Below are 72089 nucleotides of genomic sequence, written 5' to 3' on the forward strand. Positions count from 1 at the left end.
GTTAAAAGTTTAAATGTTGGTATTCCGATAGAGGAAGAGAAAATATGTATTTTGCTCTATGCTGATGATATTGTTTTACTTGCTGAAAATGAATCAGACTTACAGATGCTCTTAAATGTTTTACATATGTGGTGTCATACAAATGATATTAGTGTTAATTTGAGTAAATCTAAGATTATTCATTTTAGACCACCTTCTTTTCCAAGGTCTATTTATACATTTATGCTGGGTAATGATAATATTGAAATTGTAATACAATATACTTACCTTGGTTTACATCTTACAGAATTTTTAAATTATGATTTAATGGCAAAAGCTATTGCCAAGTCGGCAAGTAGAGCTCTTGGGTTATTGATCGCAAAATGTAAATCAAATGGTGGTTTTTGTTACTCTACTTATACAAAGCTTTTTGACACACTTGTATGGTCAGTCATCGATTATGGTGCTTCAATATGGGGAACAAGAGAATTCTCTTGCATAAATGCTGTTAAAAACAGAGCGATGAGATTTTTTATGGGTGTAGGAAAGTATACACCAAACTTATCTCTGTATGGTGATATGGGCTGGATTCCATGCAATGTAAAGCAATGGACAGCTGTTTTTAGATTATGGTCCAGATTTTGTAAAATGGACAATGATAGATTGAACAAAAGAGTATTTATATGGTCATATAAGTATGGAAATAAGCCAATTAAAAACTGGTGCTTCAGAGTGATGACTAAGTTTAAAGAGTATAATCTTGAACCATATTGTAACTGTGATATATTGTTAACTAAAAATGTAATTAAGGATATAGAATGCTTAGCTATTGATTTATATAAAACTGAATGGCATAATAAGTTGGTTTCGAATGAATATGCCAAACTTCGTACTTATAAATTATTTAAAACAGAATTTAAGGTAGAAAATTACATTTGTAAAACTATTGCAGGGAAATATAGAAGTGCTTTTGCAAAATTTCGTTGTGGTGTTGCGCCCCTAAAAATTGAAACGGGCCGGTATCAGAACTTACCTATTAATGAACGAATATGTTTTAGTTGTAATGAAACCATAGAAGATGAGAAACATGTAATTTTGAAATGTCCACTATATGCAGATTTTCGTGCTGTGTTGTTTAGTCATGCTAATTCTTTTTGTCATGATTTTAATAGTATGTCAGATGATGATAAATTTGTATTTTTATTTAGTGATGAAAATGTTTATTTTTACACTGCCAAAATCTGCTATGATATTTTACTGAAAAGAAAATGTTTATTATATTCTTAAAATTTGTTTACTTTTAAACTGTTTTATGTTATTCTTAACATTTGTATACTTTTAATTTGTTTTATGTTTTATGTATGTAAATATATATATGTAAATGTATATACCTTTTTTATAGTCTCTCATAACTCTTTTTAGAGTGGCTCTTGTTTTATATTGTAATATTTAAATTGTAATATTATGTAAATGTTTTAGAAGAGGTGAGACTCAAATAAAATATTGTCTTGTCTTGTCTATAAAAGATGTACATGGAACAAATTAAACATTAGCGGGCATGTAAATGTTAACACGGCTTACACTACAAACATGTAAAAATCTGTTTAAAGAATATCGCTCATACATTACAATCAAAACAAATATATCACCTGTATTAAAGCATTTTAAATTTCATGCTATTCAATGATTAATATATGTGTGCACAAATGTAACTATTGAAAAATAGTCTAGTCAGTATAAATGCTATCGAAGTAAGCGATACATTGAATTAAGAATCAAACTATGTGCAAGAACAACTTTCAAATGAAATAAAATTATTCTTTTATAAATTACAGAAATAAATCATTCGGAAAATTCAACTGCAACAACTATATCTATTTATCACTAAAACATATGTACTTATCTTATGTCTGAATCAGCCCATCCTTTTTGTGTTCCTTCAGTTCAAATCACGCAATGAACAAATCACGAAAAGCATGCAATTTTATACCAAATAAAAGCGGGAAAACCGCTTACGAAATTATGTAGGTAAATGAAAGACGCTCAAGTCCTTCAAAATTAAAGAAAAGATAACTCTAGTTTAGCAGACGATAATCTTAATTTATTAAATTGATTTAATGCTTAATGATTAAATCTTAATACTTATAGAATCACATTTTACCGTTTATTGATTTACATTTAACCCCAGACTCTGCATATGACCGGTGAGCTATGCATTAACTGTTTAACTATATATTATATAAAAGTCGCTCGGGAAAGATTTTGGATAAGAAAGTTACGGACAGTTTTCCCAGAGGGCATAAATGAAAAAAAACATAGAATGAGTCCCTCATTTTCCTGTCATCACTTGTTTCCAGTAACTCCGGCTTTAGTACTGGCTTGACAGTTCGAATTTTTTTTTAAATACCAGTTTAAATTACAGGGCTCCATTCATTCGGGATGGATGTATAAGTACGTAGCCACGTTCAATTATTTTACCTCATTAGATAATACTTATTTTTCTAACCATTATTAGACTGCTATTCGTTTGGGAGGCTTAAATATGTAGTTTGTGTTGCAATTGCCCTACCGTTGTCAAATTTGAAACATTATACCAACTTTGATCGGTTAGGACATTTTTGATTTTTTTGTTTGAGGACTGCCCTCAATGCAGTTATAACATCTAAACTGTCACAACCTTTGGCAATTTAGAGTTGTGCCAGTTCACATCGAAAATAACTATTTTCATTTGGCATATCTTTGTAATCTTTGCGCCGTGTTTGGAAATTTTAGAATTGTGTATCAGCGTCTGTGGTGTTCGCTTAAATTGTATAAATTTCAAGATTCAGAAAAAGTTTCTCAGTTTGAATATATTTTCATGATTCATTTGACATCGTGCTATTATTGAAGAAGATATCTGTTATCCGAAATATCTAATATTTGTTCATTTTATAGTTATTTAATGGTGATGTTGTACCCTTTTTGACTTGTTATATATTATATTTTGTAGTGTACAGAATCATATTACATGATCCATCGCCCTGTAAGATTGATCGTTGACTATTTATTCAGTCATTTTATATAATAGATGTATATTGTATTAAGATAATCTTTTTACAAAGCTTGGTTAGAAGTTTATACAAACAAAGCAAGCGAGCCGAACAAAGCTTTACTTTACAAGCATTATGAAATTAGCCCTAATCAAAATTGTAAGGAGATGTGGGAAGCCAACGAGACAAAATAATGTTACATTAACAAGAGTTTAAATGAAGTTGATGTAAGCAGTTTATACCACATGGCCTTCCGCGAGAGGAAAAACAACCGCCGTTATTGCCATCATGACAAACCCCGCTGTAATGGCAAAGCACTAACATGAGAAAAAAAAATCTGTAAAGCAAATAAATCGAGAAAGCCAACTACCTTGTTCATGTATGTAATGATTGTCACCATTTCCAGCTTTCACCATTATTTTCATGACACATCAAAGTTATTTTTAATAACTCTTTGGAGAAATTGTCACCGTGTATAATTCCTGTTATTATTGGGACATAATATTCATTTATACAATCATCATTTACCTTTTTAGGAATACTAAATGGTCGCCTCTTAAGAGTTAAGAAACATTTGATGATACGCTTCCTTTTCTATTGATGAGGAAATTATAATTAATTTACATCATTTCATCATTTATTATCATCTGAAAGTCAAACAAAATTCGTTCTCCAAGGAATATTCTGAAATATGTACAACTGATTAAACATTCGGAAAGACCTGCGGAACTTCTCGTAATTGACTCGCTTGACAATTTGAAATGAGGGGGGACAGTTTGAAAAGTGGTTCAAAAAATGAAATAAATCCATCATATGATAAGGTAAGACATTTTATTTATTATTTGAGATGTTCATTTGTAAGGATAATGACATAAGTAAACTTAAAACTGTCGAAAACATTGTCAAATTGTCGTTCAAAGTTCCCACAAAAATTCGTTGGGAATCCGCTACGAGAAAATGGATGGTTGTTATAAGACGTTGCGGTTCAACATTGATAGTAAAAAAAAAAATATCCGATAAAAAACGTTGAATGTAAATGATATGAACCTGCAGCGTCTTATATTATAGGACTAATTATAATACATGCTTGTCACACATAATAGGACGATACGTCGGAGGAACATTCCATTCTCAAGTTCTGCTATTATTTCATTGGCTGCTCGATACATACAGGGGCCGTATGCATAAAACATCTTAACTTAAGTATTCCTTAAACTTAGATTTCACTAAGAATTTCCTTAGTTTAAGTAAAATTCTTAAGTGGTATGCATAAACTTATCTTTGTCTTCACTTAACTAAGGAATACTTAAATTGGAACCTTTCTCTAGATAGCTACCGTATGACATATTAGCTCATCACATGTACTTATTCGTGAGAAAGTGTGTTATGATTATTTAAATTTATTGATCAATGTATGCTTTTATTTTAAAGAGCTGGGGTTAAATTGACATTGGTATGTACAACAATTCAATAGAACGTAACAAAGAAAAACGATGAACAATTGGCGCATATAAGACAACGCTTTTTAAAGGTTGATGTTTTGACGGATGAGCATTGGAAGAAAAATATTTCGGTAATCCAAAACTTTCCTCTACTTGATCTTGAATTATCTTTCATTGACGTAATATTTTCTGGAGACAACACTATGTTTTAAACTCTTACAAAACATGATCAAGATTGCAGTTGCGTAGCACAATACTGAGTGAAGCATTTCAAGCATGTGCTAACAAATAATTTTACAAAACATTTTTTTTCAATAAAATGTTTAATAGTCGTTAAGCTTATTGTGCGCTGCCATCTCCCTTTCCAGACCCCTTGCTTACATTTGCTTATGGTTTAAAAAAAATCTATTTTATTGTGAAATTAACATTTTTATCACTTCCCTTTTACAACAAAAAAGGGGGAGGGTAGATTTTTTTCTCGAGAAATCCATATACAAAATCAAAAGTCCTACAATCTTTACCTTATTTAGGTTCATGCTCCCCCTTATGAAAGAAGAAAGAAATCCACCTCTGCCATGGGTAGGTCTTAACACTTTTCGATTTTGTTCTTGTAAGTGAACAAAATTAGGGTATGCCCTACATCTTAAGAATAAAACTAAATTGAAAAATCAAATGATCAAGAAAAGAAAAAAGAAAAACAACAAAAAAACCCACACACTTAAATAGAAAATGTGGTTTTGCATGCTCTCTCTTCATTCCTTAATTCGGTTTTAGCTAACGGTTAGACAATTGATGTTCTGCCAAATAAACATACTTTCGACTGATTTTTTACTATTTTTGAAAATTTAAGGTAGCTCTATAGGTATACCTTAGACTTAAGTGTTATCTTAGGCGTTTCCTTAGTATAAGGAGTTTTATGCATACCACTTAAGTTTTGTGGGCGTGACTTAAAACAACTAAGATTTTACTTAAAAAATACTTAGTTTAAGATTTTTTATGCATACCACTTAGATAAAAAGGGCGAAGTTTCCTTAACTTAAGTGTTTACTAAGGAAAATATCTTACCTTAAGTAGCTATATGCATACGGGCCCAGAAGCTTTTCAGGAATGTTCCATGCACTATATTGATCGTGCTTTATTTCATGTTTATAATAAACACTTTAAATTTGTTTCGAGGTGTGACCTCCAGACCCTACATGTTTATTTACAAATACCTCGTAAATAAAACAATCATGGAATAAATACAAAGCTTTATATATATATATTATATAGTGAAAGCATCGTGATTTGGCGAAAATGTGCATGCCAGTACTGTATACGAATTTTAAAAAAAAACTGATTTACATGTATGTAATTTTTATTGAATTTTCAAGCTGAAGCAAATTGAGCATCATGGCCCGTATGCATAAAGCTACTTAAGTTAAGATTTTCCTTAGTAAACACTTAAGTTAAGGAAACTCCGCCCTTTTTATCTAAGTGGTATGCATAAAAAATCTTAAACTAAGTATTTCCTAAGTAAAATCTTAGTTGTTTTAAGTCACGCCCACAAAACTTAAGTGGTATGCATAAAACTCCTTATACTAAGGAAACGCCTAAGATAACACTTAAGTCCGAGGTACCTATAGAGCTTCCTTAAATTTTCAAAAATAGTTAAAGATCAATCGAAAGTATGCGTTTTTTGCAGAACATTAATAGGTTACCTACAATTAAATTGATTAATAACTATATCAGTAATGAAATACTAATTATTCGTTCATGTATTGCTAAATATTAACGATCATCGTAATTTTCTTCAAATCACGTATAATCAACAAATCAAGAGATAACAGTGGGTAGTTATATACAATTTCCCATATCTCGTGTTATACCGCAAAGTACTCAGTTTTTATACTCCTACACCCCTATGGAATTCGAAATTTATATAAGATCACATAAGTTATTTATGATACCCGGCTTACTCGTATCAAATTATCTTTTTATATTTCCTTATATATTCAATGAGATATATTGCGGCATCGCAAATATTGCTAAGTACGTTAATATGTTGAGAATATACTCACTGTAATAATTTGGTTTAGTAAAGATTGTAGGACTTTTGAAAAACGCCCTAGTTTGTATATGGATTCCTGGAAAAAAATTCTACCCTCCCCCTTTTTTGTTGTAAAAGGGAAGTGATAAAAATGTGAATTTCACATCAAAATAGATTTTTTCAAACCATAAGCAAATGTAAGCAAGGGGTCTGGAAAGAGAGATGTCAGCGCATAATAAGCTGAACTATTATAGTAAACATTTTATTGAAAAAAGTGTATAATGATTTGTTTTGTAAAATGATTTGCTTACAATGATACTCTTAGTCTTGTGCTACGCCACTGAAACCTTGATCATGTATTGTTAGAGTTTAAAACATATTGTTGTATCCAGAAAATATTACACCTATTAAAGAGACAGACAGACAGACACAGACAGAATATTTTATTATAGTGTCACATACCAATACTGAACAATATCATACATAATAATATAAGTATAAAAATACAAATAAGAATTTAAATCGAAGTTAAAATATCGGTATCCAGCCATGACTGACTTATGAGACACTTTTGCTTTAAAACTTATTCTAACATTCATTTACAAATGAATAAATAAAACTTTTATATCACATTTAAAGAAAAAAAACATTCCGTTATACACAATATTTTCTGCGGTTAAACATAAAATATAAAGATTTTGCTAAAAAGGGTTGTATACAGTCATGTGACATCAGAAAGATAAATTTGTCATCATGACTAAAATCGTAAAAATTTGGGTTAATTGCACTTGCTTTCATAAAAAGATCATATCGCAGATCTGAATAAAATTCACAATGCATTAAAAAATGTTTTTCGTCTTCTACACAATCAACTGTACAATATTTACATTTTCTGTCATTAAGAAGAGTTTATTAAAAGATGATTAAAGATTAAGAAGAGGAAAGTCTTGGATTACCGAAATATTCTCCTCCAATGCTCATCCGTCAAAACATCAACCTTAAAAAGCGTTGTCTTATATGCGCCAATTGTTGATCATTATACTATGTTATGGTTCTATTGAATTGTTTTACATGTATACCAATATCAATTTAACACCAGCTCTTTAAAATAAAAGCATGCATTGATCAACAAATTTAAATAATCATAACAAACTTTTACACGGTTGAGTACATGTGATGAGCTAGTATATATCATACGGTAATTAAAGAAAGGTTCCGATTTAAGTATTCCTTAGTTAAGTAAGTTTATGCATACCACTTAAGAATTTTACTTAACTAAGGAAATTCTTAGTGAAATCTAAGTTTAAGGAATACTTAAGTTAAGATGTTTTATGCATACGGCCCCATGTAAATAAAGCAGTACAAATTACTCGATTACACGTTAATTAAAAAACAATATTAAATACTTTGACTTGAAATGGCGTTTCTATAACACCTGTTGTACAATCCAGTATTTTTATGGTAAAAAGCTGTTTGCAAGATACATGGTTTTAATCACAAAACTCATTGTTCAACTAGAAATTTGAAAAATATTACGACTAAACACAAATATTTCTACTGTTATTTTAAAACCTTAGTAAATTCACACTCTTTCATGAACGTAGGTCTCTGAGGATTTAACCATGAAATCATGAAGGATTTTTACCAAACCGACAAGTAACCTCTGGTGTCTCGTGATAGTTTGTTCGTCTCGAATGCGGGAGGTTGTTTGGTCGTCGATTGCGTGAGATTAAACACTTTAAAATTGACATATCCTACTTTTTTGCCAAGCATGGTTCATTTAGAAGTTCAAACAAAGACTTGTCACTTCTGAAATCAAAATATGAGTGTATGCCGTTATGATATGTTTTCCTGGAGAACAATTTGTTAAACATCAAAAGGCAGGGTACATTCCTATTCAATCTTAACACATCATCAGGCGTTGTAAACATGGGACATGTCCAAGCCACTTAACACATCATCAGGCGTTGTAAAATGGGACATGTCCAAGCCACTTAACACATCATCAGGCGTTGTAAAATGGGACATGTCCAAGCCACTTAACACATCATCAGGCGTTGTAAACATGGGACATGTCCAAGCCACTTAACACATCATCAGGCGTTGTAAAATGGGACATGTCCAAGCCACTTAACACATCATCAGGCGTTGTAAAATGGGACATGTCCAAGCCACTTAACACATCATCAGGCGTTGTAAACATGGGACATGTCCAAGCCACTTAACACATCATCAGGCGTTGTAAACATGGTACATGTCCAAGCCACTTAACACATCATCAGGCGTTGTAAACATGGGACATGTCCAAGCCACTTAACACATCATCAGGCGTTGTAAACATGGGACATGTCCAAGCCACTTAACACATAATCAGGCGTTGTAAACATGGGACATGTCCAAGCCACTTAACACATCATCAGGCGTTGTAAACATGGGACATGTCCAAGCCACTTAACACATCATCAGGCGTTGTAAACATGGGACATGTCCAAGCCACTAATGTGTTTGTGCGTCACTAGATTCTAAGAAAAGTTTTAGTAACTACAAAATGTATTTCGTAGTCTTGATATTTACAGATAAATAACTTTATTAAACGCTTAGAACACGAAGGCAGTTATCCTTTTAAAGGTCTAGTCACAGCACACGAGGACAGTTCTCCTTTTAAAGGTCTAGTCACAGCACACGAAGACAGTTCTCCTTTTAAAGGTCTAGTCACAGCACACGAAGGCAGTTCTCCTTTTAAAGGTCTAGACTTATCACGTATTTGTCATCTTTAACTGCTTCAACTGATTAAAATGAATGTTGAATACATTAACAATGGATACAACACCACGTGGTGTCCAAGGTGTAAACTGGCGGCAATGTTACTGATATATTTCCCTGTTTTGCTGCACCACCCACTTTTAGTTTTCAGATCTTTACAAAGATGTTTATCCAAAGAACTAATCATATTTATCGATTTACCTACAAAATCATCATTGATGCATTTTCCAATCACATGTCCATATCGACCAGAACTGGAGACGGAAAATGCAGTGCAATCACAAATTAATGGATTATTTCTTAATGATATTTCTGAGAAAAAACATGGCACTGACTCCTCTAAAAATCTAAGAGACGAAATTTTATTATTATCAAGAAAGATTGAAATCGGACCTTGTATTCCAGTAAATGCCAGTTTTGAAATCTCAGAAATATTCATGTTTTGCAGATAGATATGCTTTGCTTTTACTCCAGTTAAAAACATACTATGAAGGGTTTTGAGTCTGTTATTAGATAAATCTAAATCGTCTAGTTCACTTATTGTTTGTAATGGAATTAAAGGCACGTGTTCCATACCAACACTTTTGACAAACAACTTTTTGAGACTAGCCTCTATCCCACTGAACATTGTGTCAGTAAATACCAACGGGTTTCCACTTATATCTAAAACTTGTAGGTAAGCTGTGCTATCAAACGAATCATTTTGTATATGTTTGATCAAATTATATGACACATTCAGATTTAATAACGAAGGGAGATCCATTAGTCCGATAACCCAGAAATGTCCTCCTATCAACTTATTTGAGCTTAAGTCAAGTGTCTGTAAACTGTTACCTAATCCTCGGAATGCATACCTAGGGAAGCTGTTTATCTGGTTCCTTTGAAGATTTAAATACAGTAGTTTTGTCAAGTTAGTAAACGTTCTTTCTGATAGGTACTGAATTTTGTTCGACGATAAATTCAGATGAGTAAGATTAAATAGTATTGAAGTTACTGATAGTGGTACCGTCCTTAATAAATTATCGGATAACTCTAAAACCTCCAGCTGTTCTATTCCTTGAAATGCGGTGTTCTGGAACAAAGCTATCTTATTAGAACATAGACTAAGTCGTGTGAGCGAGAACATATTATTGCCTTTAAAGAGTGGAACAACTTTAATCTCGGCGGCACCGTTATTACGATCCAGGTTTAACACCTTCAAGGAAGTCAGATTTCTAAGAAAACATAAACTTTTGTTGTTATCTAAACTTATTTTTGTAGATTCTAGGTGAAGAACCTGTAAACTTTCTAGTCCATCAAAAGGATTTGAATTCATATGATAATTGAGTGTATTATCACTTAAATCGAGATTTTGAAGATAATGGAAGTTTGAAAATGTATCTCCTAAAATATTCATGTTAAGCATGTTTCCCTCTAATGATAAGACAGTTAAGTTTTTAAAGCGACCCAAGTTCTTCAATACGCTATGACTCAAGAAAGAAGCCTTTTTAAGATTTAATTCCTCTAAAGAATCGTCAATTTTTTCAAGAATCTTTTTATAATTTTTGATATTTTTGTTTTCACTTATATCTAACTTGTGAATTTGTAAGTTGACAAAAATATGAAGTGGTAGTTTTGAATTTGTGTTTCGTAAATTCAATTCATGAATATATAATCCTTGTAATTTACTAAAATTATTATAATTGTCTTGTCCTTGGATGAACATTTGTCTGTCTGAACAATCTATTGTTAATACAGGTTCAGAGCTACATGAACACGGATCCAGGTCAGGACAACTCCAGTTTCTAGCAAAAACAACGGAACACAACAAGATGCATCGAAACATTAACATGGTCTTCAATCTGAAAGAAATTAAAAAAAATAAAATACCATTAACATAATTACGCTACGTAGTCTAACATCTAAAGTAGGAACGATATAGTATATTATGATACACATATACTACAATCTAATTAAAATATCGATAAATCGTATATATTCGTTGAATAGGAGTAATTCGATTGATAATAATTGTACAATAGGAACAATTTAAAATAAACTTTGTTGAATGTATACTATAATTGTTACTTTAGTCTGCTTTATATTAGTTGTAATTGAACTTGTTGTCAGTCACAGCGAGTACTCTCAAATCGTATCCTAGCGTCGTTTTAGCTGTAGGAATGTTATAACTATCCTGCCATGTCCGGTTTGTGTTTTTGTTTCTTTTTTTGCTGTGTATCGGTCGAATAAGCTAAGACCCTTTAAAATATTTTTATAGTTTGCTCATATGTTGAACTGTCGCACCACTGTCCCAAATTAGAAGCCGCTTACACGTTTAACCCTACCACATTTGTGTGTCTGTTTTAAGTCAGGAAGGAGCCTGTAATTCAGTGGTCGTTATATTCTTTTTTCGTTCATTGCATTTTACATAAAACAGGCTGTTATAGTTTGCTCGTTAACATTGTTTTTGTCATTTTGGGGCCTTTAATAACTTACTTTGCGGCATGGGTTTTGTTCATTGTTGAAGGCCTTACGGTGACGTATAGTCGTTAAATTCTGTGTAATTTGGTATACAGTTATATTGTATACATTTGGTAACTGGTGAGGAGTTGTCTCATGCCAACTATACCACATCTTCCAACTTTTATAAATAATAAATCATAATTCATATATAGTGTGAACAATCAAAAAATTAAAAAATGCTTAAAGTAGTAATATAGTAATAAGAAATACGAAATGATACACAACGAGACGATAAACAATAAAACTCATAATTATTAAACGCTTAATAGACCTTTTCATATCGATCCCACTAATAAATTCCTTCTTCATTATTGTATGAACTTCTATCTAAATAGCCAGGAAGGGTCATTAGATTGTCCAGCCGTTTCAATCATTCCCTAATGCATCTCAATTAAGCATGGATTTAATCGGTGCATTTCTTTGGTAGGATTCCAACTAGTGTCAGGATAAATTATATAGAATGATTAATTTCTTGACAGGGGAATTAGTTCTTCCATTTTCTACAGAAGACTACAATGTTTGATATGCCCATATGCGGCTATTCTCATTTTCTATCTATGATTTTATGTGTATGCAGCATGACAGAGTCAGCTATGAGTCAAACATTTCCAAACCGATCTGAATTCTATATTCTTCCATTGAACAAAAACAAACATAACATGAATAATTATATTTGTATAGAGTCGTTTTCTAGAAGATCATCAATTTTGTTAATATATGGTTTTTTTTTAAATTCTTGATTAAAAGCAATGTGTAATTTGTTTATAAATATTCTAAAAGAAGTTGAATTAGTCGTTTCTGGTTGTCTTTCTTTGTTTAATCACACTTATTCAGAGTTTTCCGAAAGTTGTCCATATCTGTTTTAATGAATTTCGTAGCTCTTCAGAACACTTTTGGCATGAAATTTATGATATTTGTTATTTAAGTGGGTCTTTGAAGATTTTAGCATTCGTCACATTTTACTCGAACAAATATATTGAATTTATTTCGAGTTTGATGGAATGCTTCTCGTTTTTCTTTGCAGGAATTATTGAACAATATTTTCTAGACTTGAATAGCATAATTTATGAATTCATATTCTATTTCTTTCACAGTATTATACATAACGTAAGCGTTAATGTTTTGATAATTGGTTAAATTATTCAAACCTTAAGTTTTACTAAATAGCCTGTTGACCTTTGTTTCACTATTCTGAAATCCCATCTTTTATATGGGCATGAGTGTTTCTGATGATGGTTAATCCAGAAAAGCGCTTCGGACGCATGTACAGTATTATATTTTGCCTTAAACTAGTGGAGAATAAAGGCTTTTTCCCCTGGAGAAGAATCCCAATTTGAAAAAAAATGGCTTACAATTATTCCCAGAAAGACAACTTCTTTCCCAAACAGTGCAGTCTCAGTAGTAGTTGTGCATGAAAACAAACTAAAAAATACTCATTTATTCATTTTTCATGCCTAAAATGACTATATGTGCAGATTGAGGGTCTTTTATGTATCATCACTGACAAACAGGGGTCTTATTTCAAAGCAGGGTAAATTGAAGTTTCAGTCAAATTCATGGTTTATTCTAAATTTCCCAATTTGATGTGAAATTACGCATATTTTCCCATTAAAAAATGATAGAGGTAGATTTGAAAAAAGCCAACAATATCATGATGACATATAAAATGTTAAAAGATCTCGGATCTTTCATTGTAAATAATAGAAAAAAAATGTAAACTGTTTTAAAAATGAATAATACAAGTATAATAGCGTATACGTGTCATCTTAGCAGAAGTAATCGTGTCCGTTTATCGGGTTGAGTCTGATATTGTAAACAAGATTGCTTGCTTGATTGATTGATTGATTGCATGGTGTTTAACACCATCTTCAGCACTGTGTGCTATTTGGTAGTGGTCAGTCTTTATGTGTGCTATTTGGTAGTGGTCAGTCTTTATGTGTTCTATTTGGTAGTGGTCAGTTTTTATGTGTGCTATTTGGTAGTGGTCAGTCTTTAGGTGTGCTATTTGGTAGTGGTCAGTCTTTAGGTGTGCTATTTGGTAGTGGTCAGTCTTTAGGTGTGCTATTTGGTAGTGGTCAGACTTTAGGTGTGCTATTTGGTAGTGGTCAGTCTTTATGTGTGCTGTTTGGTAGTGGTCAGTCTTTATGTGTGCTATTTGTAGTGGTCAGTCTTTAGGTGTGCTATTTGGTAGTGGTCAGTCTTTAGGTGTGCTATTTGGTAGTGGTCAGTCTTTATGTGTGCTGTTTGGTAGTGGTCAGTCTTTATGTGTGCTATTTGGTAGTGGTCAGTCTTTAGGTGTGCTATTTGGTAGTGGTCAGTCTTTATTGATGGAGCACCACTGACCTTTGGTTGGAAAACTGACAATCCTAGTCATTAAGATTAGAGTCGAGCGCACCTGCCATGTGCGGGGTTCGAACTCACAACCTCAGTCTCGACAATCTAGTGATACAGAAGATTGACTACTTAGACCACTCGACCACGTCTCTTTCCTGATTTTGGTGAAATAAAATCAGTTGTTTCAGTGACAAATACACACTTACAGGCAAAATCAGCTGTTTCTAGCTAATGAGATACAAAATCAGCCACACATTGTTGTTTGTGTTTTGGGTTGGGTTTTTTTACTGGAATGACGGTAGATAACATACTATAAATCGTGTTTATTTCTATATCAATATACAGACTTTGTTATTTAAAAAGTGTATTTGTATTCCTTAACTTGAACCCAGAGTCTCAGAATCTGTTATAAACAAAAACTCTAGAGTGTTTCAGAGAACGAACACGTCTACTTTTCGTTGTTTTCTGATCGGTTTTATATGTTTTTTAGTATTATAGTATTTGGTATTAGAAATTCTCAAAACAGAAAATTTAACATTTATGTTGGTTATTTTTTTTCTCATTAAAGCAGACAACCCTTTTTCTATTTCACACAAAGCCAACACCGCATATATGGCGTCTAACGCGGAGATCTGCATATCAATAACATTCGATAAGTTTAAAACAAATTGTCATGAGAGACACGCTAAACTGTAGTATGCAGGAAAGGTTGCATTTCCGTCACCAGCTGTTGCACCTTTTATTCCTATTATCTTGTGACCGATTTAATGTCCTGCGATGCCGGTGACATTTTCAAATCGATTCTGTTCACGTCGGTATCGCTATTAATTTACGATTTATTGGTTTGGGAATTGTTTTCTCAAATGAAATCAAGAGAGAGACTATGAATAATTAACTTTGGGTAAATACGTGACCCTTTTATTGATGAATCGAGTTGACCGTTTGCCTAATGTTAAAGTTGTCACACAAAACGCTATTTGTTAAACATCCACCAGGCATTAATGATAATTGGTTCTGAATAAATGTACACAAAACTTGACACTACTATTTTAGATTAAAGAGAACTGTAACCTCAGGAAATCTGGGAATTTATCATTTATAATATCAAAGAGATTTGTGTGAAATGGAAAAGATATAAAGTATTAAGTGGCAACAGCCATCCATCCATTTTTATTATTTAATCATTTAGTCACCAAAGTTAAAAGATTATAGCACTTTAAATAGCTATATTCAAATCATCATACTTATTTTCCATCCACACGTTAAATTGTTCTCTATTCAATGGTTTTTTTTTATTACGTAAAGTGTATAATATGCACTAGTTGTTATAAAACAGCGCAAATTGAACGTAAATCCCTTTTTGTCAATATTGTTCGATATGGATGGTGTCATTTATTCTTGAAGTGGTCTCTAAAATTGAAATCTCAAGAACCAAGCATGTCTATACAATATTTGACATTCAGACTAACGTATTAACTTTTCAATATCCAGCTCAACAATTAGATTTGGAGAACACTTTACTGCAAGCTTTCAATTGGCTACACGACCAAATCTCTATTTTTCATGTTTTTAGATAATTACAGAAATATATCCGTAAAATGATCTTTGTGTTGAAACATATTGGTATTTTAAATAGTTGCCCATCACTCTGTCAGCCTATATATGTGCACATAACCAGTAATGATTCATTCACTAATTTATTGAATCATTTATCAAATAAATATAACAGTAGTAAGTGATCATTTAATATCGCGATCTCAACTTGGTGTGAAGGATGAGTGGTAACGATTTTAGACAGCCAGATCCACAAGGAAATAACCACATATCAAAGAAAAATATGAAACATAAAATACACTCGAAAATAACCATAAAATTATATCAAAGAAAAGCGTAAAACATTAAAATACACTAGAAAATAACCATATATCAAATAAACAAAAAAAATATAAAACATTTAAAGTTAACCATAAAATAACCATATATTAGGAAAAAAACTTGAAAGATTAAAATACACTAGAAAATATTCATATGTCAAAGCCACACATGAAAAATAAAGATAATTGTCATTCACCTTTTATAACAAAAATACACGAAAAAAAACCAAGCCATGCTGTTGTCTCGTTGGTTCATATTCAGCATTTCTTTTGATTTAGTAACACCTTACAAATACACACATATTGACAATACTACCTATCGTAGAAGAATTTATATTGTTATTCTTTTGATAGCCTTTTCTTGGCTCTTCGCAAGTTTTGTTCAGTATAGTTGTAAGTAACTTCCAAGACAGAGTAAAAGAGAGACGTAAGATGTCAAAGGCACATTCAAACTCGTACGTCGAAAAAAAAAAAACGCCACCAAAAAGACCAAAAGACAGTACACAAAACGCAACATTGAAAACTAAAGACTGAGCAACACGAACCCAACCATAAACTAGGGGTTTATATTTCAGGTGCTCCGGAAGAGGTATACAGATCCTACTCTACATATGGCATCCGTCGTGTTGTTCATGCAAGTACAGACCCAGTGTAAGTCTAATTTTGTACGTAAAATTCAAGAAAAGGGGATGGACCTGTAGTGACGACTATTGGAATATATCTGTCGTCATCTGTCAAACAGATTTTCAATAAATATTACCGATACAATTAAGATTTGTTTGGGCCACTCCTTGAAAGTTCTTGCTCGAGTCTGTGATAGTATATAAGAACCATCTGTACTGTCAATTTGAAAAATCTTACCAATAACTTTCTCAGAAATGACAGAAAGCATTAAGTGTTCTTCTATTTCTATTATTTGATGTGATGTAATCATGAATCAAGTGTTTCAATGTTTAAATTATAACTCTGAGAGTCTTTTAATTTTGATTATATTTATGAATTAGAAAAACATAAAAATAATATCCATATTTGGATGCCTAAGTAAATATGAATAAAAACAAACAAGATTTCAACGATAATGTAACGCCAAAAAATGTAATACATATTACTTACTTACCGAATTAAAATAATAAAATTCCTAAACTTTCTTCAGAGACAGTCTGGAACACCCTTCATAATTCTACCAATCAGACGACCAACACTACGCATGCTCAACTAATTTTCTATGTTTCGTAGAGGAAAAACTGTCAAAACTAAACATCAAATAATAAGAGAACTGACTCAACACAGATATTGTCTGTCTGAAGAGATACAAAAATCAATTTCTTTTTATAGTTGATGCAAATTCTATCAATGTTCATGAAAACTGAAAAAAAATATTTCGAAAGGTTTGTTTAACAAGTAATTATATAAGAGGAAATATGTAGTTTCGGCTATTTATTATTAATAACATGACTGTTACAACAAAGCCATAATGATGCTGTATTACGTATACAGAGTATGTTCGGTACGGCCAATGTCCAAAGCTTGGAGAATATATTCTATTTTATCATATGACTAGATAGATCCTGAATAAGATTGGGTCTCTTGTTGTTTCTCAAATAAAACAAACTTTATTGAATGACGAAAGTTATTAATTTTTATATTTGGCCGGTTTTTTTTTTTTAAATGCGCAGTAAATATATTATCCTATGTTCAGCCTTTCAATCTTGCTGTGTAGGAGTGTATATTAAACATGTTTGCAATCGTTTACCTAGATTTGTAATTAGAAGACTACGATTATTTTGTATCAAGAGAAGAACCGGCCCCGGCTGTATAGTCCCTGTATAGTACAAATCGTTTCGTCGTTAATTACTCCTTAAAGAATTATTGCACACTAAATAAATAAATTCTACGATCAAAGCACTAGGGATATTGCTATGTCTTTTGAAATTTGAAGTTGGAAAAATATGAAGAAGAGTACAATTACTAAAATTTTTTGCAAACATCTGTTTGAGAGGTTTACATATGTGGTGGTAGCAATACTGTAATTACACAGTAAATATGGATTAAACTATTTATAACTACTCGAGCTTTATTTTTAAAATACTTTGATTTTAGTTTTATTCGTGACTCGTTTTTGTTTGAAAAAGACGACTTATCACGAACACTCCAAGATCGGACAGCAATATCCAATTGAGAAGAAACAAACACAATAAGACATAAATATAGATGTCAAATGGCTACTTGTTCGGAGATGTGTGTAGTATAGTCTTTTGTAAATGCATATGCCTTTATGATCTGAAAAAATATGACTTTGCATTCACAAGGTACACTATTGTAATCAGAAAAAATACAAAACACCAAATTCGGTTGAAAATTGCATCACATTAAAAAAGCTCACGAATTCAACATTATAATATAATGCTTGTTATCAAAGGCTCATTTACAAACTGTAAACTCTTTTTTTTTGGCAACATATGACATTTGTGAATCCTTTGGTGGGGATTGTCTTAGTCGTTGCTTTCCAATCAAAATGATATAAAGTTGCACTTGATATCTCAAACATTAATTAACGTTTTTATTTCCTCGGACGTTGAGTTTTAAAAGGTAATGATGTTCTTGGCCTTCTTAGTTTTTGTCTAAATCTAGCGTCAAAAGGCGTTAAAACGTTTATACCCGCTACATTTGTTTGCACCTGTCAGGAACCTGTTGTTTAGCGGTTGTCATCTGTTGATGTTGATGTGGTTCATAAGTGGCCGTTGGTTTTCCTGTATAAACTGTTTTACACTAGTCATATTGGGGGGCTTTATAGCTTGCTGTTCGATATGCAAAGGATCCCAGTTGAAGACCGTTCTTTGACCCATAATGGTTTACTTTTACACAGTGTGACTTGGATTTAAAAAAACGACTATAGTGTAAACACATTCTCTTTCAAACAGGAAATCCAACAGTCTAATTTATATAAAAACGAGAAACGAGAAACACTAATGATTCACATCAACAGACAATAACCATGCACTGAAAATCATGCTCCTGCCAATGCAAACAAATGCAGCGGGTGTAAACGTTTTAATAGACGCCAACCTTCACCCTAACCTGAAACAATAGTGTAACATCACAACATAGAAAGACACACTATAAAAAACTTTTGACAAGGCTTAACACAATTTAAAAAAACATATTAACAAAAACAAGTGAACATACACTGAACAAATAAAATTTATCTGTGTCCTCCTATTCGTTTGTTATGACATTGTCTGTATTGATGGTTTAGATTTTAATACTGGTAATATGTGTATCTCTGGTATATTATGTTGTTTGGGATTTCTTTACCACAAATTACGGCACAGCCCATTATTTTAAAGCACTCTTTTTGTTTAGTCCGATGATACTCTTTAAAATTCACGGTATGAGCTATACTTAGTTCAAGTATTAATTACACTCATAGAGCATTATCTCGAATGTTGTACCTAACTGACACCATGATATTAATATGGTTAACGCAAATTCATAAATTTGGTTGTCATTTCTACCTTATTTCATGGTTAAGCATAACCAATACAGAAAACCCCAAAAGAAATAAATGCATTATGGTGTAATTATTGATATATCTATCATGTTTTTGATTACATTCTCTTGCTGCCTAATTTAGAAGCTTTTAAAGAAAATATTTTTATTTGAAGATGATAATAGAGAAATCATCAGTGTTTATTAGATTTTCAATTTATTATTGAAACATATTTTCAAGAAAGACGGCAAATCTGAAATAGCTTAGATTATATTTTTAATCGGAGAAAATAAATAAATATTGTACTGATATGTCAAGATATGAAATAAATGTCGCAAATGGCGTCTGTTGATTCTAAGAAGACGCATCGAATGTATTTGATAGACAGAATTTATAGAAGTGGTATTCCTCTAGAGAGATGCGGCGGAAATCCAGAATTTTGTGCAATAATTAGGTTGTTTAGAAAAGCGCCCCTTAGTTATCGCTTGTAAATTGGATTGCTAGATAAAATTTAGATTTTGTTGTGAGTTAGAATGGAAAGGTCGAATATCTTATTATATCAGAAGGATTCAATAACGATTTCCAGACACACTTTTTCAATTCTGGGATGAATAAAGTGAATTACTACCAATCTTGATTTCCGTTTAGTCCTGATAACATATTGCAAATTATTATTAATGTCGCTCAAATGTTCCTAGATAATACACTGAATGATAAAACTTTTCTTTCATCATTCTGACAAGAGGAATATGGATATTCATGATAAAGACAACAGTCAATAATTTATTTTTGGTATCATACTAAACCGTGATTTGTTAAACCGCAATTTTAAATTATCTGAGTTCACTGACAGTTGATCTTTTATAAGAATAAGAAGAAATGGTATGATTGTCAATGAGACAATGATTTACCAGAGACCTAGTGACGTCGATAACAGTAACTAGAAGTTACCGTTGTACGGCCTTCAACAATGAGCAAATATCATGCCATGTATAATCTATACGTTAAAGGCCCAGCATTACAACGTATAAAACCATTTGAACGAGACAGCATACTATTAATTCAACAACCGGGAAAACTTTAGTTCATCAATCGTTTAATTGGTAAACATATCGTATTATCATAGAATCGCTAAATGTAAAAAAATATTTAAAATTATTGTCAATTATGCAACGAAAAGACAGACAAATAAAAAAAAAACCTACAAATAACACTAAAGACATAGCAACATAAATCCTACCTAAACACCAGGTAATCTCAAACAGGTTTATTCTGAAAGGGTATACATATCCTGATTCACATGGTACGTACACATTCGATGATAAGTCTCACAATTGTTATTAATAGAGAAATAATTATGGAATGGATAATTTGTATATATCCATAGTCACCAGGTAGTGATGGCGTCCATTTACTTTCTTAAGCAGCATCCACTTTAGGAAATCATGAAAAGACATGCAAGCTCTGTAATTTTGTTTCAATCGGGAAATACAATGTATCTTATCCATATGCAGGCGATCCTGGAAATTTGCCAAATAGAAATGGGAAGTTCACAGTAGGCAAGCTGAAACCATCCCTTTTTATAAAACTTTGATATCGACCAAACCTTATTGTCAATTTCTAGATGTAGGTCAAGGTTTAATTGTATCTGTAGAAATATGTTTTGACAGATGCGTTCATCACATAGTTAACAAACCCTTAATTTAATGAGAGGACATCATCTATACAGCAGTATGTAAAGTTAAAGAGTAATGCTAGCTTGAGAAGCTCCTGTATGAGGTGTGCCTCTAAAGAACAAAGAAAAATGTTAACAAGGAGCATGATTAGTTCCCGTAGGAACAAATGTAGCATATCAAACAAACATAATGTAAATAATATCTGAGATGTTATTTGAGCACTTAAGGAAGATTGTTATTTCTCATTTTTCTTTGATAATTAAAATTCAGAATACTAGTAACATACCTTTGAATTTGCCTCGGTGACCAAATTTCGAAAGTTTTTAAATATTTGCCTTATATTATTCGCTTATCTTGGTATAACAGTATTATAATATGTTATTTTAACTATGCAGGTATTTCTTTGTACCTCGGGTACGTACACGTACGAGTATTTGTGTTTTTTTATGACATGTACATCCATTAAAAAATAATTTGACGTTGGTACATTCTGTTTTCAGTAAATTATATTTTTACAAAGGAAGAAAGTTTAAGGAATTATCAAAAAGGCTGTCAGTCTTCTCGTTTTGAATTGTTTTACATTTTTCATATCGTGGTCTTTTATAGCCGACTTTCTCATTGTTGGAATACAGCAAACTATAATTGATTCTGTATTCGTCAATTGAACTTGGGTGGATAGTTGTCTCATTGGCAATCATACCCCATCTCTATTTTTCCTAACTATTTATTAATTATTATTTGTTTCATTTCCTATTTACCAGAACGTTTTCTAATGAACACAGAATCAATAGCGCTCTAATGGAGAACGTGCCATACATTGTCAATTTGAAAGATGAAATTTCGTCACACTTTTTCCAACTGAGGTTTTCTTTTAGATGAACATAATCATACCCTATAGTTGTATAAATGTACAGTAATTGTTTATTTTATACTAAAACTGATTATTATTTTTTGTTGTTGCAAGACGAATCACTTGAGTTTTACCCGGAGAAACATTGTCATACGAGGCAAAGACAAGGTGGACAATGTTTTTTTCGATGTTAACAATCAGCTACGTACCCCTTTAAATGAAGTGTTATATACAATTTATAATATTGAATGCTACGATATCTATTCAAAATGTTGGTTTCTTAACAACAACTGGAGACAAGTTCAAACAATTCAGAACAAGGCATGTAGAATTTTTATGGGAAGTTCGTCAAATGCTTCGAATATAGCGGTTTTAGGTGATATGGGTTTTAAAACAACAAAATCAGCCGAACGTTTCGAAACGTACCGTCAATGTTTTGAGAGTGCGATATACGTATGACTATAGAATTACACACAAGGCCCATATGTGGGGTATGCATATTTCTCGATCATAGGACAAGAAATGTTATGAAATAGCACATAGTCTTGGTATACATGATACTTTAGCTATAGAGATAGGTCGTTACACAAAGCCAAACACTCATCTTAACGACCGAAAATGTAGATATTGTACAATTGATTGTGTAGAAGACGAAAAACATTTTTAATGCACTGTGAATTTTATTCAGATCTGCGATATGGTGTATTTTTGAAAGCAAGTGCAATTAACCCAAATTTTACGATTTTAATCATGATGACAAATTCATTTTTCTGATGTCACATGACTGTATACAACCCTTTTTAGCAAAATCTTTATATTTTATGTTAAATTGAAAAAGAATATTGTCTACAGAGTGTTCTTTTATTGTAAAATATTTATTTGTTCATATGTAAATGAATGTTATAATAAATTTTTAAGCAAAAGTATCTCATAAGTCAGTTATTGCTGGATACCGATATTTTAACGTCGATTTAAACTTTTATTTGTATTTTTTTTGTACTTGTATTATGATGTATGATATTGTTCTGTATTGGTATGTGACACTATAATAAAACATTATGTCTGTCTGTCTGTCTTAACTATCCCCTATATGTCACAATATTGACAGCTGTACCCTGATTTTTGACCTTTTTGTTTTTACAATTTATGTCTGTTTGTTTTGTTCACACATCTTTGTCAATATAATGGTATTAGATGCGACTGTCATATAAGTGAGAGGTTTAACTAGCTATAAACCAAGGTTTAATCCACCATTTTCTACATAAGAAAATGCCTGTACCAAGTCAGAAATATGACAGTTGTTGTCCATTCGTTAGATGTACTTGCACATTTGATTTTGTCATTTGATTATGGATTTTCCTTGTTGAGTTTTCCTCGGAGTTAGGTATTATTGTTATTTTTTGGTGTTTTTTTTTTCGTCGCAAATTTTTTTCTTTAGAGTTGTTTTTACCTCCCTGTATAACTGTATGTCGTTTTAAAGAACCATAAACTTTCAGTTAATTGAATTTTTAGCAAGCCATACCAGAAATTTGGTGAGAGAACGTCGTATATAAAATTTTGAATAACTATCAATCAATTCAGAGTAATACACCTTATCGAAATTTATCGTATATTCATCTATATGACGTACAGTTGATATGACGTATGATGACACTGTTAAATATCTGATATGATGATATTTTGTTTTTAAAGTATTAATTTCAGATTTAAAATTTTAATCAGTTAGGTTTCCACAAACTTTGATTTTGGTTGAAATACTAAGTATTTTCTTCTCAAGAAATAGTTTACCTTAGTTAGCTGTATTTGGCTAAGTTAAACCCTTTCGGAATTTGTGTATCCAATGCTCTTATACTTTGTAATTTATTTGGCATTTGCAACTTTATTTTCATTTTTGAAGAGTCTTTTTTTAGACTCGTGTCGCACATATGGTGTACACAATTTAAGCCTTTCATCTATGATGAGTTCATATACTTCTTTTTTTCGTTTAGGAAAGTGTGGTATATTATTATACACGTAAGAATACACATAATATGTATAAATGGATCTTAAAAATAAACCACTTCTATTGATACACTAAGTAATACTTTAATTATCTGTGTAATAACCGACCTTAACAGAACGGATTAACATTCATAATTCTGGTTAATCAGCTTTACATATATTAAAGTACAGACAAATCCTAATAAACATGAAATATTTAGCACAAGTGTAATAGAAAAGGTAAGGGTATTTTATTTCATTTTCGGTCATTTTTTAGACGAATATGTATATATCAATGATTCTCAAATTCACCTTTATTTCAATATTATTTTAATGATTTGTCTGTAACAGATAAATACTCAGGGTATTATTGTTGTCATAGTTGGACAAAAACATACATAGGGCTTCCATACCATATTGATATCAACATCAATTGTTCATGGTATTATGATGTGTGTGGAACGACGAAACACTCTTAAATAATGGGAATAAGAAAATTGTATAACATCGATACGGAAAATTTGGTAAATGGTTATGACACAAAAAAACAAATGGAATATCAAATACTACAAACATAATTAAAACAAAGTTGATGAACCAGGGTTATGTCAAAGAACGTCCTTTTTCTAAAGTTCATCGGAAGATACCCAAGAAGTATACATTTCTAGTTACTGACTTTGTTACTCATCATAATTACGTGCGTGTGTTTAAGTCTTCTTTTTACTTATTTTTGTATAATTTTAACCAATACTCTTTAGTCCATTTTTGCTAAAACAATTTTGTCGTAGATCTTTACCTATACATCACTACTTAGTGTTATTGTGCTATCAGTGTCGATTTAGCTCGGTACCTATACATCACTACTTAGTGTTATTGTGCTATCAGTGTAGATTTAGCTCGATACCTATACATCACTACTTAGTGTTATTGTGCTATCAGTGTAGATATAGCTCGATACCTATACATCACTACTTAGTGTTATTGTGCTATCAGTGTAGATTTAGCTCGGTACCTATACATCACTACTTAGTGTTATTGTGCTATCAGTGTAGATTTAGCTCGGTACCTATACATCACTACTTAGTGTTATTGTGCTATCAGTGTAGATTTAGCTCGATACCTATACATCACTTCTTAGTGTTATTGTGCTATCAGTGTAGATTTAGCTCGATACCTATACATCACTACTTAGTGTTATTGTGCTATCAGTGTAGATTTAGCTCGATACCTATACATCACTACTTAGTGTTATTGTGCTATCAGTGTAGATTTAGCTCGATACCTATACATCACTACTTAGTGTTATTGTGCTATCAGTGTCGATTCAGCTCGATACCTATACATCACTACTTAGTGTTATTGTGCTATCAGTGTCGATTCAGCTCGATACCTATACATCACTACTTAGTGTTATTGTGCTATCAGTGTAGATTCAGCTCGGTACCTATACATCACTACTTAGTGTTATTGTGCTATCAGTGTAGATTCAGCTCGGTACCTATACATCACTACTTAGTGTTATTGTGTTATCAGTGTAGATTTAGCTCGGTACCTATACATCACTACTTAGTGTTATTGTGCTATCAGTGTCGATTCAGCTCGATACCTATACATCACTACTTAGTGTTATTGTGCTATCAGTGTCGATTCAGCTCGATACCTATACATCACTACTTAGTGTTATTGTGCTATCAGTGTAGATTCAGCTCGGTACCTATACATCACTACTTAGTGTTATTGTGCTATCAGTGTAGATTTAGCTCGGTACCTATACATCACTACTTAGTGTTATTGTGTTATCAGTGTAGATTTAGCTCGGTACCTATACATCACTACTTAGTGTTATTGTGCTATCAGTGTAGATTTAGCTCGATACCTATACATCACTACCTAGTGTTATTGTGCTATCAGTGTAGATTTAGCTCGGTACCTATACATCACTACTTAGTGTTATTGTGTTATCAGTGTCGATTCAGCTCGATACCTATACATCACTACTTAGTGTTATTGTGCTATCAGTGTCGATTCAGCTCGATACCTATACATCACTACTTAGTGTTATTGTGTTATCAGTGTCGATTCAGCTCGATACCTATACATCACTACTTAGTGTTATTGTGTTATCAGTGTAGATTTAGCTCGGTACCTATACATCACTACTTAGTGTTATTGTGCTATCAGTGTCGATTTAGCTCGGTACCTATACATCACTACTTAGTGTTATTGTGCTATCAGTGTCGATTTAGCTCGATACCTATACATCACTACTTAGTAGTGTTATTGTGCTATCAGTGTAGATTTAGCTCGGTACCTATACATCACTACTTAGTGTTATTGTGCTATCAGTGTAGATTTAGCTCGATACCTATACATCACTACTTAGTGTTATTGTGCTATCAGTGTAGATTTAGCTCGATACCTATACATCACTACTTAGTGTTATTGTGCTATCAGTGTAGATTTAGCTCGATACCTTTACATCACTACTTAGTGTTATTGTGCTATCAGTGTAGATTTAGCTCGATACCTATACATCACTACTTAGTGTTATTGTGCTATCAGTGTAGATTTAGCTCGATACCTATACATCACTACTTAGTGTTATTGTGCTATCAGTGTAGATTTAGCTCGATACCTATACATCACTACTTAGTGTTATTGTGCTATCAGTGTAGATTTAGCTCGATACCTATACATCACTACTTAGTGTTATTGTGCTATCAGTGTAGATTTAGCTCGGTACCTATACATCACTACTTAGTGTTATTGTGCTATCAGTGTAGATTTAGCTCGGTACCTATACATCACTACTTAGTGTTATTGTACTATCAGTGTAGATTTAGCTCGATACCTATACATCACTACTTAGTGTTATTGTGCTATCAGTGTAGATTTAGCTCGATACCTATACATCACTACTTAGTGTTATTGTGCTATCAGTGTAGATTTAGCTCGATACCTATACATCACTACTTAGTGTTATTGTGCTATCAGTGTAGATTTAGCTCGATACCTATACATCACTACTTAGTGTTATTGTGCTATCAGTGTAGATTTAGCTCGGTACCTATACATCACTACTTAGTGTTATTGTGCTATCAGTGTAGATTTAGCTCGATACCTATACATCACTACTTAGTGTTATTGTACATGTTGTAGGAACCATCTGTTTTCAAACTTTTGAACTTATTTTCTACTACAATTTTACTGTTGAAATAGTTATTTGTTTTATATTGTTTAAGATTATAACACAATGTTGATTGTTGTACCCAAATTTTTACCTTTTATGTCTGTTTGTTTTGCTCACACATTATTGTCAATATAAATGTAATTATAGGTGACTGTCATACACTCGAGAGGTTTATCTAACTATAAAGCAGGTTTAATCCACTATTGACTACATAAAAAAATGGCTGCACCAAGTCAGGAATATAACAGGGTTTTTTTCCCATTCGTTAGATGTGTTTGACATTTTGATTTTTGTCATTTGATAGGACTTTTCGTTTTGAATTTTCCTTGGAGTTCGGTATTTCAGCTATTTTAATTTTTATCTAAATCAAAGTATTAAGAATTCCATAGATAACTTAATATAATTTACAGTAATGGATTATTCAGGAACTTTGTGATTATACATGCTTAGAATTCAGTTACTCTTGTTACAAATTGCGCACCTACTTTTTCACTTTTGCCTAATAGTTTGGAATATACATTCCAAATTGGCTTGTCAAATTTAATATCATTACAGTTTTGCTTTTATTGTATTGTCTTATGAAAAATTGTTTAAAATAGTTTTTATGTATATGGTATGGTTTTCATGTTGTTTAATATTCTATTGGACTTAATTAATACATTATAAATGTTATTTGTTTTATAGTATGCGAATTGACAGCTAAATAAAGATATTTTAAACGTCAATAATAGCTTTGCAATTAACATGTATCACAAGCTGTGTACACTAAAGTAAACAAACATGAGTAATGCAAAGAAACAGAGGAATCTCTACACTGCCAGGATAAGGGTGGAAATTGCTACTGCTAAGGGTCCTAGAAAGAGATCTATAGAAAATCACCAAGACTCTGCACATTCAAGGAAGAAAGATGAAGTTCCCAAAATTGAAATTGAGAAAGACTCGACATCATTACAAAACGGCGAAAAGAAACAATCCAGAGCAAATGAAACAAAGAAATCAACTTCTGGAAAAGACATAAAAAATCCATTAAACGAACATAATGACTTCAAGAAACCTCCTATAGTACAGATGAATGGTGCGAGAAGACCATCCATTGAAAGACAAAAAACTACATTGTCTACAGCGAGAGCGATGGGAGAAATAGTTTCAAATATAAAGAAATCACCATATCCAATGTCAGCAAAAACCGCTAATGTGTCGTTTGGTGGCGTTCAAATGTTGGGCACACCTTCATCAGAAGGTACAGACGATAGCATACCCAATATCGAAGTAGAACATAAACACGTACCATCAGCGTCCATTCTGAAAACGGTTAGAGGCGCCACTCCAGAAGGTGTGTATATCACTAACCATTAGAACAATGCTATAGTTAAAGGAATCGGGTCAATTCTAAGTATCAAGTTAAATATGTATACTATAATGTTCTAGCAATAGTTTTGCTATTTTCTAATCATATCAAATAATAATAAATCGAAGAATGTCCAAAACCATTTTATTGAGAGATTTTTGGGTAGATGCTCCAAAAAAAGTACAAGCAGACATCCTTTACCACGTGCAAACCTAGTAGAAAATTATGTAAGTGTAAAACAGTTTTTTCAAAGATAATCAAGAATGAATTATTCAAATTCAAGCAAATAAAATCAATTATGGTTGAAGTTAAGTGTGAATTTAAGATACTGTCTTTCTATTAATTTAGTTCATTGGCGTTACCGATGTCATTCGATGCATTTCCCATTTTGTATCAAAATACCTTCAACAGCAACTAAATATATGTTAACTGTATGGACATATGTGAAATTGTTATCTGATATCTTGTTTTTAGTAGGATTTAACCTATTTTAGATTTTGACCCTGTGAGTTTTATCAATTACAGTATATAAATAACACATAGGTAAGAGGGTTATAGAGCAGTTTATCACCCCCGAAAAACATCGTCAACCGCGGCGAATGGTTGACAATGTTTTTCAAGGGGTAATAATCTGCTCTATCACCCTGTCAGCTATGTGTTTTTTTTTATTTAGTATACTGGAAAACCTTTCATTATTGTCATTTCAATTAAAACTAAAAGTAATGACATATGAAATTGTTTATAAAACAACGTTTCAGTTGTACAAAAATAACAAAATTGAAGCAATAAGTATTTTTTTTTATACAAAGTGACAATCAATGAAAAAAACGTTAACTTTAGCTTGCTCTTCAGAAAGAGAAGGTGACATTCAAACTAAGTATCTCCCGCTGAGCCATGGGATAGAATAAATTGTCTCCCAGGACCCTCGTATGAACCAATCAAAATCTGGAATTTTAACGGAAAGTGTAATAATTTCTTTTGAATTTTACAAAGAAAAACAAAGTAACTCTTGTAATAGCAGCTCAACTATCTTTAACGTGGGAGCAATTATAAACTAAAGAATATTAAACTAACAGTATTTCCCCTACAATGAATCTATTCTAGGAAAGAACTGACAGTTCTGTTTAGTGTATAAAAATGTAATTAGCTGCTATTGGGTTGAACTGTTTAAAACTGTCAACGGATGGAACTTTAAGATTCTGTTCTAGAATATAATTTTGCTAGAAAAGGAATTTCTTTTCAGAAACTGTTCTTTCGGCCGGCGTAATGGGAATTGTTTAGAGGTGATCCAAATTATAAGTTAAACATTCAACTTAAACAATGACATTAGACATGGGGCTATACTATTTACGTAAACAATCACAATATATATGTTCTTTAAACCTGCTGACTGTCATTGGCGATTGCCAAATAAATTGATCACAAGATGTAATAAAATGGATCTTAATATTAATTTAATTATAAACAGAAAACAATTAACTCGGGCAAAGGTATTATACCACAAGCATGAGGTGCAATTAATTTGTACATCAGCTCCGGATTTCGACAATACATGTCTCTTCAGTGATGTTTGGAATCGAACAGTATTTGGAAGGCCATATAATTTACCTCAGTTTAGGATAGACTCTTGAATTTAAAGAGTCATGATATAATGAACGGATCATGTAAACCGGAGGAAACATATGATACAAGCCCAAACGAAAAAAATTAAACAAATCTAAATTGAAATCTACGTTCAAACCTATGATTGCGTTGGATAAAAACCGCAATATTTATACGTGTGCATGTAAAACAAATTTCGTTGTAGAAGGGTCTAATTACAGCGCAAACAACAATTTCCAAAAGACCAAAAAAGTGAAAAAGTATATTTTAACAAAACGCATTTGACTAACAGGTCGAACAACTGATGTTTTTAAACCGGGCTGACTGCCATTGGCGATTGCCAAATAAATTGATCACAAGTTGTAACAAAATGGATCTTAATATTACAGAAAACAATAAACTCGGGCAAAGATGTTATACCACAAACACGAGGTGCAATAAATTTGTACACCAGATCCGGATTGCATATATATATTCATACATATATGATAGCAGACTATTTAAGTAAACAAATACATTATAAATGGTGCTAGAATTGTTAAGTAAACAATGACATTAGACATGGTGCTAGACTATATCGGTAAACGATGACATTAAACATGGGGCTGTTCTATGTACGTAAACAATGACAGTATATATGGTGGTAGAGTAATAACATAAACAATGACATTACACATTGTGCTAGACTATTAACGTAAACAAATATAATTATATTATATTTGTTGCTAGAATATGTACGTTAACAGTAACATTATAGATAGTGTTAAGACTATTTACCTTAACAGTAAGTTATATACGGGGCTAAACTATTTACGTAAACAATGACATTTGCATGGTAGTAGACTTTTTATGCAAACAGTAACATTAATTATGGGGCTAGGCTATTTAAGTAAACAGTAACATCATATATGGGGCTAGACTGTTTACATAAAGAGTTACTTTATACACGAGTCTAGACTAGTTTTGATTACCCCTGTCTTATTCATAACTCGTTTCAAAAATTTGAAAAATGAAATATAAATGATGGAAAACCTGAGTTGATTTAAGAACAACGATTGATGCGGTTGTACTTCAGTGCTCAATTATTAAGATATGCAGTAAATCACTTATTAGCTTCAACATTTCCCGATATTGACATGCCTTAGGAAACATCGGATGTTCTGAGATTGCACAAATCAGAATGAGTGATTACATTTCAAAGATAAAGTAGGAATCAATAAGTCTCTGAATGCAAACAATCATTGTGTTAAATCGGTGGGTGTAAAACATCATGTGATGGTAACTATACAGAATATATGTACTAAATATATATATATATGAAGTACTAGATTGGTAACATGTGATTTATATACTAAAAACGTCCTCTTTTTTATATTTCCCTTTTACAGTAAATCTATGATAATTATATAAATATAATTTAAAGCTTAAAGGGTCCTTATTTTTCCATGATTGTTGTATTTCCTTTAAAGAAGATATTTGATAATTACTGTCAGAAGAACATCTGCGTTTTGAAATGTTGATCTTCATAAGGATGATATATCCCAAAATGGAATGTTATCTATATTCAAATGAAGACTTCCAGTGATTACACTTGATTTTTCTCAAAATGATAAATAACATGTATAATCTATTATTAATGTGTTTGTTTGTTCTCAATTTCAGAACTAGAGAAGACATATTTTCCATATACAAATAGCAATGACGAACCATTATATCAAGGTATTCGTTCGTAAAATTTTGCTTTTAATAATCTTTATTAAAGTTAAGAGTAAAAACATGCATCCTTTCCCAGCGGAGCACCTGAATTCACATCTAGTTTGTGATTTGGTACACATTTCATACCTTTATTTTAAGGACTGTTGTTTGGTTTTTCTAAGTTATCAAAGATACCAGGATTATAATCTAGTACGCCAGACGCGCGTTTCGTCTACATAAAGACCAGTGACGCTCATATCAAAATATTTATAAAGCCAAACAAGTACAAAGTTGAAGACCATTGACGATCCAAATACAGCTTCTACCCCTTTTCTTACTAAACATTATTGAATAAATGGCTTTCAGACTTCAATAATAAAAAAGTCATTCAAATGTGTTATCCTATATTTAAAAATATCATTTGAAAAAATATATAAGTGCTTTCAGAAAAAGCTTATCATGTGGTGATATATCCTGAAAACTAGAGAAATTAGTGAATAAACACATCATAGATACAAGGACTAAATTTTGTATATACGCCAGACGCGCATTTCGTCTACAAAAGACTCATCAGTGACGCTCGAATCCAAAAAAGTTTAAAAGGCCAAATAAAACACGAAAATGAAGAGCTTTGAGGACCAAAACTCCTAAAAGTATCGCCAAATCCAGCTAAGGTATTCTATGCCTGAGGTAGAAAAGCCTTAGTATTACAAAAATTCTAAATTTTGTAAACAGTTAATTTATAAATATAACCATATCAATGATAATTCATGTCCGCACAAAAAGTGCTGACTACTGTGCTGGTGATAACTCCACCAGCAGTGGCATCGACCCAGTGATTGTAAATAAACACATCATAGATACCAGGACTAAATTTTGTATATACGCCAGAGGCGCGTTTCGTCTACAAAAGACTCATCAGTGACGCTCGAATCCAAAAAAGTTAAAAAGACCAAATAAAGTACGAAGTTGAAGAGCATTGAGGACCAAAACTCCTTAAAGTTTTGCCAAATCCAGCTAAGGTATGCTATGCCTGAGGTAGAAAAGCCTTAGTATTTTAAAAATTCTAAATTTTGTATAAAAGAGTTAATTTATAAATATAACCATATCAATGATAATGAACAGGGATTTCTTATCTTTTCTTGTCTATATCATATTTTATCGTGCTTTTGTCGTTTCAAATACACAATCTGTTTCTTTTTATACTGTTTTGTACGATAGGATTATTTTCAATTTGTCAGATTCGGATGACCCTAAGGATGAAGCTGATATAGACATTCCCTCAGACGATTCTCATTCAGTCTCGCTCAGTTCATCGTCAGATGATGAAGATTATCCTAGAGAAAATGTGGTTGTTGAAAATCCTCGTCTCCCGCGTCAACCATCAAGTAGACTGGATGTCATCAAAACCTTTTTGAATGTAGTCGTCATAGGTCACGTGGATCATGGAAAGTCGACGTTGATTGGTCATTTAGCTCATAAATGTGATGCTGTTGACAACGAAACTATCAACCAACTAGCAAAAGAATCTGATATGGTAATGCTTATTTATGTCTGTGTGCATTCAGTGTATAAATTGTTATGAGATATGTTAAAGTGATATTGCTTTCAAAAAAATAAAGATGTTGCAACGTTTACGTTAAATGTATAGTTTTTGGAAAAAGGGATATGAACATGAAAAAATATTTTAGGAAAGAGGAAATGTCCAGAGGTGTGAGTTGTGTACAAAAACTTGAAGAAAAAAAATAGAGTTTTATACTTATATGACAAAGAGTGAGCGTTTGTTTTGGTATACGTTAAGGTTGCGATTTTAGAAGAATTACAGTATTTAAGGAGTGTTTTTTTCAACTGATATATTTCGATGAACTTCTATTTATTCGTTTCTTGTAGTTCGCATGCCATTTTGGGATCATGTTGAGCTTAATTGATCTCTATCGTGCTCTAAGGCCATTCTATTTTGTTTTATCGAATATGAAATATATTTTCTGTAAAATATCTATTTATTTATTTGCAGTGCGGCAAATCGTCGTTTAAATTTGCCTGGGTTATGGATCGACTTAAAGCTGAGAGACAGCGAGGTGTAACTATTGACAGCAAAATAAGACGGCTCGATTCCAGACGATTCCATGTTAATATGATTGACGTCCCTGGACATAAAGATTATGTACATAATATGGTTACTGGGACCACACAGGTATAACTAATTTCGCAGAAAACGACACAATCAATTGTGCATACAACTATTTAATTAAAATAAACTTTCAACAAATATAAATCGCCTAATATGTGACAATTTATTTGATGAATATTTTATATACCTCTTCAGTACTAAGTTTTCATAACTAATTGACTAGTCATAAAAAATGTACGTGGTATGTGTTACATGATTACTCTGACTGGATGTCCTTACAAGCAATGTATCGGCTATGCATTGGCCGGGCTCGTTTGCTTTTTATGAATGAGTAACCTGAGTTCAGACGGTGTAAATACCGCCAATGAACGATGACGTAATCACATAAGCACCCAACTGGAAAATGCCGTCAAAGATAAAGAATTCTAATGCAATTTGTATGTAACAATTTTTGTCATTTGCTAAATGTTGCCGTCAAATCCACAGTTGACCAGGCGTAACTAAGGAGGGACAACCATTTTAAAATGATTGAATCAATAAATGTTCGATTGCTACTATATAATAGAAAATAAAACAACACCTACCTCGAATTCGCCGTTTTAATGTTATTTTATATGAATTTGAAGCGTACAGGTAACGTTATAACCTCCAGTTTGGAAGTTTTCATTTGTACGATGTCAAATTTATCCTTGACGTCTTGGCGCCAAAATCATTCATGAAGTTTCGCGTTTTTTTTTTTTATTTGTCAAATTTAGACAGTTTTCCAATTTTTATCGTATTATTTCTTTTTGAAATGCGTTAGAATCGGAATAATACGCGTCGCCAGTAAAACTGCATTTGTGTCCGTCAAATCTACAATTGACGGTGGCAACTCTTCAACTACAGTACTGTTATTCCTTAAACGATGAAAAGAATTTGTTGAAGGTCAATTTTCCTATTAAATAGAATGATAATCAATTGACTTCATCCAAAAATGTCTCAGTTTGTAATTGTAATTCGTGAAAGCATGTCACCAATTAAGTTTTCTTCGTCTTTTACTAATTATGTGTTCAATTACGAGAACAGCAACCATTACCCTTCACTAAGAGCTCTGAAATCTATAAGAGTTGCTGTCTTTGTCCTTTTTGAATACAGATAATTCATTGGGACTTGAATATAAAAAGATAATTTTGACCTTTTTGTCAATATTTTTCCATCGCTTTCGCCCGTTGTAAAATATTAAGCATTAAGGGTTAACCCGTGGAAAATCAATATAAATTCAAGCCCCTATGCGTTTTATCTTATACATTATATGTAATAAAATTAACGGTACCAATTTTCTTGCACCATATGCGCATTTCGACAATACATGTCTCTTCAGTGATGCTCGTTGCCAAAATATTTGAAATCTAAAACTTATATAAAAAATGAAGAGCTATAATCCAAAAGGTTTGCAATTCAATCTTTTGATTATTTGTGTCGTATTCATTTACATTTGTTCTTTGTTTATAGCCACGCATCTCGCGCGCTTGATCTTAGGTTTATATAGGTAAAATTTAAATGATGACGTCAAATGTTCACGCTTCCCTCTGATTTCACGCGACAAAATGAGACAATACGCCATGATGTTAAAAGGGGTAAACGTCATTCAAAAGAGGTGAAAGATACAAAAGGAACATTGTTGTACTTTTACAAATTGTGATTGGATAGAGAGTTGTCTCATTGCCACTTATACCACATTGTTTAATATCTGTCCAAACTCATAAGTCGAAAATAAACCGACAACAAAAAGACCAAAAAACAAAGATTAATACACAAAAATAAAGGATCCCACCAAAAACTGAGGTTCTCTGGAAGGGTAAGCAGATCCTGCTCTACTTGTAGCACCGTAAAAAATCCTTTGGAGCAATAGCATCTCGAGCGATACGATATTTCTTTACTATTATAACTTCCTCAAGGGAACAAATATAGTACCACACTCGATACAGTGGTAGAATCTGTATTTTATGAAAAAGATGAAGACTATCTATTTAGAATGAAGATATTGTTTAATTACAGGGCGATGTTGCTTTGTTAGTAGCATCTGCAGAACATGGAGAATTTGAATCAGGTCTTAAAAAGAGGGGACAAACTAGAGAACATCTACAACTGGCCTATAATACTGGCATTAAACAACTCATTGTAGTCATCTCCAAAATGGATTCTATTGACCCTGCTTATAATGAAGTAGGTCCACGTCAAAATAATTTTATTCTGTCTTGAATAAATAAAGTTAATAATTCTTTATTACAATCGTTCAGAGTGACAGCTGTAAAAGTATAAACTCTATCTACCTTCCGAAAACCTTTGTAATGATTATTTTTCTTCATTGTTCACTTTTTTTACACTTTGAATTTGTAAGATCACACTTGCAATTCGTTATTCTGCAAAAAACAATAATATACATCTGACTAGGGATTTGTAATAATAAACGTAATAGGTTACATGCTTGGTAGATTTTTGTTGAATGCGTTATTTGTTCGTCTTTTTATAAGAAAATAGTTGCTTTATTTATGATTTTGATTTTGTTTTATTTTAGGTTCGATTTCGATACTGTATAGATAATATTGCTCTTCTTGCAAAGAAAGTGGGTTTTGACGTGGAAACTGTTCCGTTTATTCCTATTTCCGGTTGGGAAGGTGACAATTTAATAACACCAAGCTCCAAAATGCCTTGGTTTTCATCTTGGAAGGTAAAACGAAGATCAGGTGGTGCTTCTGGAAAAACACTTTTAGATGCAATAGACAGCTCAGAAATGCCCTTTCGCATGACGGACCGGCCATTACGTGTACCTATTCATACAGTTTACAAGCTTGGAGGTAAATTATCGGTATAATTGGTCAACTGTTAAAAAAATCTGCAGTCTCATTGAGGCAAGTGATACGTATAGATTATTACATGGCATTTTTCATATCAGACCCTTTATCGGCCCAAGGTTATGATATCAGCCCAAGAGCCGCAGGCTCGAGGGCTAATATCATGAACGAGGGCCGATAAAGGGTCTGATATGAAAAATGACATGTAATTATCTTTTTATCATATACTTCAGCAGAAGAAATACAGACAAGAACTATTAAAATTTTATTTTGTTTGTCTTTGCGCTTTCAGATAATATTTACAGCCGACAACCAAAAAAAATCTTATCTTTAATTTTTTTTATTGATATTACAAGCATTTTATTTATCTTGTCACAACAACTATCATGTTCTTCAATAATATTGTTACCTCATTTATGTCTTTCAAAACATTTTTAACTTAATTTATTTTTGCTCCTCAACCATTTTGTGAAAAGTCTTATCACTTGTCGTTTTCCGCGTTCTGTTGTCGTTTCAAACAAATTTCCGGAAATGCACGAAGTTGCATGTGATAAACGTCACGGAAATTAACGGAAAGGCATGTGATAACATTCCGGAAGCAGTCAATAAAGGTACCTTTATCAGCCCGCTATGGAGTTTCTTAGCAATCTGATCAATAAACCTAGTAATCCTTTCATAGCCTTTTGATATTTTCAAATGTTATTGAACTATAAAATTTTAGTAATATTTTATACAAGTATATGATAACATGATTTCCATGATAGCAGATTTAACACTTTGGTCAAGCTCTATGTAATAGCGATCACTCTTTGATACAGCACACGCTGGACATAATATTAATTCATTTGAATTATTGCACGGGATTGTTGATTTGTAAGAGCATTCTGGACATGTTATGGCAATACATAATATATAATACACAATGTGACGAAAAAAAAACTGATATCAGAGAGCAATACGATAATAACATAACTAACCAATGAATTTAGATCTAGCTTTCCATGCCTCCTTCAAATAGTTACAGAATTTAATTGTAAGCGATCTAGAAGAAGCTTTCAACAAACCAGATAGTTTAAAAGTATTAGGCAATTTAGACAATAATAACGTGTTAAAACAAATATCTCCATGCAGTTGCTCTATATGCTGGACATAACAATTTCAAATGAAATTCCTTCTTCTCATTCGTTATTGAAATATGCACAAAGACGCAGCTCTCTTTGTATATCAGAGAAACGACCAACTTCTGTTATGAGAAGACTTCATAAGTATAATTTACTTATGTCTAATCCATTTTGCTTGAATTCAGCAAATGAAACATGTTGAAACCAAACGATCAACTGCAACTTATAGTTCAATATACCACTTCGTAGTTTTGTAACAATTTGAACATTACTAATGTAGCGTAAATAATTTCTAAGACAAAAACCAATCTTTACATTTCTATAAACACTTTATTTCTTACAAATATATATAGCTAGCTGATCAACTTTGCAGAAATTGGTCTTAAATGAATGTCTTTTATAACATCAAGCATTATAGCAATATTATTCTGGTAAATCCAAATAAAGTTCATTCCAATACGAACAAATCACGTACATTAGATGCCCAATTACAATCATTTCCACCGTTATATAAGGTTTATATATATTAATACGTAACCAATACTTTAAGATTAATTGTTTTTTGTCCGACACTTTTGCTTGTTGTTCGTTGCTTTTGTTCCGTTTTGCTTTTTGTCCGACACTTTTGCTTTTTGTCCGTTGCTTTCGTTCCGTAGCAATATTCCAAGGCAGACGTAGGAATAAACGATTAGAAGACTTAAAGTTCTTGGTTATTATATGAATAAACTCATCATAGATACCATGATTGCAATATCATAAAACGAATATTTACAGGTTTTCATCGATTTCTGAACACAAATCAGTTTCAGTTTTATCAAATAGGGTCGAAAATTACCAGAGGGACATTCAAACTCATAGATCACAATTAGACTGACAACGCTATGGTTATCATGATTATCAGTTAAAACTTTTATGTTCCACTTTCTACAATACTAGATAACAAAGGCTCCCAAGGACCGATATTTTGTTTTAATAAAATGTTCCTTTCTGAAATATAATTACTCAATTACTCGGTCCGTAAAATTCCTATAAAACTAAACGAAACTTTAGATCAAAAACATAAGTAAATGATTTTCAACCTTTTAATGTCTTTTGTTTTGTAGCAATTCATTGGCTGCTCTTTAATCTTTCACTGGTTCTGACAGTAAAGAAACGTTTAATATAATCTGTATTGCTTTATTATATTATGTTTTAGAGATATATTTTAATTTGTATCGATGTTATAATATTTCAGAAATAGGTATTGTGACCGCTGGACGAATACACTGTGGTTATATCCGACCAGACATGGGTGTCAGTTATGCTCCAAACAATATTCATTCTAAGGTAAGGACGACATATAATAACTGGTTCCCGTTTATGTTACTCACATGTGATTCAGGTTATATACAACAAGACACGTGTGTAAGTTATGCTCCAAACAATATTCATTCAAAGGTAAGGACGACATATAATAACTGATTCCCTATGCGTTTATGTTACTCACATATGATTCAGGATATATACAATGTAAGTTATGCTCCAAACAATATTCGTCCAAAGGTTATACTATAGAATAGGAGGAAATATGATAACTGGTTCCCTGTGTATTCATTTTTACTGACATGATTCAGTATTGGAATAAGTAAAATCACAAAAATACTTAACCTAGAGGAAAATTCAAAACGGAAAGTCCCTAATCAAATGGCAAAAACATAAGCTCAAACACATCAAACGAATGGATAACAACTGTCATATTCCTGACTTGGTACAGGCATTTTATTATGTAGACAATGGTAGGTTGAACCTGGTTTTATAGCTAAACCTCTCAAATGTATGACAGTCGCATTAAATTCCATTATGTTGATAACGATGCGTGAACAAAACAAACAGACATAATAGGTGGAAATGTACACAGCTACTTTTGCACAGGAACTATTTCTCTACCAAAATTATTGTAATATTTAGGTACTTGTATTTTACAGTACTTCATTTGTACTTTAAATTTAAGAACTACATATTTTTGGGTGCACGGTCACATTTTTAGCATTTTGAAAGTTTGTCTATTTCAAATCCCTTAAAGTTATGATGTTCAAACATGGAATACTGTGATCATTTTTTGTACCAATATTTTAAGTACACATCAAGTACTGGGAGATACAAGTACCTAAATATTACAATAATTCTAAAGTAAAGAAATAGTACTAAATATTAAAGGTCCAGAACTACAGATTTTCAGTACAGAAATAATACATAAAAAGTAGCTGTGTAATTACAAAAAAAACCAACATACAAACATGTAGCCAAGAAACACAAAATGTCATACAGACTTAGCATATTAATAAAAATTAAATACAAGAATACACAAATTAACCATAGTTCAATAACACAATGACTAGATGTATGAGTACAGAGCCACGTCATGTAACGAAGAAACACAAAAAGGCATATAAAAAATTTATTAAAACAACAAAAGGAATAGTCTTTCAATTGAAGAATTCCCATCTTAAGTAGTCAGATTTCAAAAGGTTCATGATTTTTTATTTAAATATTCTTTTGGATAAAAGATGCAAATTTTACGTATTAAATCACTGCCCTATTGAATGTTGTTGAAGTAAATGTAAATTCAACTTCTCAAGCATAAATCATATTCTCAAAACATCGTTCGCATAAAGAATAAATACAATATTTGTATTGAAATCCATGTGTTCAATTTTGCGGGTAATTTGTATGTATTGACTTGTTAACTAAATTTACAATCTCGTTGCAACAGATGTGGAAAACCAAATTACAGGCCTAATAATTGTGTTTCTTGTTTCACTACAAAATTCCTCTCCATCGATTTTCACACAGCTTCCTGTAATTTTCATCTAAATTCTGTGTATTTTGTACCATGATGAAAGACTCTGTCACCATCGTTAATTATGAAAGGAATTTACCAAACAGTAGCGTTCTCAATTTGAATCAAAATAAATGACCACGACAGAGTAATGTATTCTAGCAAGTTAATTTTCTGTTGCTATTCAGGAGGTTATGCAATCAATCTGTTTGGCAATATCGCGTAATGTTTATTTTGGAACACAGAAGACGATACGTTGAGTGCAAATTGGTTTTTTAATGTGGTATAATTAAGTTTTATTGTAATTTCTTTCGAAAATGTCACTTAAACAAAATAAAAAAGCAAAAAAAATCATCCCAATCATTTTTTTCATTTTATAGTTAAAAATTACGGTGTATCTTTCAAAGGGGAAAAAGTTCGAATGACATTCAATAAATAACCAATAATATGCAGATTGACAAAGAAGTAGATATTACATGTGTTTAATTTTGGCTTTAATTATAACCTATTTGCTATGTTAAACGCCTTTCGATTTAATCAGCTTCGAGCTAATGGTCATGGGACCCGATATGAACATAGATATAAATTATTGCAATGGACATAGATGTTGTCAAGATGTTGTCGATGCACCTAACTAAATTATAGCGAATGCGTAGAAAACAGTATAGGTCCTTGCATTTCCATTTGCATTAAAAGTTGAATGTAATAAAAAGAATAACTAATGGTAGAATTAAAATATCGGGGAAAAAATCAAACTATGACCGTAAAACACTGACAATTAACGTAAATTAATTTGTTGGTCACTTTACCAGCAGTAGTTATGTAGGTTCAGTTTTCATTCTATTAGATTTTTTAGTGCCTTTACACATTGAAAAAAACACCATTTGATTTATACTGTAAGGAAATAATCAAACGCAAACAACTTCATTTTTAATTGAAAATACGTTGCGGCCTTTCAGTTTTGTTTGAAATTGATGTTTAGAAACAAAAGCTGATTATTTTTCGAAGTGGTATGTTAACCTTTTGAATAATCATCAGTTTTTCGTTCATATAGGTACGGGCAGTGCAGGTATTTAGAGAAGTTATGGATGAAGCAAGGCCAGGTGACAATGTGGGGATACAGATTGAGAATTATACACTTAAAGACATCAGGAAAGGTGATGTGTGTGGAGATACCTGTGACGACCCACCACAAGCCGTCACACAGTTTACTGCTCAGGTATACTTACATTCCCTACTCAATCGGTTATTTTCGAACATTCTCACGCCGTCATATTTAACTATGAGACTTATAACACTCCGCATAAATGTCCATGTAGTAAATGTACATAACAATAGACATCAGCTTACAAAAATGATCTATGTTGAAATACCTTAGAGATTCATTTCAGTCTTTTTACAAACATCGCTGCGTAGATCATATATATATATAGAAATATTATTTTTAAGTTGAACTCCGTTGCTTTTTAGGTAACCTCCAATATGATTTTTTGAACAACGTCCGTCAAATAGTGTGCATGCCCTTCAATATATTACCTCCCTTAAACAATGTTTGAATACCTCAGACTGTCAGAGGCGATCATCTACATTCCGTCATTTTGTTTCAGTTTGCTTTACTGGTAAATAAATGATTTGCCCTTCTTGAAAAGAAAATAATAATCAAGAATACACATTAGTGACACAAATTAGCATAACGGGTTATATCAAATAAATATAAGTTCACTCCTCCTCGAAATGTAAATATTTTAGAAAATGAGTTATTAGAGTATCAGATAGATTTCTCGGGAGACTTATGTATTGTTTCCCCATAGATTGTTGAAGATAGTTCCCTGTGATGACTTAAGATGAATTATACATAACAGTTAGATTAACTTTTGTCAAGACATATTTATATTTTCAGATTATGATATTAAATCATCCGGGTACTATAAAGAAGGGTTACACCCCTATTCTGCATTGTCATACCTCAATGGTTGCCTGCAAGTTCTTAGAAATAAAGGAGAGATGTGACAGACGAACAGGTCAATGCGCTGAAGAAAATCCATCATGCTTGCGTCCAGGTGAATTGGGTGTTGTTGACTTAAAACCTATTCGTCCAATATGCGTTGAATGTTTTTTTGATTACCCTTCACTTGGACGAATTATAATTCGTGACATGAAGCAGACGATTGCTATCGGTGTTATAATATTCATCCCAGGCAGACTTCCTCCTCCTTTTGAATTTCAAAGAAACTATGGAGTTATAACGCGAATGACAGGAATAACGGGTCTAAGTTTTGGATTAATGTCAAGACCAACCACTACTGGATTTGGTGCCATAACATCCGTTTCACAATATGGCGGTGATACACGACCAAATACAAAAGGTGTAATGATATCTGAACCTTTGCCATATTGTACAGAAGAAGTCGAGGACGATGATGGAAGTGTATCATTGACTTCAGGGGATGCTTTACCTGAATTTCCTCGTACTTTCAGGACAAAATCAGGGAGATTTGAAACAGAGTTTTGAAACTTATACTTCCCCTAATGTATACGACAAAGGGGTTTGTTAACTGTTGTTATGTTAGACCATTGTGGAGCTGTTTTTTACTCTATATAATATGTATCTGAATATATCATTACAATACTTGACATTGAGTTAAGAAGCGTATTTACATCTTCATTTCATAGTTTCCTGATAATTTCCTAGATATGATATCGTCTTAATCCATTCCCGAGGTTTGGTTTTTATTTGATTAATAGTATTTAGATAATGGGTTGACTTGGAACTATTCTCTGGATACTATACAATGATTAATAAGCAATTTTAGTGGGATATATAGACAATATAAACGTTGGTTTTTTCTCCATCATATGTAATATATCTCTGTAGAGGAACCATTCATTTCTATAGTTTTTGTGAGATTAATGGAAATAAGCAGTGTTTTATTCCTAGAAATATTTGTTTATACATTCTAAAGATAATATAACCAAAATTAAGCGAAAATCTCATTTGCACAAATGCGTCTTATTTTAACATCACTGAACTGTATCTGAACACGACGTACCCTTATGTAAGAAGTAAATTTACCCTTTATTTCTATTTACAACTTTCACAGGAATTTGTTGTAAAATGTTGTACTTATGTATTGCACGTAAAAGTAGTTTTGTAATAATAAGTATATACTTTTAATCATTGATGATAAACGAATGCTTTGAAAAACCATTATTGAAATTTAACAAATGATAAAAATTCATTCCAAACCTTTTTTCCCAATTTTCAACATAAAATACCTAATACACAGTGCAATGAATTAATGAACAAACATTTGGTAACTGAAAACATCACTTTATTAATTTAGTTCGTCTGGAGATCTTTCCTGTGTTTATTTTCATCAAGATAGCAGCAAATGATGTGTAAGAACTGTAAATAAAGGCAACAGTAGTATACTGCTGTTTCAAAGTCATCAATCAATTCATAGAAAACAAATCCGGGTTACAAACTAAAACCGAGGGAAAAACGTCAACTGTTAGACAGCGGAACATCAGAAACACTGAAGTGCAACGTAAAAGTAAACGCCAACATACATAGAAACGCACTATTTGATAACAACTGCTATTTCCCTGACTTGATATAGAACATATTAAAAAGAAATAGTGGTTTAAACCTGGTTATACGGCTTGCTTAACCTTCCACTTATATGGCAATGTTAAACTGACAACACTATATCCACACATACAGCACTTACAAACGCAGTTACACTCAGTACTGAGAGACGTACAAATGAATAAAATATTAGTCGTTACAACATGTAAAAAGTTAAATCTAAAAAATAGCGAACGCCAAAGAAAATTCGAAAAGGAAAGTCCGTAATCAAATGGCAAAATCAAAATCTCAAACACATCAAACGAATGAATAACAACTGTCATATTCCTAACTTGGAACAGGCATTTTTTATGTAGAAAATGATGTATTTTGTCGTTTTATAGCTAGCTTAACCTCTCACGTGTATGAAAGTCGCATAAAATTTCATTATATTGACAACGATGTGTGAACAAAACAAACAGACATAATAGGCAAAAAACGTCAAAAATTGTGGTACAGCTGTCAACATTGTGTTATAATCCTAATCATTAGAAGAAAAAAACCAAATATGTAACAAAGAAATACAAAAAGACATATAGACGTAGAACATTAGTACATATGAAAGACAAGAATACAAGACCACATACCATTGCACACTAATACGGGATGCATATGTTCAGAGCTACGTCATATGTAACCAACAAAAACACAAAAAGGCATATACACAAAGCACATTAGCAAAAATGAAATACAAGAATACAAAAATTTACCATAGCACAATAATACAATGACGGGATTTATAAGTTCGCAGAATAAAAACGAACACCTTATATCAACGACAGCACATAACCATACAATCAGTGACGTATTAATGTGTCGGATATATAATCTTAAAATTCATACAATTATTTTTAAAATACTAGTCCAAACAGTTATCATGATTATGGGCGGTATTTAATGGCTATTTTAATATTAAGCTGTGACGACGTCATAATTATTTGGACTTACACAATAATTTGTCCATGGAAAATGAAAGTTCACCCGACTTTACTGACAAATAAGACATACGTGAAATGTACCGAAAATACAGAATCCAAATCACACAAGATAACACAATGTCCAACAAAACCACAACAGAAACATCATACATAAATACATGAACGTTGGACGAAAAACTACATGACCAAAACGAACCTATTCAAACTAAGGTCAATTTTGACAGAGGGAGTTAAACCTTAGTTTCTAAAAACTTTCTTACTTTATAGACGGGCAACTTAATATGCAAAAAATCACAACATAACTGACAATGATAAGCATTCCACCAGCAGTGGTACTGGCCTTGTGCTAAAAAATGAAATACCGCTATGCCCTAGCTTTGAATTATTACTATTCCGACACTATAATAGAAAACGTTTTTTTTTATCGTATGTTTATGAAGAATTAATAGTAAATGTTCAGAAATGGTGACTGTTTTCATAACTTTGGTCCTGAATTTGATAACCGTTGACCACATGTTTGTCATTTTCTGCCACGTGTATTGTTATTCTGGTTGTGTCCTTCGACATCTTATATCCTTTCTGTCCCCAGATTAGAATTCTACAAAATAATTGTTTTTGAAATTATTAGGAAATTAGACATATGTTGATAAAAGACCAAATCAGTTTATCTGTTGAATTGTTTTAATAGATTTGTCACTCATTGATCATAATGTAATTCATTCCAAGAACAATTTCCTTCTCCTCTGCGATACATATTGCGAATACGGAGACATCTGAATGCCAGAAGGGCTACACATTTTTTTTGTATTATGAATCAATTCAGAAGGAAATAGAGCTTTAAAAATCTCTTTGTTTTCCTTGTATATGTATAAGGGGGTACAGTTTCTCTCTGATATATATCCGTTGCTCTTTGTATTGTTTTCAGGGTTGATAAACTGCATTTTTGCATCAACTTAACGTTTTAAGTAAGAAGGATTTTTTATTCAACCACAAACTTGTGTTGATCTTAGGTCGTCTGAAAATGTAAGCAGATCCTGCTCTCCTAGTTGTACCTATCATTTTTCTCAGGCATAGTTTACCTAAGCCGTATTTGACACAACGTTTTGGAATTTTGGATCCTCTTCAACTTTGTACTTGTTGGGCTTTATGAATATTTTGATATGAGCGTCACTGACGAGTCTTGTGTAGACGAAACGCGCGTCTGGCGTACTAAATTATAATCCTGGTACCTTTGATAACTATTTACACCACTGGGTCGATGCCACTGCTGGTGGACGTTTCGTTCCCCAGGGTATCAATAGTGTGGTCATTTTTGTAAATTTCCTCTTTACAAAACTTTGAATTTTCTTATCCCAGGCATAGATTACCTTAGCCGTATTTGACTCAACTTTTCGGAATTTTGGATCCTCAATGCTCGTCAACTTTGTACTATAAATATTTTGATATGAGCGTCACTGATGAATCTTGTGTATACAAAACGCGCGTCTGGCGTACAAAATTATAATCCTGGTACCTTTGATAACTATTCTCATGGTAAGTGAACATTCTGTAAAAAATCTTATTTATTTTTTCTTGGGTCAATCTACATCAGTCACCAGATAGAATCTCATTAAATAAGAATGCTGTTCAAAGATATCTTTTGTGTGTTTTTGAATGTGACAAGTCATGTTTCGAAGATATACTCTATGAATTGTTTGTACGGCACGCACATAAAAGATTATAGTTTACTAAAGATTATTCCTGAAAGTTTTATTTGTTATTGTTTTCATTCTACATAACTTACAGACATAAGATAATCCCTATAAAGCCATATCCTGCCATGATGAAAAATGTGAGTCCTCTATATATTGAAACGGTAGCATCATAAATTGCATTCGCTCCTAGACTACTGACTAAACTAAATACAATTTCAGGTACAGCTACTCCGGCAAAAACTGAACCTAAATGATAAAAAAAATTATATAAAGACACTTTTTTATATTTCTAATTGTATCGTGCCTTATTAGATATTCTAACATTAACATTTTGTTAGATGGTTACATACTTTTGGAGAAAGAAAACTACAAATTTTGTGACAATTATATATGCACAGCGACAATAATTCTCCTTACAGCATTAAATACTTTTAACAAGGACAGATTCATTTTGTAACATTAATGTCATAAATGATTATGAAAGAAAATACTTGTAGTTAAAAGTACAAAAAAAAACAAATTCGAGAAAAATCTAAAAGTTGCAATACTGTAATGTTTATAACATATATCATCAAACAAACAACAGTATCTGACTAATTGGATGAATATTTTCTCAGCTAAAGGATGAAAACTAGTTAAAGTTTTTTAATGACAGACGGGGACACATTTACACTTAATGTGGATTGGGGAGGGGGATCTTCATTAAAATTCATAGAATTTTTCAATGATTTGTCAAAATGTAGATTTTTTCATCCTTTTTTCCAAAATATATTTAAAAGTATGGGTCACAAGACTTTTTCTAACACTACAGGTTGTGCAAAATTGTCAGATTTTGTATAGATTATACATGGAAAATCCAATTTTGTGTGAGAAGATAGCTCTTTTAGCATGCTTTGAGACAAGAAAGAGAAAACATGGGGTCACCGGACTGATTTCTTGCTACATTTTAAAATATGTAGATTCACAACATTTTCTATTTTTAAACAAATATCTTATCTGAGTTATCTCCCCTAATATCTGAGTTTGGTAAATTTGAAAAAATAATGCAACTCAGGAAAATATTGTTTTATGATTATTAAATACAGCCGTAAATATGATAAAACACATAACTTTCTATATGAACTCGAAAAGTCTTACACATGGATTACATACTTCTCTCAAAATTAAGATCTAAACCAATTGTAATCTGCTTTTTCCAAATCCAAGATGGAGGAAGACACCCCAGCTACCTTAAGTCAATCTTGTCACTTTAAATGGAATTCTAATTGTTTTGTTTTTTACAACTTTAATACATAGTTATTTAGCTGCTGACCATTTTAAAAGATAACTGCATTTGAACAGTATTTTGATCTTCGATGATCTTTACTTACTTCAGGTGTCCAAGGATATATACAGCTACACAAAACTAGCATTTACTTAAAATTAACATGACCCACAACTAACCATAAAACTTACTTTAACCTTCATATGTTATAAAATGGAAATGTCAGAGACAACAACCCGAAATACCGCACCCGGAGGTGGGCCTCAGCTGGCCCCAAATAAAAATGTGTACTAGTTCACAGAAAATGGACGTCACACTATCAAAACTCCAAAACATATTTAAATGAACTAAAATTAATTAACATACAAGACTAACAAAGGCCAGAGACTCGCTAGTTTAGAATTATCCCTTCATCGTAAATGAAGCATTACCCTAAATGTCAGGGACCTCTATAGCAATAGATGGCCTGGATTTGAAATCTTGTAGTTGTGTATCGTATAACATACCTTGTTTATTATCTGGAGTAATCCTGGACATGATTGCTCTGCTCATTGCCATACCAAGAGAACTACCAACACCGGTGCCTAAGGCTATCAAGAAAAAAGGAATAATGTTTATTGCAAAGTAAAAAGCCAACATCGATATTCAAACATAAAATAAACAATGAACAGATGAAGCATCCGTCACTCTCACTATCAAAATAAGAATATCACTTGATCAATGTGGTCTGTCAGATGCACTTTCCTGGATTTCCGCTCATCAAGAACGTTCATAAGTATTTTATCTAAACTTATCATAGTAATATTTGCAAAGAACACTTTTCAACAAATTTGTACTTGTCATCAGTAACTCGATGGTTGCCATATGCGAAGATGGATCGGATTAACCCTTCCTTCGGTTTTTAATCGACTCAAAATTTATTGTATCAGTGTCTCTGTTCTAAATATAATTAGACACGTAAAGAACAAATCACACTTCAATAGTAACCCTTAAGAAACAGGTGTGCATGCACCCTGCCTTTTTATGCTTCTAGTTTAGTTGATATAAATGGGAGTCAATGCGGTATTTTTAAATCTAATTTAATTCCAATATATACTAATGTGTCTCAGTTTTGTCAAGAATCTCGATAGTTGTTGTGCCGCTAGTGTCTTTGAGTTTTTATGAATTGTGTATCAGATTGGTCTTCTGTGTTTAAAATACTGTAATAACTCCAAGTTTGAAAGGGGGAAGTCCTTAAAAACTAAACAATCGATTATACCACTAAATTCGAGTTTAAATGTTTTAAAACTTTCCTACTGTTTTGATTCGAGACCCGGTTATGAGTCTTAAAACAATTTCCAATTAAAATGGTGGATAAAACCTGGTATAAATTAATGTTGGTTTACTTTAATGTGTTGCTGAATTGAAATCTATTTGATGTTTATTTTATATATTTATATATATATATCTTATATATAAATAAATTCATTTACACTTGTATGCACAAAATTAGTAAAGCAAAACAAATTTTCGTCTATTGTTTTCTTTTTTTTCTAAGTGAAATTTATTCAATAACAATTACCCAAGTATAACATGAAGTCGGTAGTAGCTAGTCCCTCTATAGTTAACGATACCACGGTAGTCAGCAAACTGGCTAACACGATGTATTCGTCCGTCGTACAAAGATGAAAAAGATAGATCATAGCAAGATTTCCAATATTTAATAATCCTAATCTCATGGAACCATACCAGCCAATCCTAACAGCACTCCAACAAAACGGAGAATTCAGTTGATACAATGTTTCAATCTGAGGTCTAGCAATATTTGCTAAATTGGACATCATAAAAATAACGATTAAAATTATAAACATCCACTGTTTTCCATCTGGGGAAAACCCTTTTTTATATACATCTGTAACACGTACCATATTTTGAATAAAAGATACATCCGACCGCTTTTTTGAATCATGAAGTGTTTCTGGTAGTATAAAAATTACTATTAGAAGTCCAAGAAGTACCATAGCAGTTGATATAAGGGAAGGATAAAAGAAACCATCTGTCCATTTTATAAGATATCCAGACAACAATGAAACAATGAATGCGGCAATTCCCAATGACGTTTCAAAACAACCTATAACAAACGTGCGAGGTTTTCCTGGTTCTGTTAGATCTGCCATGAAGCTATATGCCATACTTAACGTGGAAACCCAGGTCCCAGTACATCCTTCTATACAAAAAAATAAAATGATCCATTCTAACTTCAGATTGAAATAGATGGTGATTGTGCAAAGAAGCGTTTTCAATAATGTTCCTATAAAAGGAGCGATGAAGAACAGTTTTCTTCCATAAATATCGCTGTACGTTGCTAAATTTAGAGTGAAAATCACTCCGATCACGTTGTAGGTAGCGAGACTACAAAAAATATTTAGTTCTGATGTCAGTTTTTGTACAACAACTTGTTCTTTATATGCTATCGTACTGGTGTTCAGCTCACATGCTGATTGACTTCCGGTGGATTTATGTGATGAAGTGGGATATTTTTCCTTCATATAAGTTTGGTATGAATACTGGTTCATTACATACATGGATAAAACCACTGAACTCGTGTGAAGTGATGTGACAAATATGGCGAAACTTAAAGCTAGCCATCTTGGCATCCCAAGGTTAATCGCTGCATCCCTTTGTGTTTCCTTGGCTTGGAGAAGGGGTTTTTCTTCAGATTCATACATGTTCTAACTTATAGTTTCTGTATATAATGAAATGAAAAAAAGTTTATATATACATTTTGTGTTTGTGTTTGCGGGAATTATTTTTTTGCTGTTTCATAATTATAAAAATGTCCTTTATTCCATCTTTCTGTAGAAATATTATTATTAAAATGTCAATTTAATTATAGATCTGTATAAATATATATTTTCTCTACTTGAAATTATATGGAGTATAACATATTACTGTTACTTTATAAAAGAATGGTGAGCTTATTTGGAACATTAAGAATATCTACTGTATACAAACAAACCCTGAGTTACTGTTTAGTGCATCCACATCTTTTTTTCTTGAATTCTTTCTTCCTCTGTCCAGTTGTGATGAAGCATACCCGATCCGATGTTGACATCAATATTTACTCTCGTGACGCAGAATTCATTTAACATTGCATACTGTAATCTAATATTTATCAAACATGGGGCACATACTATTATCTAATAACAATCAAACATGGGGCACATACTATTTTTAATCTGACCATATGATACTAGATAATAAATATCAATGTAGCCACAAAGTACCGATGTACTGAACATCGGATGACTGCAAGTTCTCTTGGATGGTCACAAGCACTTGTCTAATAAAAACAATATATCTCTATACCCGAAAATGAGGAAAAGGTACATAGATATATTTTTTTCTGAGACAAGTTCGTGTGTGGATGATGAATAAATGACAGGGAATTAAACTATTATAGTGTAGTGATATTATCATTTGTTACCAGTATACTCTGGTTTGTTGTTATATATTATAAAAGTATTTGTATACAACAGTAATATATATGTTCATCCATTTGAATACCATTATATTCTACATTCTCTGATAATAGTGCAGTGCAAGAGCATGGTGGGAACTCTTCTGTAAAAATTCGTTTTTCTAATAGATTGGATTTGAGGAGCCATTCATATTTTCCCTCAAAACTGTCTTGAGATATTCTTCCGCATGCGTTAACACAAATTTTCCGTATTCTTAATTTGTTCTTGATATATGTATATTTCTAACGACAACATATGTTCATATCGTATGTTCTTAAAAATTATTTTCATGAATATTTATTGATGAAATTAATATACAACAAGCGAATGTTATTTTGCACTCGAAAATATCCGCGTAATTATACAATATACGCTTGGTTATCAGTCAAAAACGCAATTTATGTTGGTAAAAATGTATCTGGCAATACACAGGAATGACCTCACGGTCATCTGCTGTAAAAACGTCGTATGTGAACGCGTCGTTTCAGTGCGATATTACTGTTCGTTCCATTTCCAAGATCCTCATGAAAATGTGATTAATATTCTTTTGTGCAAAACGAAATTGAAAAGTATTATATATTTGGTAAATTCAAAAGAAATAGTAAATAAAACACAAAGATAAAAGATCAAAACAAAAGAGTAGTACAATAATCTTATCTCAGAAATAAAATAAGGTTATTTTCAAATATGCAATATTCGAGACTAAATAGCAACAATTTCGATCTTGTATTTCTGGTGACAAATAATACTGTTTTCGTTTATCTTCTCTCCTTTAGAATCAAAGCGGAAGATATCAAAGGAACATTCAAAACTCATAGGTCGTATAGAGACTGCAAACATATTTGTAAAAATATAAATAGACAAATAACATTTCACAAGACACAAGACACTAAAACTTAAAACTAACGACAAAACAACATGAACCCCACCAATAAATGGCGTGAAATCAGGAAGGATAAACAATCTTCCTTCACAGTTATGAAAAGACATAGCAACATGAATCCGAATAACAACGGGGTGACATCAGGCAGCATAAACAATCCTGCTTCGGATGAACCCGAACACAAACCGGGGTGACATCAGAACGGATAAACAATCTTGCCTCGCATAAACACGACCAATAACCGGGGTGACATCAGGAAGGATAAACAATCCTTCTTCACGTTTATATAAAGACATAGCAACATGAACCCGGCAACAAACTGGCATGACATCAGGCAGTGTAACGAAATCTGCTTCGTATGAACCCGACCAGTAACCGGGGTGACATTAGGAAGGAAAAACAATCTTGCTTCACATTTTAAGCAGCATGAACCTGACCAACAACCATGGTGACATCAAGCAGTATAACGAATCCTGCTTCGTATGAACCCGACCAATAACCGGGGTGACATCGGGCAGTATAAACAATCCTACTTTGCATGAACCCCACCAATAACCGGCGTGACATCAGGCAGTATAAACAATCCTGTTTTGCATGAATCCCAGCAATAACCGGTGTGACATCAGGCAGTATAAACAATCCTACTTTGCATGAACCTCACCAATAACCGGGGTGACATCAGGCAGTATAAACAATCCTGCTGTGCATGAACCCCACCAAAAGCCGGGGTGACTTCAGACAGTATAAACAATCCTGTTTTGCATGAACCCTACCAAAAACCGGGGTGACATCAGGCAGTATTAACAATCCTGCTTCGCATGAACTCCACCAATAACCGGGGTGCATTAGGAAGGATAAACAATCCTGCTTCACATTTTTCTAAAGACATAGCAACATGAACCTGACCAACAACCATGGTGACATCAAGCAGTATAACGAATCCTGCTTCGTATGAACCCGACCAATAACCGGAGTGACATCAGGCAGTATAAACAATCCTGCTTTGCATGAACCCCAGCAATAACCGGCGTGACATCAGGCAGTATAAACAATCCTGCTTTGCATGAACCCCACCAATAACCGGGGTGACATCAGGCAGTATAAACAATCCTACTTTGCATGAACCCCACCAAAAACCGGGGTGACATCAGGCAGTATAAACAATCCTGCTTTGCATGAACCCTACCAATAACCGGGGTGACATCAGGCAGTATAAACAATCCTGCTTTGCATGAACCCCACCAATAACCGGGGTGACATCAGGCAGTCTAAACAATCCTGCTTTGCATGAACCCCACCAAAAACCGGGGAGACATCAGGCAGTATAAACAATCCTGCTTTGCATGAACCCCACCAATACCTGGGGTGACATGAGGCAGTATAAACAATCCTACTTCACATTCATCCAACGTTTTGCTCATGGAATTTCTTTCTATAAAATATTTTAGAAAAAAAATGCAAATGATATTCGAGAAGCATTACAGAAAGGCCTTTAATGAAGTTATCGTGCCATGCCTAATGCAATCCTTTTTTTTATTGTTAGAGCAGGCTATTAATAGATTATAATTGAATCTTGAATTCAAGATTTGAAAAATTCCTTGAGGAATTATTTATAAGAATGAGAGAAGTTCACAGCCCTTACATATATGGAAAACAGATTTGTGTAATGCTATTAATACGATTTTTACTGCGCATAATATAACAGTTAAATAATTTTCCACTTAAAGTTTTAATAGTGTTCTATAACATGGAGAGAAAGTCTTTAAGGTTAGCGCTACGACTTGTGTACATAGACATTACAAGCAACCGTTCTTTATTCGCGATTTCAATTGTGAATAATGATTTTCTTTCCCAGTGATGTAACCTTGTCTGGTCATTACTCTCATAGATTACAGCTTAAGTTTAATAAGGCAATATATTTCCAAAGCAAAATCGCTGTCTTAGAAACTACTCAGTCTGTGTTACATTGAGATTGGACACCTTGGCGAAGTATTGTGCTATTCCTGTCTTTTAATTTTGCTTATGTGCTTTTTCCATATGCCTTTTGAGTTCTTTGATACATACGCCACGGCTATGTACTCCTGTGATTGTGTTATTGTGCTATGGAAACATTTCGTATTCTTGTCTTTCATTTTTACTAATGTACTTTTGTCTATTAGCCTTTTTGTGTTTCTTTGTGAATTATAACGTGGTTCTGTACACATAAATCCCATCATTGTGTTATGGTATATTCTTGTCTTTCATTATTGCTAATTTGCTTGGTCTATATACCTTTTTGTGTTTCTTTGTGAATTATAACGTGGCTCTGTACACATAAATCCAGTCATTGTGTTATGGTATATTCTTGTCTTTCATTATTGCTAATTTGCTTGGTCTATATACCTTTTGGTGTTTCTTTGTGAATGATAACGTGGTTCTGTACACATAAATCCCGTCATTGTGTTATGGTATATTCTTGTCTTTCATTATTGCTAATTTGCTTGGTCTATATACCTTTTTGTGTTTCTTTGTGAATTATAACGTGGCTCTGTACACATACATCCCGTCATTGTGTTATGGTATATTCTTGTCTTCCTTATTGCTAATTTGCTTGGTCGATATACCTTTTTGTGTTTCTTTGTGAATTATAACGTGGCTCTGTACACATAAATCCCGTCATTGTGTTATGGTATATTCTTGTCTTTCATTATTGCTAATTTGCTTGGTCTATATACCTTTTTGTGTTTCTTTGTGAATTATAACGTGGCTCTGTACACATACATCCCGTCATTGTGTTATGGTATATTCTTGTCTTCCTTATTGCTAATTTGCTTGGTCTATATACCTTTTTGTGTTCCTTTGTGAATTATAACGTGGTTCTGTACACATAAATCCCGTCATTGTGTTATGGTATATTCTTGTCTTCCTTATTGCTAATTTGCTTGGTCTATATACCTTTTTGTGTTTCTTTGTGAATTATAACGTGGCTCTGTACACATAAATCCCGTCATTGTGTTATGGTATATTCTTGTCTTCCTTATTGCTAATTTGCTTGGTCTATATACCTTTTTGTGTTTCTTTGTGAATTATAACGTGGTTCTGTACACATAAATCCCATCATTGTGTTATGGTATATTCTTGTCTTTCATTATTGCTAATTTGCTTGGTCTATATACCTTTTTGTGTTTCTTTGTGAATTATAACGTGGTTCTGTACACATAAATCCCGTCATTGTGTTATGGTATATTCTTGTCTTCCTTATTGTTAATTTGCTTGGTCTATATACCTTTTTGTGTTTCTTTGTGAATTATAACGTGGCTCTGTACACATAAATCCCGTCATTGTGTTATGGTATATTCTTGTCTTCCTTATTGCTAATTTGCTTGGTCTCTATACCTTTTTGTGTTTCTTTGTGAATTATAACGTGGTTCTGTACACATAAATGCCGTCATTGTGTTATGGTATATTCTTGTCTTTCATTATTGCTAATTTGCTTGGTCTATATACCTTTTTGTGTTTCTTTGTGAATTATAACGTGGTTCTGTAAACATACATCCCGTCATTGTGTTATGGTATATTCTTGTCTTTCATTATTGCTAATTTGCTTGGTCTATATACCTTTTTGTGTTTCTTTGTGAATTATAACGTGGCTCTGTACACATACATCCCGTCATTGTGTTATGGTATATTCTTGTCTTCCTTATTGCTAATTTGCTTGGTCTATATACCTTTTTGTGTTTCTTTGTGAATTATAACGTGGCTCTGTACACATAAATCCCGTCATTGTGTTATGGTATATTCTTGTCTTTCATTATTGCTAATTTGCTTGTTCTATATACCTTTTTGTGTTTCTTTGTGAATTATAACGTGGCTCTGTACACATACATCCCGTCATTGTGTTATGGTATATTCTTGTCTTCCTTATTGCTAATTTGCTTGGTCTATATACCTTTTTGTGTTTCTTTGTCAATTATAACGTGGTTCTGTACACATAAATCCCGTCATTGTGTTATGGTATATTCTTGTCTTCCTTATTGTTAATTTGCTTGGTCTATATACCTTTTTGTGTTTCTTTGTGAATTATAACGTGGCTCTGTACACATAAATCCCGTCATTGTGTTATGGTATATTCTTGTCTTCCTTATTGCTAATTTGCTTGGTCTATATACCTTTTTGTGTTTCTTTGTGAATTATAACGTGGTTCTGTACACATAAATCCCGTCATTGTGTTATGGTATATTCTTGTCTTTCATTATTGCTAATTTGCTTGGTCTATATACCTTTTTGTGTTTCTTTGTTAATTATAACGTGGTTCTGTACACATACATCCCGTCATTGTGTTATGGTATATTCCTGTCTTTCATTATTGCTTATTTGCTTGGTCTATATACCTTTTGGTGTTTCTTTGTGAATTATAACGTGGCTCTGTACACATACATCCCGTCATTGTGTTATGGTATATTCTTGTCTTCCTTATTGCTAATTTGCTTGGTCTATATACCTTTTTGTGTTTCTTTGTGAATTATAACGTGGTTCTGTACACATACATCCCGTCATTGTGTTATGGTATATTCTTGTCTTCCTTATTGCTAATTTGCTTGGTCTATATACCTTTTTGTGTTTCTTTGTGAATTATAACGTGGCTCTGTACACATAAATCCCGTCATTGTGTTATGGTATATTCTTGTCTTCCTTATTGCTAATTTGCTTGGTCTATATACCTTTTTCTGTTTCTTTGTGAATTATAACGTGGTTCTGTACACATAAATCCCATCATTGTGTTATGGTATATTCTTGTCTTTCATTATTGCTAATTTGCTTGGTCTATATACCTTTTTGTGTTTCTTTGTTAATTATAACGTGGTTCTGTACACATACATCCCGTCATTGTGTTATGGTATATTCTTGTCTTTCATTATTGCTAATTTGTTTGGTCTATATACCTTTTTGTGTTTCTTTGTTAATTATAACGTGGTTCTGTACACATACATCCCGTCATTGTGTTATGGTATATTCTTGTCTTTCATTATTGCTAATTTGCTTGGTCTATATACCTTTTTGTGTTTCTTTGTTAATTATAACGTGGTTCTGTACACATACATCCCGTCATTGTGTTATGGTATATTCTTGTCTTTCATTATTGCTAATTTGCTTGGTCTATATACCTTTTTGTGTTTCTTTGTGAATTATAACGTGGTTCTGTACACATAAATCCCGTCATTGTGTTATGGTATATTCTTGTCTTTCATTATTGCTAATTTGTTTGGTCTATATACCTTTTTGTGTTTCTTTGTGAATTATAACGTGGTTCTGTACACATACATCCCGTCATTGTGTTATGGTATATTCTTGTCTTCCTTATTGCTAATTTGTTTGGTCTATATACCTTTTGGTGTTTCTTTGTTAATTATAACGTGGTTCTGCACACATACATCCCGTCATTGTGTTATGGTATATTTTTGTCTTCCTTATTGCTAATTTGTTTGGTCTATATACCTTTTGGTGTTTCTTTGTGAATTATAACGTGGCTCTGTACACATACATCCCGTCATTGTGTTATGGTATATTCTTGTCTTTCATTATTGCTAATTTGTTTGGTCTATATACCTTTTTGTGTTTCTTTGTGAATTATAACGTGGCTCTGTACACATAAATCCTGTCATTGTGTTATGGTATATTCTTGTCTTCCTTATTGCTAATTTGTTTGGTCTATATACCTTTTGGTGTTTCTTTGTGAATTATAACGTGGCTCTGTACACATAAATCCCGTCATTGTGTTATGGTATATTCTTGTCTTCCTTATTGCAAATTTGTTTGGTCTATATACCTTTTGTGTTTCTTTGTGAATTATAACGTGGCTCTGTACACATACATCCCGTCATTGTGTTATGGTATATTCTTGTCTTCCTTATTGCTAATTTGTTTGGTCTATATACCTTTTGGTGTTTCTTTGTGAATTATAACGTGGCTCTGTACACATAAATCCCGTCATTGTGTTATGGTATATTCTTGTCTTCCTTATTGCTAATTTGTTTGGTCTATATACCTTTTGGTGTTTCTTTGTGAATTATAACGTGGCTCTGTACACATAAATCCCGTCATTGTGTTATGGTATATTCTTGTCTTCCTTATTGCTAATTTGTTTGGTCTATATACCTTTTGGTGTTTCTTTGTTACATGTTTGTTTGTTTTATAATGATTAAGTTAATAACACAATGTTGACTGCTGTACCCCAATTTTTTACATTTTTACTTATTGTGTCTGTTTATTTTGTTCACAAATCGTTGTTAATATAATGGAGTTTTGTGCGATTGTCGTATAAGTGAGAGGTTTAGCTAACTATAAAACCAGGTTTAAACCACCATTTTCTATGTAAGAAAATGCCTCTTCCAAGTCAGGAATATGACAGTTGTTATCCATTCTTTTGATGTGTTTGAGCTTTTGAGTTTGCCATTTGATTAGGGACTTCACGTTTTGAATTTTCCTCGGAGTTCAGTATTTTTGTGATTATTCTTTTTACTCGTAGCTAGCACGTTGAGCCCCGGACACATCGTAAAGGTAAAAAATGAGGGATTTTGACCTTAATTTAATAGTGGAGATTGATACAAAAATCATCAAAAAAAATGTACGTTGTTGAACAATTTAACCATGAACCACAGCCGACAAAAAAGTGTATCTCTATTATAAATAACAGTATTAATTTTAACTGCTTATAAACAACTGTTATGAATATTGACTTGAAGCTTTTTCTGTGGTTGAAATCAAATAAGTTTTTTCTTCGTGCCTCCTTTGTCCTACTATATGAACACTGTAATAGAAATATAAAAAATAGTCAGTATAGTTGCCTTAATTGGTTTTCGTGGGTTGGGAATTGTGAGGTTTGAGTTTTGCTTTGTTTTGCTTTATCTAATTATATAATGATAAGGGAACGCACCAATTGTCATTACTTGTGTTCTATGCTAAGCGATAGGAACATAAAGTTTTGTAATGCATATTGTAATTAAAAATCCGTTAAAATTTCAACTTTGAGCATATCAACTGACGTTGGTACGAGTAAAAAAGAGAAAATTTGAGTTGTTGGATTGTACCCATATGTTGTTTTATTTTTTAGAATGGTTGGGGTTTTTTTTTATTTCAACAAGCAGATAATATTTCAGTTGGTTCAAAAATTGCACACTGCCTGTTTTTATATCAAGTTGTTGGATTGCAAGTTTAAATATACTGAGGATGTCTTGTCAATCACATTTAAAAGAATGCTTCAATCTCGTACATACAAGTGAGTTTGCTTTACAAAAACTACCAAAACTAGAAGGACGGCTTTATGTATGTATTTGTGCTCTTAAAATTGACAGTAATTGACAACTTTAAGTAGGATGTGCATAATGATATGGAAAATGTGATGATTTCAATTTTCACATTATAAACATCACTCATCCCAGTAATTATATAAATGAAGAGGTGTTATGATTGCCGATGAGACAACTCTTTACAAAAGACCAAATGGCACAAAAAATAACAGCTATAGGTCATCGTACGGCCTTAAATAATGAGCAAAGTCAGCTATAAAAGGGTGCATTCTTTTGGGTCCATCGTTTTTTTATTAACATGTCTTAATTGTGCTTAATGCATGTACATTCACAGCAAAAGATCTTTCATTGTCGACATCCAAACTCTCTCTGTTTGCTATCGTTCAAATATCTCAGATTTTTCTCTCGTTTGTTTTTTAAGAATTGATTACCGAGTTTTTCATCAAAAACTACGTTTACCTCTCATTCACTTTTGTTTTACATTAAGATATACAACATGACAATGCCATATTGGACTACACAAAAATGAATGTTGATGCAACATCTACTTTTAAAATCTATACAAGCACAACCCAAGCCCAAAACAGCTCACCTATCCATGATAATATAATATCTACTATTACAAAAAACATCAACGAATATCGTACAGACTCATGAAAGAGCAACATCTTCTTTTAAACAACAATTTCACGACAAGCATACCGACTCATGACATAGCAATATCTTTCTTTACGAAACAAATTCCTTCAACGCATTGTCATAAGAACAGCGCATAACCAACCACCCCAAACCAATTCTAATCACATAAAACAATACCATCAACAGTTTATACAGCCAACATAAAACAGTATCAACAAAAACAATACAAAAAACTGCAAATCTAGCCATTATCAAACAGTAACACCAACAGCTAACCAGTCAACATAAAAACAAAAAGGAACAATTGCTTACCATGACAAAACGAAACAATAACACCAACTGCATATCCAGCCAACATAAAACAATACCAACAACTGTATACCAAGACAACATAAAACTATAACATCAAAAGTATATCTAGCCAACATAAAACAATACCAACAACTACATACACAGCCAACATAAAACAATATCAACAACAGCATAATGTGAACCCAAATCAATACTAACCTACATAAAAACAAAAACAAAACAAAAAAGAAACCAGCCATAACAGATCAAAACTTTCCAACACAAGACAATACCAACAACAACATACCCAGCTATCACAGATAAAAACTTACCAACACAAGACAATACCAACAACAACATACCCAGCCATCACAGATAAAAACTTACCAACACAAGACAATACCAATAACAGCATACCCAGCCATCACAGATAAAAACTTACCAACACAAGACAATACCAATAACAGCATACCCAGCCATCACAGATAAAAACTTACCAACACAAGACAATACCAATAACAGCATACCCAGCCATCACAGATAAAAACTTACCAACACAAGACAATACCAATAACAGCATACCCAGCCATCATAGATAAAAACTTACCAACACAAGACAATACCAATAACAGCATACCCAGCCATCACAGATAAAAACTAACCAACACAAGACAATACCAATAACAGCATACCCAGCCATCACAGATAAAAACTTACCAACACAAGACAATACCAATAACAGCATACCCAGCCATCACAGATAAAAACTTACCAACACAATACAATACCAATAACAGCATACCCAGCCATCACAGATAAAAACTTACCAACACAAGACAATACCAATAACAGCATACCCAGCCATCACAGATAAAAACTTACCAACACAATACAATACCAATAACAGCATACCATGCCATCACAGATAAAACTTACCAACGCAAGACAATACCAATAACAGCATACCCAGCCATCACAGATAAAAACTTACCAACACAAGACAATACCAATAACAGCATACCCAGCCATCACAGATAAAAACTTACCAACACAAGACAATACCAATAACAGCATACCCAGCTATCACAGATGAAAACTTACCAACACAAGACAATACCAATAACAGCATACCCAGCCATCACAGATAAAAACTTACCAACACAAGACAATACCAATAACAGCATACCCAGCTATCACAGATGAAAACTTACCAACACAATACAATACCAATAACAGCATACCAACACAAGACAATACCAATAACAGCATACCCAGCCATCACAGATTTATATAATAGTTCTTGAAAAACTGGTAATTATCGTGATATATGGACTGCCCACAGGACAGTGATATTGACTAAGATAGTGATAATGACTGAGCCGAAGGCAAGGTCATTATCGCTGTCGCAGCCAATACCACTGTCCTACGGGCAGTCCATATATCACGATAATGACCAGTTTTCAAGAACTATTATGTTTATTTCATTGAGAAACCATGATTTGGAAAATTCGCATAATTTTAAAATGCCTGAAGCAAACTCGATTTGTCGTATTATTTTTATGACAAAGAGTTAAGACCAGTCGTTGTAATACGGCCATTCATTTTAGTGCAATTTTCCAGTTCATATATAAATACTTAATCAAGTTCTTTATAATTTTATAATTAAGAAAACATATAATAAACAATTCAACAACTTAAATATAATATTGAAAACAGGAAAATCTCTCTTTTAAACAGAAAAACCACGCTCCACCAGTCATTAGCAGAGAAACCACGCCCCAACGTTCATTATCAGACGGCAACCACGCCCCAACGGTCATTATCAGACGGAAACCACGCCCCACCGGTCATTATCATGTAAAAGTTTGTTAACCACCGGTTTCCTGGTCCGTTTTGTTCTGTTAATGACCGATTGAATTTATCACTGAAGAATAATGAATGTCATGTGGCCCATTTTTATCCAATAATAAATGCTTATTCTTAACCGATATGAAATAAAAAAAACTTACCAACACAAGACAATACCAATAACAGCATACCCAGCCATCACAGATAAAAACTTACCAACACAAGACAATACCAATAACAGCATACCCAGCCATCACAGATAAAAACTTACCAACACAAGACAATACCAATAACAGCATACCCAGCCATCACAGATAAAAACTTACCAACACAATACAATACCAATAACAGCATACCATGCCATCACAGATAAAAACTTACCAACACAAGACAATACCAATAACAGCATACCCAGCCATCACAGATAAAAACGTACCAACACAATACAATACCAATAACAGCATACCAAGCCATCACAGATAAAAACTTACCAACACAAGACAATACCAATAACAGCATACCCAGCCATCACAGATAAAAATTTACCAACACAAGACAATACCAATAACAGCATACCCAGCCATCACAGATAAAAACTTACCAACACAAGACAATACCAATAACAGCATACCCAGCCATCAATAACAGAATACCCAGCCATCACAGATAAAAACTTACCAACACAAGACAATACCAATAACAGCATATCCAGTCATCACAGATAAAAACTTACCAACACAATACAATACCAATAAGAGCATACCCAGCCATCACAGATAAAAACTTACCAACACAATACAATACCAATAACAGCATACCCAGCCATCACAGATAAAAACTTACCAACACAAGACAATACCAATAACAGCATACCCAGCCATCACAGATAAAAACTTACCAACACAAGACAATACCAATAACAACATACCCAGCCATCACAGATAAAAACTTACCAACACAAGACAATACCAATAACAGCATACCCAGCCATCACAGATAAAAACTTACCAACACAAGACAATACCAATAACAGCATACCCAGCCATCACAGATAAAAACTTACCAACACAAGACAATACCAATAACAGCATACCCAGCCATCACAGATAAAAACTTACCAACACAAGACAATACCAATAACAGCATACCCAGCCATCACAGATAAAAACTTACCAACTCAAGACAATACCAATAACAGCATACCTAGCCATCACAGATAAAAACTTACCAACAGAAGACAATACCAATAACAGCATACCCAGCCATCACAGATAAAAACTTACCAACACAATACAATACCAACAACAGCATACCCAGCCATCACAGATAAAAACTTACCAACACAATACAATACCAACAACAGCATACCCAGCCATCACAGATAAAAACTTACCAACACAATACAATACCAATAACAGCATACCCAGCCATCACAGATAAACACTTACCAACACAATACAATACCAAATAACAGCATACCCAGCCATCACAGATAAACACTTACCAACACAAGACAATACCAATAACAGCATACCCAGCCATCACAGATAAAAACTTACCAACACAAGACAATACCAATAACAGCATACCCAGCCATCACAGATAAAAACTTACCAACACAATACAATACCAATAACAGCATACCCAGCCATCACAGATAAAAACTTACCAACACAATACAATACCAATAACAGCATACCCAGCCATCACAGATAAAAACTTACCAACACAAGACAATACCAATAACAGCATACCCAGCCATCACAGATAAATACTTACCAACACAATACAATACCAATAACAGCATACCCAGCCATCACAGATAAAAACTTACCAACAGAAGACAATACCAATAACAGCATACCCAGCCATCACAGATAAAAACTTACCAACACAATACAATACCAATAACAGCATACCCAGCCATCACAGATAAAAACTTACCAACACAAGACAATACCAACAACAGCATACCCAGCCATCACAGATAAAAACTTACCAACACAATACAATACCAACAACAGCATACCCAGCCATCACAGATAAAAACTTACCAACACAATACAATACCAATAACAGCATACCCAGCCATCACAGATAAAAACTTACCAACACAATACAATACCAATAACAGCATACCCAGCCATCACAGATAAACACTTACCAACACAGTACAATACCAATAACAGCATACCCAGCCATCACAGATAAACACTTACCAACACAAGACAATACCAATAGCAGCATACCCAGCCATCACAGATAAAAACTTAACAACATAAGACAATACCAATAACAGCATACCCAGCCATCACAGATAAAAACTTACCAACACAATACAATACCAATAACAGCATACCCAGCCATCACAGATAAAAACTTACCAACACAATACAATACCAATAACAGCATACCCAGCCATCACAGATAAAAACTTACCAACACAAGACAATACCAATAACAGCATACCCAGCCATCACAGATAAATACTTACCAACACAATACAATACCAATAACAGCATACCCAGCCATCACAGATAAAAACTTACCAACACAAGACAATACCAATAACAGCATACCCAGCCATCACAGATAAAAACTTACCAACACAATACAATACCAATAACAGCATACCCAGCCATCACAGATAAAAACTTACCAACACAATACAATACCAATAACAGCATACCCAGCCATCACAAAGAATGTGAATCCTTTGTAAATGTCTACTGTGGCGTCATAAACAGCATTAGCCAAAAGAGAGCTTGCCATGTTACATATAAACTCGATGGCGGCAATTCCAGCAAAAACGGAACCTAAAATATACCACAAATACATTACATAATATACAAATAAACAACAGAAATATCATCAAAAGAAAATCAAAATCTTGTTAAACCAAGAGTTTAAAGTGGTGAAGTTGTAATCATCTCTTCGACTTTTTTACGGATGTCATCACAAGTTGGTTGACCGTTATGGATTATCTGTTTCATAGATGAAGACGGATTTGATTTAATAGCTACAATCCCGTACTCATTTTTGTCGAATGTGACCTACCAATTTGACGTTTCCTCGGGGTTGTATTTATATAAGCAACACGACGGGTGCAACATATGAAGCAAGATCAGCAGCATACGTACCCTTCCAGAGCACCTGAGATAACTCCCGGGTTTTGGTGTGGTACATGTTGTTCAGTCGTCAGTTTTCTTTGCTGTGCTTTATTTTTGTTGTTTGCCTTTTTGTCTTTTTGTCTTTTGCTATGGCGTTTATTTTCGACTTATTATTTCCAATGTACCTTTGGTAGAATTTTAATGACGTTCTCTGACAAACGTTCTTCAGAATACTTGGGATCACTGCATACAACACTGTTGCAAAACAGGAATATATTATCATGTGACGCCGCATAAATCTTTTTTAATCCAGAATCGTGGTCCATTTATCGACTTAATTGCGTGTTATAGTGTTCTTTTTATATGTCTTTGTATATTTTTAACCTTTGTTATATGACTTTTTGTAGCATCCCTCTTGGCGTAGCTCAGTTTTTAACCTTTGTTATATGACTTTTGGTAGCATCCCTCTTGGCTTAGCTCAGTTTTTATATATCCTGCCATTGTGTTATTGTACTTTTTTAAGTTTTCGTATTCTTGTCTTTCAATTTGTTCTTGTATGCTGTGTCATAAGAGTGACTGCATGCCTTTTGTTTATCTTTGCTGACATAGTTATTTGTTTTTATAAGTGATATAAATTATAACACAATATTGACTGAAATGTAACCAAGTCAGGAATATGACAGTGTTTTCCTCTCGTTTTGCTTTTGCCATTTGTTGAGAGACTTTCCGTTTCCAATATTCCATACACAGTATTTTTGTTATTTTTTTACTTTTGGTTTACAAAAAAATATATCTAAGCCTTCTACGAATTATTTGGCTTCGTTTTGCATTTGATCTATTAAGTTTCGAAATATCAGTAAGAATGAAGCTATATCACATACTTCATCACAAATATTTAAAAAAAGGCTGGTCATCCCACATCTTCTTTTTTATATTGTGTTTTAATAATATATATAAGTTTTGTTCTGTGTTCCATTGCTAGTGAAATTGCAGATATATGAAAGTAATTTAAAAGTACAGTAAGACCAAGCTTTAATGATTTTGAGAATTGAACATCAAGTTTGTCTCTTCTTTTTTCACACTACTGTTCGCTAAATTTCTTTTCATTCAATCATTCGTAGAAAACATAAAACGGATCGATAAAAAGCAGAATGAGCATTTGTATGGCTTAATATATTTACTCACCTATTTTATGAGCTGGAGACATACGTGACATTATTGATCTTACAATTGGCATAGTCACTGTATTCCCAAAGTTCAGCACTGCAGCTGCGAATACAAAACAAATATATTTTCTCAAACTTCATACATTTATTTGTTTTATTTGTTTTATGAAATGGTGATCGTTATCTTTTTGCATACACTTTTATGTAAAGTTAAACAAAAATAATTTTAACATAAAACAAATCGACCACTTAAAGCCTCAATTATATGAGCATCCTATGAGCATCCTAGTATGTTAAGTATGGTGTGTGTAGCAATGTCTGAATAAATAGAGATTAATGATCAACTAAAAAAATGCTTTAAGGTAAATGTGAAAAAAATATAGAACAATGCGGTTCAAAAGCGAAAGAACTACTATTGAAAATAAAAGATTTAAGTTATAAAATACTGATTACAGAAATTAGCTATCTTATTTCAGAAATGTTAGAAAATAAAATCATTTTCATGAGAATATCAAAGAATGCGCGTCATTCTTTAAGACACAAAAAATGCTCTTAAAATTTGACAAATACAGAAATAAGTGAGCCCCGATCTAGACAACAATGTAGTGTATAGAAACATACCTATATAAATCATGGTATCTGTAGTTGAAAGTCCGAATACAATGGCAGAAATCACTGAAGTTGCAAAACCAGTCAGTGCAATATATTCATCGTTCACACAAAAGTGGAAAGTCTTGATCATTATCATTCCTCCGATAGATAACATTCCTATTTTTAAAGCGCCATACCAACCGATTCTGACTGAATCCCAACAGAAAGGAGAATTTAGTTCATACAGCGTTTCGACTTGAATTCGCCCCAAATTCGCAAAACCAGACAAAATAAAAATGAATAAAAGATTTATGAACATCCACCGTTTTCCGTGAGGTGAGAAATTTGGCCTGTAGCATTCTGTTGCTCTCCCCATGTTCTCCAAAAAGGAAACCTTATCTCTCCTTTTTGACGGCGGAAGTGACTCCGGAAGTACGAAAACAGCAATCATAAGCCCTAGTAGAACAAAACCAACAGATGTTACTTCCGGGTAAAAGAATCCACCTGTCCATTTAATAAGATAGCCTGAAAATGTTGAGGAAATAAATGCTGCTATTCCAATAATTCCTTCTAAAATACCATAAATAAGTGATCTGGGTTTCCCAGGCTCTGTAAGGTCGGCAATATAGCAATATACCATCAACATAGTGGATATCCAGTTTCCGGTACACCCTTCTATACCGTAAAATATAATAAAAAGTTCTATATTCAAACCATAGTAAATCCCTACACAACAAAGACCATTTTTAAGAACGGTCCCTATAAGAGGTGCCACGAAGAATAGTTTTCTTCCGTAAGCATCACTTAATGATCCAATATTGATTGTAAAGATGATACCAGGAATATTACTGGCAAGTGTACAATAAATACCCCATTCGGAAGTTAGTTTCTGTATTACGATCTGCTGCTTATATTCTGTGGTATTGGTGTTTTGTTCACACGCGGATGTATTTCCTGATGACTTGAGTGAAGAGTTTGGAAACGTTTTTTCATAATATGCCTTATAGGAATACTGATTCATCACATACAAATTCAGAAGATAGGAAACAAAATGTAGAAAGACAACAATTATTCCAAGAGACAACGTCAGCCATCTTGGAAATCCAGTTTTCTTTATTTGTTCATTGTGCTGTTGTGTACAGTTTTCGTCTTCTAAAAGTGGCCTTTTTTCAATAACGTCTTCATTACCTTTCATTACAAAAGATTGATGACATGAATTCTTCAATTTGTTCTAACAGCACTGTTTCATACTCCTTGGATTAAAGATAAATTCGCTATTTAAAACATTTTTATTTTTGAATACATTGTTGATGTTATTTGAAAGAGTAAACCGTCAACAGTATCTAATGTGTCTTTTTTTCTTGATTTGTTTTCTTTTGGTTTGGTTTTGTTTTTTTGTTTCTTTTGATTTTTTTAAGTTTATACAATATTTATTTTTTCTGTTTTCAACTGTTTTGGACTATAAATTACTTTGGTTTTTCTTTTTCTATGTTTATAGAATTGAAATGTGTTGAAAAAATACCGTATTGTATGAAAATAAGGAGGTGTGGTATCATTGACAATGAGTATCCCCCATATACCAAATGACGTAGATATTAGCACCTATTGGACACTATACGGACTTCAACAATGACAGTACCCATACTGTATAACAAGCTATAACAGACATGACAAAATGTAAAACAATACAACAATTCAAACGAAAAATTAAGCGGTTTATGAACTGTTAAACGTTTATTTGATTTAAAAAAATCGGATTTTAGTACATGAAATAATATCTTCACATAGTGTATTCCAGATCTACCATAAACTTGGTACATATTTAAATTTCAGAAACTAATATACACTTGATTTACTTGTAGTAAGTTTTATTTTAAACGAAAATTTTCCAGAGTAAAACTCATTTGAACAACTTGTATAGAAATATATCTTTGTTATATATTTACTACTTCTAAGAAACAAATGTTGCAATCTGATTGGTTAATTAACCGTGTGTTAATTGCACACCACCAAACATAGATACTATATGTACATCAGGGTATTAAAAAAACCGAAAGAAACAGAAAATTTTGCCAAAATATCGTCTCAAAAACCAAACTTTAAAAAAATGGAATTAAAAAAAAATGTCACATTCCCCCAAAATATAAGCTACTCGAAATATGGAAAACTCTTAGAAAACTTGACAGTGCCAAAATTGCACTGATTACCAAATGTATATCCAATTTGCAAAACAGAGACATAAATATTTTAGATTGTATCTAACTATGGTCAAATATACATTTCTGTACAGGTGTGTCATCTCTAAAGTTTCTTAAAAGAGGGGCGAAAGATACCAGAGTGGCAGTCTTAAAATGTATTCTGTCTTGTCATAAGATTTTTAATGAAAGGATAAAGAGAAAAGCTTACTGTTGTGGTTTAATTCTGTCCCCTTGGAGATTAATCGTGGTCATGTGATTTGATATCATTACATATGACCTAATAACTTGTATCGTTACACAAAGCTATCTAATTTATACGTAAATGATAATTTACTTACGGAGATAGATTTGCACAATACATATGTAGAAGAGGGACGAGAGATACCAAAGGGACAGTCAAACTCATAAATCTAAAACAAACTGACAACGCCATGGCTAAAAATGAAAAAGACAAACAAACAACAGCACACACGACACAACATAGAAAACTAAAAAAAAAAACAACACGAACCCCATTGTTGAGCAGATACTTCTAAAAGTGCTTTAGACTGACGTCATCAAATCCGCCGTTATTTTTTTCAAATTGCTTTGGGCTTTGGCCTTGGATTTTTTTTTTTTTTTTTTTTTGTGGTTGTTTCTCAACGTTCTTTTTTGTGATATTTTTGCTATGAATTTTTAAAAATTGCACATATGAAAGAAAGTTTAACGAAGAGGTTGAAAACAATTTCGTATTCCACCAAATGATGCAAAGCATCACTTAACAGTTTAATTTCGGTCCATCCTTCGCTTGTGTTTTTTGTTATCATTGAGTTGTCATGTTATGCGTTTATGCCCGCGTCACACTGTCCCGATTTTTACGCCGATGGCAACACGATAATGGAAATTTTCAAAATCGGGACTGATCGTATCCAGATCGGGCTATTCGTAGTGCCATCTTTAACCATCGTATAACCATCGGCCACTTTCCTAGCCTTCGGGGACAACTTCGGGAAGGGTTCTAAATTTTTTAACATGTTAAAAAATCCCCGAAGGTGCGTCCGATGTTGAGGGTTCGTATTGAGTTCGTATCACCATCCTCACCATCGTAATGTCACCGGGAATGCATCTTTGCACATCGTATTGCATTCGTGTTTCCATCGTTTCCATCGGGCAGTTTTGACATTACGATGTCTACACGAATGAATCACGAAGACACCCGAAGGTCTTACGATGGCACGACTTCGTGAAGACCTCGTAATCCCGTCGTGTTGCCACCGAATAAAAGTACGAAGGCGACAAGATGGAACTACGACGGAAATAAATCCAGCTAAATGTAAGTTTATTTTCGCGCTAAAATACATTTAAAGTGCCATGCGCGATATGCACTGGTCAGTCTAATACGACAGTTAAGAAAGACGTTCACAAAACATGGAGCTCATATCATATGATTCTATGAGAACAAGAAAGGCGACAACGTTGTTTCTATTAATTCAAATGGCACAAGAAGAGCAGCTATTACAGGCTCAGGATTTACTTTTACAAGTAAAATATTATTTTTTGTCAATTTTTCATATCAAGTAACATAATGAAAATCATAAACGCGCCTCGTACACCAACACTGCAGGTACACGTATATGGAAACCAACTTTTTCTTCATTATTCTGATTTTTTATCTATTGTCTGAGTTGTTGTCACACGAATGTTTACTCCATAACCATTTTGTTTTCTATATGTCATATTTTGCCGCATTTTTTGCTTTCCCCACATCCTTCCTTTTGTCTTATATTATTATGATATTCTCCTGGAAAGAGCTCCTTTTTAAATAAAAGGGATCAACGAACCCATTACCTCACCTTTAAGATGGATCAGTAAACATGGGCATAAATATGGGTGATTATTCAGACTAGTGCACACATTTTACAGTTCAAACAAGGCAATGCCGAACGTGGCATCCCCTCGTATGTGACATATTGGGGACAAATATGGACACTATATTTGTATATGACACATGCAGAAAATGGTAAATTGAATATGCATATTTGATACATAAACTATTTTTTTAGAAATCAACCAAAACATTCAGTAACTGGAAATACCTTTAATATTGTCTTTAGAACCAGCAGGTAAAAAATGAGCAACCAATTTCCTGTGTATTACGCTATTTCAAGGAGAAACAAGAATGTGTCCATAGTACACGGATGCCCCACTCGCACTATCATTTTCTATGTTCAGTGGACCGTGAAAATTGGGGTCAAACCTTTAATTTGGAATTAAAATTAGAAAAATCATATCATAGGGAACATGTGTACTAAGTTTTAAGTTGATGTAACTTTAACTTCATCAAAAACTACCTTGACCAAAAACTTTAACCTGAACTTCGCACTATC

At 32.8% G+C, this 72089-nt stretch overlaps 4 protein-coding genes across 4 annotated transcripts; 1 reads left to right on the forward strand and 3 right to left on the reverse strand.

The window, feature by feature from the left end:
• Positions 1–8716: 8716 nt before the first annotated feature.
• Positions 8717–17171, reverse strand: LOC139517996 (leucine-rich repeat-containing G-protein coupled receptor 4-like). The gene is made up of 2 exons (XM_071309588.1): positions 17070–17171; positions 8717–11083 (listed from the first exon to the last, which is right to left on the reverse strand). Exon 2 carries the CDS (start codon positions 11071–11073, stop codon positions 9262–9264), a length of 1812 nt encoding a protein of 603 aa, XP_071165689.1. The 5' UTR covers positions 11074–11083; positions 17070–17171; the 3' UTR covers positions 8717–9261.
• Positions 17172–27833: 10662 nt separating this feature from the next.
• Positions 27834–43321, forward strand: LOC139518034 (elongation factor 1-alpha 2-like). Its single transcript, XM_071309676.1, has 9 exons — positions 27834–28471; positions 31751–31807; positions 33025–33320; positions 33798–33977; positions 35952–36119; positions 36472–36751; positions 39104–39195; positions 41742–41906; positions 42588–43321. The coding sequence occupies exons 1-9, from the start codon at positions 27919–27921 to the stop codon at positions 43197–43199; spliced, it is 2403 nt and encodes an 800-aa protein (XP_071165777.1). The 5' UTR covers positions 27834–27918; the 3' UTR covers positions 43200–43321.
• Positions 43322–45620: 2299 nt separating this feature from the next.
• LOC139518035 (lysosomal proton-coupled steroid conjugate and bile acid symporter SLC46A3-like) lies at positions 45621–51387 on the reverse strand. The gene is made up of 5 exons (XM_071309677.1): positions 51210–51387; positions 49773–50936; positions 48718–48801; positions 47037–47193; positions 45621–45851 (listed from the first exon to the last, which is right to left on the reverse strand). The coding sequence occupies exons 2-5, from the start codon at positions 50917–50919 to the stop codon at positions 45710–45712; spliced, it is 1530 nt and encodes a 509-aa protein (XP_071165778.1). The 5' UTR covers positions 50920–50936; positions 51210–51387; the 3' UTR covers positions 45621–45709.
• Positions 51388–59143: 7756 nt separating this feature from the next.
• LOC139517997 (lysosomal proton-coupled steroid conjugate and bile acid symporter SLC46A3-like) lies at positions 59144–69967 on the reverse strand. The gene is made up of 5 exons (XM_071309589.1): positions 69932–69967; positions 67556–68778; positions 66954–67037; positions 65318–65474; positions 59144–59381 (listed from the first exon to the last, which is right to left on the reverse strand). Exons 2-5 carry the CDS (start codon positions 68718–68720, stop codon positions 59297–59299), a joined length of 1491 nt encoding a protein of 496 aa, XP_071165690.1. The 5' UTR covers positions 68721–68778; positions 69932–69967; the 3' UTR covers positions 59144–59296.
• Positions 69968–72089: the final 2122 nt, after the last annotated feature.

The sequence above is a fragment of the Mytilus edulis genome, chromosome 3 (assembly GCF_963676685.1).
Source record: "Mytilus edulis chromosome 3, xbMytEdul2.2, whole genome shotgun sequence".
Lineage (NCBI taxonomy): Eukaryota > Metazoa > Mollusca > Bivalvia > Mytilida > Mytilidae > Mytilus > Mytilus edulis.

Excerpts from the sequence above, each read along its gene's own strand:
- LOC139517996 (XM_071309588.1), bottom strand. The coding sequence starts at position 11,073 with ATGTTAATGTTTCGATGCATCTTGTTGTGTTCCGTTGTTTTTGCTAGA.
- LOC139518034 (XM_071309676.1), top strand. The coding sequence starts at position 27,919 with ATGAGTAATGCAAAGAAACAGAGGAATCTCTACACTGCCAGGATAAGG. Across the intron at positions 33,321-33,797 it reads TAGCAAAAGAATCTGATATG|TGCGGCAAATCGTCGTTTAA; the intron begins GTAATGCTTATT and ends ATTTATTTGCAG. Across the intron at positions 33,978-35,951 it reads TGGTTACTGGGACCACACAG|GGCGATGTTGCTTTGTTAGT; the intron begins GTATAACTAATT and ends GTTTAATTACAG.
- LOC139518035 (XM_071309677.1), bottom strand. The coding sequence starts at position 50,919 with ATGTATGAATCTGAAGAAAAACCCCTTCTCCAAGCCAAGGAAACACAA. Across the intron at positions 47,194-48,717 it reads TACTCCAGATAATAAACAAG|GTTCAGTTTTTGCCGGAGTA; the intron begins GTATGTTATACG and ends TTTATCATTTAG. Across the intron at positions 45,852-47,036 it reads ATAGGGATTATCTTATGTCT|AATTCTAATCTGGGGACAGA; the intron begins GTAAGTTATGTA and ends ATTATTTTGTAG.
- LOC139517997 (XM_071309589.1), bottom strand. The coding sequence starts at position 68,720 with ATGAAAGGTAATGAAGACGTTATTGAAAAAAGGCCACTTTTAGAAGAC. Across the intron at positions 67,038-67,555 it reads AGATACCATGATTTATATAG|CTGCAGTGCTGAACTTTGGG; the intron begins GTATGTTTCTAT and ends TTGTATTCGCAG. Across the intron at positions 65,475-66,953 it reads GTCTCCAGCTCATAAAATAG|GTTCCGTTTTTGCTGGAATT; the intron begins GTGAGTAAATAT and ends GGTATATTTTAG.